This window comes from Grampus griseus (genome assembly GCF_964374135.1).
Source record: "Grampus griseus genome assembly, chromosome: 8".
Taxonomy (NCBI): Eukaryota; Metazoa; Chordata; class Mammalia; order Artiodactyla; family Delphinidae; genus Grampus; species Grampus griseus.
Window position 1 is genome coordinate 50,089,128 of NC_139002.1, and position 72,089 is coordinate 50,161,216.

The following is a 72,089-nucleotide window of genomic DNA, read 5'->3' on the forward strand; positions in this document are numbered from 1 at the left end:
GGGGCTTAGAGATATTCTGTACGAACCTCCAGGCCGGTACCAACAAGGAGATCAAGACATGTTTTTACTGATAAGCAGAGCCAGTGTGAAGATCAGAACTTTGATCATGAGAAATTTTAATTACTTAGATATTGATCAGAATACCTAGAAACCAACTACAGAAGGGAGAGTTTGAGAACAGGGCTGGATTTCTTGGATGCAAGCTAGGGGACCTGGCTGCTCTTCCTGGGCTCTGGTCAGTTGCTATTCTAAGTACATCCTAGGAAAAAAGCCAACTATGATAATGGGTTAGACGTTGGGGAATGGCAGTGACCGCAGTACTATTAGATTTTAAATGTTAAGTGAAAGAAGCATTAAAGGAAGTTGCTTTTGTAGGAATGTGTGCAAAGCTCTAAGGATTTTTGATGGAAATTTTATAATGTAAAGGGGAAGAGGGGAAGAATATTTAAAGGTGAATTGAAGTGCTTCTTTAAAATCAATAAAGAAAATTAAAACTCTTTAATGATCTTAGACCTGTAAAACAGTCTCAGAGCCAGGACCTGGCCAAGTATATCAGGTGTCTCTCTGGCCTTTGAGAAATTGCTTTTTTTTGTTTGTTTGTTTTCTTTTTAAAAAAATTTTATTGGAGTATCGTTGCTTTATAGTGTTGTCTTAGTTTCTGCTGTATAGCAAAGTGAATCAGTTATACATATATCCATTCTTTTTTAAGATACTTTAAAGTTTCCGCACACTAGGAAGACCCTTCACTGGTGCAGAAGGGGTGTGTGTGGGGGGGGAATCTTCAGAGCCATGAAGGAGAGCGCAGCAACAGGGGTGCAGAGGGCAAAGCGGAGAGATTCCCACACAGAGGATTGGTGCCGACCAGCACTCACCAGCCTGAGAAGCTTGTCTGCTCACCTGCCCGGTTAGGTGGTGGCTGGGAGCTGAGGCTCTGGCTTCGGAGGTGAGATCCCAGGGAGAGGACTGGGGTTGGCTGCGTGAACAGCCTGAAGGGGGCTAGTGTGCCACAGCTAGCCGGTAAGGAGTCTGGAAAAATGTCTGGACCTGTCTAAGAGGCAAGAAACCATTGTTTCAGGGTGTGCAAGGAGAGGGGATTCAGAGCACCACCTAAACGAGCTCCAGAGATGGGTGTGAGCCGTGGCTATCAGTGCGGAGACCAGAGATGGGCATGAGATGCTAAGGCTGCTCCTGCAGCCACCAAAAAGCCTGTGTGCAAGCACAGGTCACTATCCACACCTCCCTTCCTGGGAGCCTGTAGCCCGCCACTGCCAGGGTCCCGTGTTCCAGGGACAGCTTCCTTGGGAAAAAACACGGCACACATCAGGCTGTTGCAACATTATGCCGGCCTCTGCAGGTTCACCCCACATTGCAGTTATAACTATGGTGCCCCTCCCTCCCCCCAGTATGAGTGAGCCAGAACCCCCTAATCAGCTGCTGCTTTAACTCCATCCTGTTTGGGTGGGAACAGAAGCCTGAGGGCAACCTACATGCAGAGGTGGGGCCAAAACCATGGCTGAACCCCAGGAGTTGTGCCAACAAAGAAGAGAAAGGGAAATTTCTCCCAGCAGCCTCAGAAGAAGCGGATTAAATCCCCACAGTCAACTTGAGGTGCCCTGCATCTGTGGAATATGTGAATAGACAATGAATCAACCAAAGTTTGAGGTGGTAGACTTTGGGAGCAACTGTAGACTTGGGGTTTGCTGTCTGCAGCTGATATGTTTCTGATTTTTATGTTTATCTTAGTATAGTTTTTAGTGCTTGTTATCATTGGTGGATTTGTTTATTGATTTGGTTTCTCTCCTTGTTGTTTTTATTATTTCTTTTTAATTTTAATATTTTTCTTACATTTTCTGTCCCTTTTCTTCAACCTGTGTACTGACGGGGTCTTGGTGCTCTGGCCTGGTGTCAGGCCTGAGACTCTGAGGTGGGAGAGCCGAGTTCAGGACATTGGACCACCAGAGGCCTCCTGGCCCCAAGTAATATCAATCAGCGAGAGCTCTCCCAGAGATCTCTGTCTCAACACTAAAACCCAGCACCACCCAATGGCCAGCAAGCTCCAGTGCTGGATGCCCGATGACAAACAACTAGCAAGACAGGAACACAACCCCACCCATTAACAGAGAGGCTGCCTAAAGTCATAATAAGTTCACTGACACACCAAAAAACACAACTGGACACAGCCCTGCCCACTAGAAAGACAAGGTCCAGCCCCACCCACCAGAACACAGGCACCAGTCCCCTCCACCAGGAAACCTACACAACCCACTGAACCAACATTACCCACTGGGGGCAGACATCAAAACAATGGGAACTACGAACGTTCAGCCTGCGAAAAGGAGACCCCAAACACAGTAAGTTAAGCAAAGTGGGGAGACAGAAAATATGCAGCAGATGAAGGAGCAAGGTAAAAACCCACCAGACCAAACAAATGAAGAGGAAATAGGCAGTCTACCTGAAAAAGAATTCAGAGTAATGATAGTAAACATGATCCCAAATCTTCTAAATAGACTGGAGAAAATACAGGATATGTTTAACAAGGACCTAGAAGAACTAAAGAGCAAAGAAACAATGATGAACAACACAGTGAATGAAATTAAACATGCTTTAGAAGGAATCAGTAGCAGAATAACTGAGGCAGAACGGATAAGTGACCTGAACGATAAAATAGTGGAAATAACTACTGCAGAACAGAATAAAGAAAAAAGAATGAAAAGAATTGAGGACAGTCTCAGAGCCCTCTGGGACAACATTAAAATTATAGGAGTCCCAGAAGAAGAAGAGAAAAACAAAGGGACTGAGAAAATACTTGAAGGGATTATAGTTGAAAACTTCCCAAATGTGGGAAAGGAAATAGTCAAGTCCAGGAAATGCAGGAAACCCATACAGGATAAATCCAAGGAGAAAATGCCAAGACACATATTAATCAAACTATCAAAACTTAAAGAAAAAATATTAAAAGTAGCAAGAGAAAAGCAAAAAATAAAGAACAAGGAATCCCCATAAGGTTAATAGCAGATCTTTCAGCAGAAACACTGCAAGCCAGAAGAGAGTGGCAGGACATATTTAAAATAATGAAAGGGAAAGACCTACACCAAGATTACTCTACCAGCAAGGATCTCATTCAGATTTGATGGAGAAATGAAAACATTTACAGACAAGCAAAAGCTGAGAATTCAGCAGCACCAAACCAGCTTTGCAACAAATGCTAAAGGAACTACTCTAGGCAAGCAACACAAGAGAGGGAAAAGCCCTACAAAACCAAACCCAAAACAATGAAGAAAATCGTAATAGGAACATACATATCGATAATTACCTTAAATGTAAATGTATTAAATAATCCAACCAAAAGTCACAAACTGGCTGAATGGATACAAAAACGATACCCATATATATGCTGTCTACAAGAGACCCACTTCAGACCTAGGGACACATACAGACTGAAGATGAGGGGATGGGAAAAGATATTCCATGCAAATAGAAATAAAAGGAAGGCTGGAGTAGCATTTCTCATATCAGACAAAATAGACTTTAAAAGAAAGACTATTACAAGAGACAAAGAAGGACACTATATAATGATCAAGGGATCAATCCAAGAAGAAGATATAACAACTGTAAATATTTATGCACCCAGCATAGCAGCACCTTAATATGTAAGGCAAATGCTAACAGCCATAAAATGGGAAATCAACAGTAAAACAATCATAGTAGGGGATTTTAACACCCCACTTTCACCAATGGACAGGTCATCCAAAATGAAAATAAATAAGGAAACACAAGCTTTAAATGACACATTAAACAAGATGGTCTTAATTGATTTTTATAGGACATTCCATCCAAAAACAACAGAATACACTTTCTTCTCAAGTGCTCATGGAACATTCTCCAGGATAGATCATATCTTGGGTCACAAATCAAGCCTTGGTAAACTTAAGAAAATTGAAGTCATGTCAAGTATCTTTTCCCCTCACAATGCTATGAGACTAGATATCAATTACAAGAAAACAAACTGTAAAAATACAAATACGTGGAGGCTAAACAATACACTACTAAATAACCAAGAGATCGCTGAAGAAATCAAAGTGGAAATCAAAAAATACCTGGAAACATATGAAAATGAAAACGCGATGACCTAAAACCTATGGGATGCAGCAAAAGCACTTCTAAGAGGGAAGTTTAGAGCAATACTATCCTACCTCAAGAAACAAGAAACATCTCAAACAACCTAACCTTACACCTAAAGCAATTAGAGAAAGAAGATCAAAAAAACCCCAAAGTTAGCAGAAGGAAAGAAATCATAAAGATCAGATCAGAAATAAATGAAAAGGAAATGAAGGAAACAGTAGCAAAGCTCAATAAAACTAAAAGCTGGTTCTTTGAGAAGATAAGCAAAATTGATAAACCACTAGCCAGACTCATCAAGGAAAAAGGGAGAAGACTCAAATCAATAGAATTAGAAATGAAAAAGAAGAACAAGTGACCTTGCAGAAATACAAAGAACCATGAGGGTTTACTACAACTATATGCCAATAAAGTGGACAACCTGGAAGAAATGGACAAATTCTTAAAAAAGCACCAGCTTCTGAGACTGAACCAGAAAGAAGTAGAAAATATAAACAGACCAGTCACAAGCACTGAAATTGAAACTGTGATTAAAAATCTTCAGCAAATAAAATCCCAGGACCAGATGGCTTCACAGGCGAATTCTATCAAACATTTAGAGAAGAGCTAACACCTATCCTTCTCAAACTCTTCCAAAATATAGCAGAGGGAGGAACACTCCCAAACTCATTCTACAAGCCCACCATCACCGTGATACCAAAACCAGACAGAGATGTCACAGAGAAAGGCCAATATCAGTGATGAACATTGATGCAAATATCCTCAGCAAATACTAGCAAACAGAATCCAACAGCACATTAAAAGGATCATACACCATGATCATATGTGGTTTATCCCAGGAATGCAAGGATTCTTCAATATACGGAAATCAATCAATGTGATACACCATATTAACAAGCAGAAGGATTAAAACCATATGATAATCTCTATAGATGCAGAAAAAGCCTTCAAAAAATTCAACACCCATTTATGATAAAATTTCTCCAGAAAGTAGGCACAGAGGGGACTTACCTCAACATAATAAAGGCCATATATGACAAACCCACAGCCAACATCATTCTCAATGGTGAAAAACTGAACACATTTCCTCTAAAATCAGGAACAAGACAAGGATGCCCACTCTCACCACTATTATTGAACATAGTTTTGGAAGTTTTACCCTCAACAATCAGAAGAAAAAGCAGTAAAAGGAATCCAAATTGGAAAAGAATAAGTAAAACTGTCACTGTTTGCAGATGATGTAATACTATACATAGAGAATCCTAAAGATGCACCAGAAAACTACTAGAGCTAATCAATCAATTTGGTAAAGTACCAGGATACAAAATTAATGCTTAGAAATCTCTTTCATTCCTATACACTAATGATGAAAAATCTGAAAGAGAAATTAAGGAAATATGCCCATTTACCATTGCAACAAAAAGAATAAAATACCTAGGAATAAACCTACCTATGGAGACAAAAGACCTGTATGCAGAAAATTATAAGACACTGATGAAAAAATTAAAGATGATACAAACAGATGGAGAGATATACCATGTACTTGGATTGGAAGAATCAACATTGTAAAAATGACTATACTACCCAAAGCAATATACAGATTCAATGAAATCCCTATCAAACTACCACTGGTATTTTTCACAGAACTAGAACAAAAAATTTCACAATACGTATGGAAACACAAAAGACCTCGAATAGCCAAAGCAATCTTGAGAAAGAAAAACGGGGCTGGAGGACTCAGGATCCCTGACTTCAGACTATACTACAAAGCTACAGTAATCAAGACAGTATGGTACTGGCAAAAAAACCAAAATATAGATCAATGGTACAGGATAGAAAGCCCAGAGATAAAACCACACACATATGGTCACCTTATCTTTGGTAAAGGAGGCAAGAATATACAGTGGAGAAAAGACAGCCTCCTCAATAAGTGCTGATGGGAAAACTGGACAGCTACCTGTAGAATAATGAAATTAGAATACTTCCTAACACCATACACAAAAATAAACTGAAAATGGATTAAAGACCGAAATGTAAGGCCTTAAGCTATAAAACTCTTAGAGGAAAACAGGCAGAACAGTCTATGACGTAAATCACAGCAAGATCCTTTTTGACCCACCTGCTAGAGAAATGGAAATAAAAACAAAAATAAACAAATGGGACCTAATGAAACTTAAAAGCTTTTGCACAGTCATGGAAACCATAAATAAGACTAAAAAACAACGCTCAGAATGGGAGAAAATATTTGCAAAATGAAACACCTGACAAAAGATTAATCTGCAAAGTATACAAGCAGTTCATGCAGCTCAATATCAAAAAAACAAACAACCCAATCCAAAAATGGGCAGAAGATCTAATTAGACATTTCTCCAAAGAAGATATACAGATTGCCAGCAAACACATGAAAGGATCCTCAACACCGCTGATCATTAGAGAATTGCAAATCAAAACTACAATGAGGTATCACCTCACACCAGTCAGAATGGCCATTATCAAAAAATCTACAAACAATTAATGCTGGAGCAGGTGTGGCTATAAGGGAACCCTCTTGCACTGTTGGTGGGAATGTAAATTGATACAGCCACTATGGAGAACAGTATGGAGGTTCCTTAAAAAACTAAAAATAGAACTACCATACAACCCAGCAATCCTACCATTGGGCATATACCCTGAGAAAACCATAGTTCAAAACAGTCTTGTACCAGTATGTTCATTGCAGCTCTATTTACAATAGCCAGGACATGGGAGCAACCTAGGTGTCCACTGACAGGTGAATGGATAAAGAAGATGTGGCACATGTATACAATGGAATATTACTCAGCCATAAAAAGAAACGAAATTGAGTTATTTGTAGTGAGGTGGATAGACCTATAGTCTGTCATATAGAGTGAAGTAATTCAGAAAGAGAAAAACAAATACTGTATGCTAACACATATATATTGAATCTAAAAAAGAGGTTCTGATGAACCTAGTGGCAGGACAGGAATAAAGATGCAGATGTGTAGAATGGACTTGAGGACGCTGGGTGGGGAAAGTGTAAGCTGGAACGAAGTGAGAGAGTAGCATTGATATATATACACACTACCAAATGTAAAACAGAAAGCTAGTAGATGCAGCTACATAGCACAGGGAGATCAGCTCGGTGCTTTGTGACCAACTAGAGGTGTGCAATAGGGAGGTGGGAGGGAAATGCAAGAGGGAGGGGATATGGGGATATATTTATACATATAGGTGATTCATTTTGTTATACAGCAGAAACTAACACAATATTTTAAGGCAATCATACTCCAATGAACATGTTAAAAAAAAAAAAGAACCTACTGTATAGCACAGGGAACTCTGTTCAGTACTCTGAAAAGTTGCTTTTTATGACTTTACACGTCCGGTTGAGTGAATGGGCTTCTATTACGGTCTTGGTCTCAGTAGGTAGTACCATATCAACAAAGATATCCTAATGTATGTCTTTGAAATTTTTTGCTAGACTTTGTAATGGCCCTGCAACTATGCTTCTTCTCCAAGCCTTGCCTCCCTAAAAGTATAGCTTCTTCACAGATGCAGAATGCTGTTTCTAAAACAGGTTTGGTAGTTTCACTCCTTTGCTGAACTTTCATCATCTTGTATACCAAAGACAATTCTTTACAATTTGGTCTTCACTCACTTCTTTGATCTCAATGTTTGTTGCTGTTCCCTTACATGAATCCTGCATTCTAGCCATGAATAAATCTTTTTTATTTTAGAATATATTTTTGTTTTTACTTTTTACTTTGGAATAAAATTACATTTACAGAAACTTTGTGAAGATGGAGTACAATTTAAATATACCCCCACCAGCTTTTCCTATACTTAGCATCTTACACTACTGTGGTATATCTGTCAAAACCAAGAAACAAATATTGTTACATTACTGATAAACTTTATGCTTCATGTATAGATTGGCAGCAGCTTCTCCATTAATGTCCTTTTTCTCTTCTAGGGTCCCATCAAGGATACCGCATTGCATTTAATCATAACATCTCCTTAGTCTCCTCTGGTATGTAACCATTTCTCAGATTTTTCTCATTTTTTATGACCTTGAGAATTTTGAGGAGTACTGATATTCTGTAGAATGTCTGTCAATTTGGGTTTGTTTGATGTTTTTCCTCATGGTTAGACTGGAGTTATAGGGTTTTGTAAAGAATACCACAGAGGTGACAAGCTCTGCACATCCCATCATATCAAGGGGAACATACTATCAACATAACTTATCACTGTGATGTTAACCTGGACCTCTTGCTTAACGTAGTGTTTGTCAGGTTTCTTCACTGTAAATTTACTAATGTCCTCTTTCCATACTCTGTTCTTTGCAAGTGAGTCACTAAGTCAGCCTACACTCAAGGGTGAGGGAAAGATTAAGCTCCACCCCCTGGAGGGAAAAGTATACCATTTATTATTTGGAATTCCTCTGTGAAGGCAATTTATCTCCTTTCCCTTATTTATTTATTTATTGGCTTGTTTATTTATTTATTTACTGGCTTAGTCAATAAAGTATATCAGCATGATCTTATGAATATTCAGCTTCTACTTTGGATTATAATCCAATACTACATTATTTATTTTGTTGCTCAGTGTGTTCCAGCTTTGGCCACTGGGAGCTTGAAATCGTTGGTTCAGACTTTCGAATAGCTGGATTAGTAAAGACTGGTGTTTTACCAGTAATGAAACCAGCTCAGGCCTGCCTAAGCCAAAAAGGAAATTTGTTAGACATAGGAGCATCCCCAGAACCTTTGAGCTAGAATACACTTAGGTCTCTGAAAGACAGAAATGGATATTTAGAAGGCAGTCAGGACCCCTACTTCTCTCTTCTACTTTATTCACCGTGTCTAATTCATTTTTTCCTCCCTTTGCAACCTCAGACTGCTCAGTAGCTGCTACTACAGAGCTACTGCCTTCATGTGTTTAAGTTACAGTTACATAAGGAGAGTGATATGCCATTCTTAAGGCCCCACATCAAATTATTTGGAAAAGAGATTGTATTGCCTAACTTAGTTTAAATGTGCACTTTTGGCCCAAGAAGCTATGGCCGGGAGTGTGGTGTGGGTCATGAAGTTCAAACTTGTCTCTGGAGGTCCACACCTGTGTCAGTGTCATAGATTAGGGAGGCCTTTCCTAAGTAAGGGTGTATTGTTTTGAGCTTTCCAGGCACCAATAAAGGGTCCACTGTAAATGTATGTGGCCTTAGAATGCTGCTTCCTCTACCTTAAATTCACTTTTACCTTTGATTTGCACAGAAGGCTCCCATCAGTCATTACTTCTAGGATATCATCTCTGTCCGACTATTTCTCATAGTTATACTCATGTGATCACCTACAAAATTTTATTATTGTAAATATATTTATTATACGGTACCTATGTACATATTTTTTCTCAAGATTCTAAGCCTCTTGAGGAAGCTTTCATGTGTAGTTCTTTTTAACATCTCTAAGATCTAATATAGTCTCTAGAACATTATAGGTTCAATAAATGGTTTTTAAATGAGTAAATGACCAAGTATTAGTAAGATATGCATTAAACTATGGTAAGGCTGAAGACACTGAAACTAAAGTGCAAAATTAATCAGCTTTAGTTAAAAATATATTAATATTTTCTGATAAAACAGTTAAAGAGGCGATTTTCTCTCCACCACTCCTCACAAAGAAACCTTAGAAAATAGGATGCCTTAAAAGAAAAACGCAGCTCTTCAGTAATGGGAAGAATTGGGAAGATTCAAAGGCAAGTGAGCTGAACAAATTTTTAAGAGACAAGTGGAAATGAAAGAAAGTAAAAAACAGTATTAATTTGCAGGGCCTAATTCAATCAGCAAGAAAAGATTTCTCGAATGTATTTGTAGGAGACAGACGGTAAAGAGAAAATTGGTTTGCTGAAAAATGAGAATGGGGAATTAGAGACATAGGCCAAGGAAAGGGAAATTTGTTCAACAGCTGTATTTTGCTTTGGTCTTTACAGATCTAAGGGGAGATATGGGATCACTTAGAATAGAAACGATTGCTCTTCTTTTAAAGTAGACAAGCCACACCTGAGGACGGATAAATGCCTAAGAGGGCAGTTGAAAGAAACACATTCAAACTCTACCAAGTCTGTCTAGACTCATTGAATTAATGATGGTGGCCCTCATCTCAGGCACTCATACTTGGTCTTATCTGGTTTCTTGACTTTTCAGTCACCTATCAATAATCCACTGTGGTTTTAGGAACCCCACTTGGAATTCTCAACCTGCTGTATTTTACCTAAGACCATAATGTTGTACTGGAAAGAGTACAGACTGATGAGTTAGAGGAACTGAAATTCTAGCCTTGAGTTGGAGATAGGAATTTGGATTACAGTAGCATGTCATTTTATGTTAAAACGTTGACAGTAGAAAAGGTTAGCTAACAAAATCTTAGGTAGTAAAATGAGCAATAGGCCAAGGGAGAATTAAGGGGAATACCAGCACTTTAGGATCAGAAAGAGGGAGAGGGCATCAAAGTAAGGAGATTAGAAAAGAATGGTTCAGGACATAAGAGGAGAATAAGAATGTGTTATCACAGACAAATAGGGACGAGAGAGTCTCAAGTAAGAGAAAGTATTCAACAGAATCGAATGCTGTAAAAGGATTGGGTAATTTCATTTTTTAAAGGTCCTTTATATTGAATATTGTCATATCCATTTTGAGGGTATTATTTTGGGTTATCTTTTTTATGAGACCCATGACTTTGCTTTGATTTTCTTTTTATTTTTATTGAAACAACCTATTTTTCCAAGACCCAGACAACAATATTTTTGGTGTGGATTTGCTCTGATAACATTACCTTATATTCTTAATTGTAATGTATTTTTGCTACTTTAATTTTCCTTAATATCACTACCAATCACTTCTTAAGAAGATAAGCTGGTGCTGTTTATATTGTGATTCTATTCCCCATCCCTACTCCAAAAACCATTATTGGTGGTGATTTTGTTTTCTAGGAGGATGACTTTTGAACTAGGGAAGAAATTTGGATTTTGGATAGAGAAAAGTCTCAGTTTAAATCTCAGTTCTGTCATTTCACATTTGCATGTTCTTGGACATCGCATTTAATCTATCAGAGGCTTATTTTTCTCATTTGTACATCTATAAAAGGCATCTAATATCTATGTCATAGAATGCTTTTGAAGATATATATGAACATAAGTTTACAATTGAAAATATTACTTTGTTGTAGTGTAAATTTATTTAATTATGTTCAGTTCAGATGAGATGTCTTTTGAACAGATTAATTTTCTGTAGGTTAAAAAGTAAGGTTCAGCCTGTGGTTCTAGACGAAATCAAAGTCTTTTCATATTCTTCTATTAGCCCAGGGCAGTCCTGTAGTGAAACACTCATCTTGGGCAAATACCAACTTACGGTCATCTTCTCATTTTGTGCATGGTCTCTAGGGGAATACCACAGATAAAATTTTGTATTTCCAATTACACTTACATGAATACCTTAGGCACCTCCAGTTAAGCAGTCTCTTCTTTCACAGTTCGTCTACTGAAAACACTGAACACTGGAAATTGAAATGTCTTTGAATTGTCATTTCTCCAAGATTCCCTAGAAACAGTACATGGAGGGGGTTGTTCAGGCATATAAATATGACCTGATTTCCATTGCCTCAGGCTTTGCTTTCACTGTCTATCACTGACTATCAGAATAAACTTGTCCATCATCGTCTTCAAGAGAGGGAACATCAAAAAACATGTGTTTCAGGCAGCACCTTGATTATATTAATACATACCTGGGCCTTAATCACTGACTTCCTAATTCCATATTCACACCAGCTCAGAATGTTGCCTGTGGTGAGGAATGAATTTCTTTATTTTACAGCTTCAGATTTGGCAACCTATTATCTTCAGGACTGCAGGTTCCTTTATAGTAATATCCCCTACAGGTATCCTTCTCTGACCTAGTTACCCATCTCTGCTCCTCTCCCCTCCAGAAAACTTGGTTAGTGCCTTTACGTCTCTTGGCATACCTTATCAAGGCACTTATGCATCCATTGTACTTCATATGTTTCCATTGTACTTCATATGTTCACTCTTCCTCTGCTAGCCTTGAGAGAAGGTGTTGCCTTTTTAACCTATGTCTATATTCCTATGTCCAAAATTCCTATGATGGAGGAATTAAATATCATTAAATATCAGTTGGATGACTCAGCAAATGGACAGAGTCCTTATTTGACTTCTGATCCTATGATATTTAATATTTCCATGATTCCACAAATTCTCCTTTTTGATCCAGACATCAACAGAAATACTTCACCCTCACTCTGTTGGTTCAACAGTAAACTTTTTTTTTCCTGTTTTCAGCATACATTTAAAACACATGCTCATTTTCATATTACTCTGAAACCTTTTTAGGATACTTGTGCTGGAAACATTAAGGGGTTGTCAAGCTTCTAAAATAATTAACTTGGGAACAGGATATCTGAAGGTTGAAGATCAAATATTATCTTCTTTTAAGAAATTTTCTTGACTTTCCAAGGAATGTTAGACCCCTAGAACTTGATTCATTCCCTCTTATAGAACTCAACTTGTCACAGTTTAAGGTATCCACTTATAGGGAAGACACAGACTGGGAGCTTCCTCAGGACAATATCTTTGTTTCTTACTCATTTTTTTTCCTTATGCCTGGTTGAGTATCATTTTCTAAAACTTTGCACACATTTTTCCCTCTGAATAGAACACTCTATTCAAAACCCTCTACCATTGCCACCTCCTACCCTATTCCAGTAGCAATACAAACACACATACTTCTCTGGGTAACCCCTAAATATTCTTTAAATTTCACCTTTTACCTACTTTCAAAAATGTCCTATGGCTGCCCCCATCTCTCACTCCACATGGTTGTATTTATCGTATTGTTTTTAAATGGTTCACTTTATTTTCCATACTAACCTGTGAGCTCTTTAAGGTCAAGAACTGTGTCTTGTTCTCCTTTTTGTGTCCCATGTCCATTCTAAGCGTGAACATAGTAGGTGATGAGCACAGATATTTTAAAGATAAGTGTACCACTCTGCCAGTCTTCCGTGCAAGTATCTAATCAGTTATTGGCCAAGCAGTAAATCCTTCATTCATTTTGCATACTGGTGCTCTTCTCATACCTATACCTAAACTTCATTAAGTGAGCTCATTGATGTGGAGATTTCTGGAAAAGCTTTATAGCTATTATTTGGGATTAGGGTTCAGTGAGTAACAACAGTGAGTAACATGACAGTTACATGTTATATGACTATTATTGATCAGATTTCAAGAGAAAGTCCATTAACCCTAGCATTTCCTTTGGTGGAAGAGCTGCTTTGTAGATTGGTCCTTCTGTGGTGGAATGAGATGGCTCAAAAATTTAGTTCCAGAAAACACATGTAAAAAAGTGAAATTGTAAAGGGCCACGCAGGCTGGGTCTACTGTTTCAGCGATTCTTCTGGTGACAGCCAGAGGTGACTAAGGGCCTCCTGAGAATTATGAAATGTTATCTGTGTTATGAGCAGAAGCTTTGAAAGAGCAATTATAAGTGTTTCTTATTTTCTGTTTCCTTATAATCAAGCATTCCACCAAACAACTCACACCAAGGTGCCATTATGTTCAGTTGCTGATTGATTATCATTGTTTAAATGAGACCTTCAGGGAATATATTAGGTAGTGGTTGTTCAAAATTGGGAACTAAGTAGCACTGTTGACTCAGTGTAGTTGTGAGTGAATGTACTTTCCATTACACATCTTCTATGCCTGCCTACGTTAAGCTCTCCCCTTCTCTTCCTTCCTTCCTCCCTCCTGCACTTTTTTCCTCCTTTTCACCTTTGTTGAGTTTCTATTATATGTAGGCCTTTCGCTTAAGTAAATGAACAATTTCAACGTAGCTCAAAAATTTTGACAAAGATATGTACAGAATATCTGAGGATGAGAAAATAATTCAATCCATCTGAGGAGAAGAGAGATCAACAACATCCCTCACCAAAAAACCCACATACAAACAAACAAAACCAAGGCTTCTTAGTGGAAGTGATCAAATAGTAGTTCACTAGGGTTAAAGAAATAGGACATCTCAGGAAGGCATCACGTTTCTCTAGAGGGAATCACAGAGGTTTTCAAGGAAAGTATAGATCTCTGCTATCCAATATGGTGGCCAATAAGCACATGTGGTTATTTAAATTTAAATGAATTAATATTAAATTAAATTTAAAAATTACTTTCTCGGTTACACAAGCCACTTTCTAAATACTCCATATCTACATGACTATCATATTGAACAATGTACATATAGAGCATTTCTAACATCACAGAAAATTCTGTCAGCATTAAATTTTAATAATTGTGCTAGGGGAAGAGGGTGCATTTTGGAGGAATGGCTCATAATTCAGTTAGCTTAGTGAGAAAGAAAATAAGACAAATTATAATAATTAAATTAATAGCTATCATTGATTAAATACCTACTGTCTTTCATATTGCTTATATTTGATACTCATAGGTATTACTCTTATAAAAGTGGAGACTGAAGTTTGGAGAAGTACCTTTTCCAAGATCACTTAGCTAGTGAATAGTTTAAAGCAGAAGACCAAGACAAAGGAGAATGGATATCTAAGAAGTTTGGATTGTGTACATTAGACAGTGGGGCAGAAATGAATGTTCTAAGCAAGAAAGTGGTATGATGGGAGCTACACTTGAAGAAAAGTATCCCTGATTGATGGATGATGTATCTTTGGTCAGTGGAATAGCTTTCATCAGATGTCTGAGGTTAAACCTCAGAGTATTTTAGAGTTCAGTAAATTCTCTGTAAAACCTAGCCTTGGAGTATCTCCCTTTGCCTAGGTTTTATCAAAAGAAAAGCTAGAGGGTGGGCATAGAAAGAAAATGTTGTAGATTATCACATAGGCAGGAGTGTTTTTTAAGGTACAAACAACTCATGTCTCAGAAAATGTAGTCATCCAAGACATTGATGTTTGTAAAATTATTCATGTAAAATGTTATTCAGGCATACTTCATTTTATTGTGCTTTGCTTTATTGCATTTCACAGATAGTGCGTTTATTACATATTGAAATTTTGCTACAATCTTGTGTCGAAGAAGCTTATTGGAGCCATTTTTCCAAGAGCATTGGCTCGCTGTGTGTCTTTGTACCGCATTTTGGTAATTCTCACATATTTCTAACTTTTAAATTATTACTATAGTTTTTTATGGTGATGTGTGATCAGCGATCTTTGATGTTACTATTGCAAAAAATTATAATACAGTGAAGGCTCAGAAGAGGGTTAGCATTTTTTAGCAATTCTTATTTTTTGATTAAGGCATAGACATTCTTTTTTTAGACATAATGCAATTGCACACTTAATAGATTTCAGTATAGTGTAAACATGATTTTATATGCCCTGGGAAATCACAGAATTCATGTGACTACTTATTGCGATACTCACTTTATTGCAGTGGTCTGGAACTGAACACCCAATATCTCCAAGATATGCCTGTATATTTATAATTATCATATCCATACCAACACACTCACACCCACACACCTCCATTTATACACACACACATACAAACACACACACACACATTCTCATAACAGTCACTACTGTTGAAAAACAGAGGTTTTATTTTAACATGTAAATTCAGTGGAGCTTTAGTATTCTTAGTTTTATCTTTTCAATAATTATTCAACAAATGTTAATGAGAACCTACTATGGTAGGTACTAGAGATGCAATGACAATTTAGTTTATGATCTAGTAGAAGATACAGAAAAGAAATCATGTAATTACAGTGCTTGATAAGTGCTACCATGACAATTTGTTCCCTTGCTGAAGCACAAACCTGAATGCTGAGCTGTGAATTACTGAGATAGTGAATGATGTTAGTCTATCACATCCCAATGCAGCTGGGTTGTTCTCTCCTTCTCCTTACCTACTTATAAATTCTCCTAAGGTTGTAAAAATGTTTTACTTATGAAATATTGCTGACAAAGGGAGAGATAGAACTTTAGTAAATGTAGAAAACTGTAGTTAAAATTTGAAGCTATGCCAGGGAACTCGTTACTCTCAACAGAAATATAATTTGAGGTAAAGAAGAGAACCTGAAAAATAATCCATTTATAAATTTAGGAGTTCACAAAGGTTCCACGGTATAAGTATGATGACTCCCAAGACAGTGTCCAGGGTCTACTGTAAGAAAGGCAAATAAACAGCCACTCTTTTTTATCTTCTAAAAACAAGTCACCCATGAGATCACAGTAGAAAAACTTTAATGAAGTTGATGGATTTTACTCTTGAGTGTGTCCAGGCAGTATTGGCCTAAAATATACTACAGTGCCTGACGATTTCTTTTCTGAGTTTTGCCAGCTATTTGGATATTTAGCCAAAGAAGTGGGTACAGGTACCTTCTGATAGTATTCATTGAATTTTTGAGGATATTGTTACAAAGCAGTAATAAATTGAAATACATTTTTAGTACAATTATTAACTCTTGCTCTGATTCTGCTATTCACATATTACATAAGTTCTGCTAAAGCCAGTACTGTTAGATCAACCCTTCTGCAAATAACAAGTACTAACTCTGGAAAAAATTTTAAACACGAAAAAGAAAAAGATATGAAGGAACTTGAGAACAACCCAAAGCAGACACATATGAAGGAACTTGAGAACAACCCAAAGCAGACACATACCAGAGCAGTGTCTGCCCTTGGAAGAAAGGGACAGCCTTGGATGAGTTTCACATTTTTTATGGCTATTTTCCTGAGAACATGCCTCATTGTGTGTCATGTGGGAACAACAAAAACCTAGTCTTACTTGCTTCAGGAACCAGAAGGCAGAGTTCAGGGTCATCACAGTTACTAGGAAGTGAGGGAGAATCCTGGAAAGGAGAGAACCAGAGAGCGGAGACCACAGTTTGGTGTATAGACACTGTACAAATCTCTCTCTGACCCCTGAAGCAGATACGTGTAAAGCAGACTCCAAACAACCTAATTAACTCTAAAAGCACAATGGCCTACAAAAAAAAAGAAGACAAAGTTTTGCAGTTTGAGTCCAGCCAAGTTAGTTGGCTGCTAAGACACAAACACACACACGTGCATGCACACACACACACACGCAACAACACTCTTCAGAGACTATAACAGAAAAGTCTTACAACATATTATTCATAATTCCAGAATACAATCTGAAATCACCTGACATTTTAAAAGGTAGTAAGACATCTATTCTGAAGAGAAAAGAAACTAGTCAGTACTCTGAGATGACACAGGTATTGTGATTAGCAAAGATTTCAAAATAGGAGTTCCAGAAAGAGAGGAGAGAGAGGATGGGACAGAAACAATATCTGAAGAAACAACAGTTGATAATTTCTTATATTTGATGAAAGGCATAGGAGAGGCTCAATGAATCTGTCATGATAAATAAAACACTGATGAAAATAAAATGTAAATAAAACATTTCGAAAACAACTGGAGAAGAAAAATTACACATTACATGCAGGGGAACAATGAATCAAATGATGACTGACTTCTCCATCAGAAAGAGTGGGTGCCATAAGACAGTAGGAGACTACCTTTAACTGACTGGGAGAAAGCAAAATAATAAAGGTCAACCTAGACTATATCACTGATAATATTCTTCATGAATAAAAGCAAATAAATACATTTTCAGATAAAAAAAAGACTAAGAGAATTTGTTGTCATTAGTCCAGCACTAAAAGAAATGTTAAAGGAACGTCTTCAGAATTATGAAAGGAGAATTCTGCTGAACTGTCGGCCTATAAAATATATAAATGTAATATATACAAGAGCTATAACATAAAGGATGAGGAGGTTGTAAATAAAACTATATGTTAGAAGTTTTCTAAATTTGGTGTAAAATGACACAAAATTAACTCTAAATACAATGTGAAAAGTTAAGGATGAATAATCTCTACAGCAACCATTACAGAATAATGCAAATAAGTATAACTAAAGTCAACAGATAAGTTAAAATCCTAAAAAAAAATTTAAGGCAGCAAAGCAATAAAAGTGGGAAAATAACAGCAACAAAGAAAACAGAGAAAATAAATAGAAAATCATGATTAAATCAAACCATACCAAAATACATTGAGTGCAACAATGGGCTAAACATGCCAATAAAATGGCAGAGATTATCAGAGTAGATAAAAAAGCAAGACCTAACTATATGCTATCCACAAGAAATACACTTTAAACACAGAGATACATACAATAGGTTAAAGTAAATGGAAGGAAAATGATATATATCTTGAAAACAGTAAGCTTAAGAAGGCTAAAGTGGCTATATTACTATCACATCCAGTAGGCTCGAAATAAAGTATATTACCAGAGATCAAGGGAGGTATATCATAATAATAAAAGAGAATTCTTGTCAGGAAGATGTAACAGTTGTAAAAGTATATGCGCCTTACAACAGAACTTTGAAATGCATGAAGCAAACATTTTCAGAATTAAAAAGAAAAACAGACAATTTTCACAATCATTATTAGATATTGTAACACACTGTCCTCAGCAGTTGATGGAATAATTATACCAAAATAGTCAGTGGTCCATACACCAAAATGGACCTTATGACAGTCCATAAAAAGTCTCAATATGTTTAAAAATATATAAATACCACAAAATAAATTACATCAGTAACAAAAAGATATTCCAAAAATCCCTAAGTATTGGCATATTAACCAGTGTACTTATAAATAACTCATGGATTAAAGAAGAAATCACAAGGGAAATTAGAAAATAGTTTGAACTGAATGATAGTAAAAATACAATATATCAAGTTCTGTGGTATGTAACTAATCAGGCTTTAGAGGGAATTTAAATTTTTAATGCTTATGTTAGCAGTTTGGAGAGAAATCTATAGTTTTAAATGCTTATGTGCCTTAAAATGATCTATAATAAAAGACCTAAAGTTCCACCTTAAGCTAGGAAAAAAAGGGCAAAGTAAACTCCAAATAGGTAGGGAGAAGGAAATAATAAAGGTAAGAGCAGAAATAATGAAATATAAAGCACATAATGTATATGTATAACTGAATCACGTTGCTGTACACCTGAAACTAACACAACATTGTAAATCAACTATAGTCCAATATAAAACATAAATCAAAAAAAGAAGTAAAATAAAAATAGTTGAGATTAAAAACCCACAATAGATAAAATAAAGTTGAATCTTCTGCCTGGTTAAAATTTAACCATGCAATCCTGCTGGCTCTAGAATCTGGGAAGAGAAGCTTTCTAGGCTCCCAGAATCTGTGGACGAGAGAGCTTAGAAGGGCAGAAATGGTGCTGAGTACAAATAGATACATATATCCAGAGAACAGCCATTTCAGTGACAAACTACAGTCTGGTACACACTCAAGCAGCACAGGGACTCTCTTTTGAAATTTATAATTTCTTCAACTTCTAGTGCTTTCTTAGGCACATAGAAATCAGTGACTACTTAATTAATGAATGGCAAGATAATAGTAATGAGGGTTATTTCCATCAAATTCTCTTGGATATGTCTTTCTGGGTTAAAGGAACAAAAGTCATGGGCCTGGGAACCAGTGTGTGTGCGTGTGTGTGTGTGTGTGTGTGTGTGTGTGTGTGTGGCTTTAACTGATTATGGGTTTCAATCTTTGAACTTCTGTTCTCTCCTAATGTTCTTGCCTTAACAGGGGTTGATATAATTTAACAGGAGATGTGACATTTCTATTATTACCAAGAAATGTTAAGTAGAAAGATATTCTGGGAAATAAACTCTCCATAGGTAATCAAAATTACATGAAGCCAGATGTCCAAGTTGCTAATTATATAATTATTATGAAATATAATTTGATTCAAATATATTACTTTGTAATGGGAAAATACAGTCTTATTAAGTTTCAGACAGTAAAATCTTCCTACTTTTTAAGATGATGTATCCATGGAACAGTCATTTGTAACAATTTTCATTATGACTTTTTCATTTTCCAGAAAGCTTCTCACCACAAAATAATAGGTTTTCAGTTTCATCAGGGAAAGATTTCAATTGTAATAGGACATGTGTTATGTTATATAAGTTTGGGACATTGAGAGAAAGCAAAGTGACATGTGCTTTCAGCCTTAAAAAAATTATTGGTCAGAACGCTTAACATGAGATCTATCATCTTAACAAATCTTTAAGTGTATAATACAATACTGTTAATTATAGGTACAATGTAGTACAGCAGATTTCTAGAACTTACTCATCTTCCATAATTGAGACTTAATGCTTTTGATTAGCAACTCCTCATTTCTCCCTTCCCCCCATGACAACTGGCCTTAGCAATGATTTCATTTGATATAACACCAAAAGCATAGGCAACAATCCAAATCGACAAGTGGGACTACTTCAAACTGAAAAGCTTCTTCACAGCAAAGAAAACAATTAATAGAGTGAAAGCGCAGCCTATGGAATGGGAGAAAATATTAGCAAACCATATATAAGATAAGGGATTAATTTCCAAAAAATATAGGGAACTATTACAACTCAATCCAAAAAAAAATAACCTGATTTAAAAATGGGCCAAATGCTTGAATATACATTTACCCAAAGAAGATGTATTGTCAGCAGGTTTATGGAAAGATGCTCAACATCACTAATCACCAGGGAAATGCAAATCAAGACCACAATGAGATATAACCTCATACCTGTTAGGATGGCTACTATCAACCAAAAAAAATACAAGTATTGGTGAGGTTTTGGAGAAATCGGAACCCTTGTACATTGCTGGTAGAAAAGCGAAATGGTCCAGTTGTGGTGGAAAACAGTAAGGAGGTTCCTCAAAACATTAAAAATAGAACTACAATATTTTTCAGGCTTTTAAAAAATTTAACATTTTATTTTAAGATAATTATAAATTCACAGTTGTATGCAATAATATAGAGTTCCTATGTACCCTTTACTCAGTTTCCCCCAATGGTAACAACTTGCAAAACTGTACTATCATATCACAACCAGTATATTGACATTGGTATGGTCAAGAGATAGAATACTTTCATCACTACAAGGATTCCTCATGTTGCTGTTTTATAGCCAGATTTACTTCTCTTGAGCCCTCCATCCCTTTAAACACTGATAACCACTTTCATCATTTCTATAACTTTGTCATTTCAAGAATTATATAAATGGATTAATACAGTATGTAACCTTTTGAGATTGGCTTTTTCGCTCAGCATAATTCACTGGAAATTCTTCCAGGTTGTATATATCAATAGTTAATTTCTTTTCACTGCTGAGCAGTGTTCCACGGTATGGATATACCACTGTTTAATCAGTCACCTATTGAAGGACACCTGAGTTATTTCCATTTGGGGGCTATTATAAATAAAGCTACTTTAAACATTTATGGACAGGTTTTTGTGTGAAGATAATTCTTAATTCCTATGGGATAGATTCCCAGGGGTGTAATTTCTGGTTTAGATGGTACTTGCATATTTAGGTTTTTAAGAAACTGTCAAACTGTATTCTAGGATGGCTAAACTATTTCATATTCTCATCAGCAGTGTCTCAATAATCCAGTTTCTCTGCATCCCCACGAGTGTTTGTTGTTGTCACTATTTTTTGTTTTAGCTCTTCTGATATTTACATAGTGCCATTTCATTTTGGTTTTACTTTGCATTTTTTTAATGGCTAATCACATTGAACATCTTTCATGTGCTTATTTGCTATCCACATGTTCTCTTTTTTGAAATGTCTGTACATGTCATTTGCCCATTTTCTAATCTTTTTTTTTACTGTTAAGTTTTGAGTGTTCTTTATATATTCTAGATTTTATCCTTTTTAAATAGGTGCTTTGCAAATATTTTCTCCAAGTCAGTAACTTGTATTTTAAGCCTCTTAACAGACTCTCTCACAGAGCAAAAGAGTTTAATTTTAATGATGTTCAGTTTTTCATTTCCTTTTATAGATCGTACTTTTGGTGTCAAGTATAAGAATTCTTTGCCTAGCACTTCGTACCTAGCACTAAATCTTGAAGATTTTCTTGTTGTTTTTTTTTTCTCTGTACGCGGGCCTCTCACTGTTGTGGCCTCTCCCGTTGCGGAGCACAGGCTCCGGGCGCGCAGGCTCAGCGGCCATGGCTCACGGGCCCAGCCGCTCCGCGGCATGTGGGATCTTCCCGGACAGGGGCACGAACCCGTGTCCCCTGCATCGGCAGGCGGACTCTCAACCACTGCGCCACCAGGGAAGCCCTGTATTTTTTTCTATAAGTTTTATTTTTATGTTTTCCATTTATGATTATGCTACATTTTGAGTTAATTTTTAGATAAAGCTGGAGATTTATACAAAAGCCTATTTCATCCTCGTACAAGTAGAAATTCAATTTCACACTTTAAAGAACACAGGAGAAGATGGAAGGAAGATGACAGTGCTTACCTAGGGAGCACACCATCATGCAGAAAACACAGGCCCTGGCTTTTTGATTATACAACTTAAGGTTCTATGGTTAATGTAAGATTCATATAAAATTTCTTTTCAGGCTTTTTTGAGCATCAAATATATAACTGTTGAAAGAGATTTGTCAGTTGCACAGTTAATGTAAATTTAAATTATTTTCATGATTGGGTGCAGCAGATCACAAGAAGGAAAGCTGGAGTGGGGTGAAGAGTGTAGGCTGTATAGAGGTTACAGTTTATTTTGCATTTTTATCTATCTCTCCATATTGCAGAAATCTGTGTTCCTCATTCACCTAGTATCTGGCTCTGTATATTTGAAAACAAGATAATAGACATTTTTGGGGGAATTTTTTCTTGCTTGTTCTGGCAATATCCTAGATAATCTTAATATGCACCATCAAAGGAGAGCTGATCAATGGCTAACTGTCTGCATTTCTAAATTTCCCAACACCTGAAAAGAAGGGACAAAGTGTAATTCCTATTCGTTGGGTGTCAGTAGTAGGCAAAATAATGCCCCTTCCCTAAAGATACCTATACCGTAATCCTTGAAACTTAGAATATATTACATTACATGGCAAGTGGGGATTAGGGTTGCTAATCAGCTGACCTTAAACTAAAGTGATTAACCTGGATAAGTTAGTTGTGCCCAGTGTCATCACAGGCATCCTTTAAAGTGGAAGATGCTATACTGCTGGATGTGCAAAGGGGCCACCCTTAAAAGCTGAAAAAGACAATGAAATGGATTCTCCCCTTGGGCCTCAAGAAGGAATTCAACCTTGTCAACATATTGATTTTAGCCCAGTGGGATCCATTTTGGACTTCATGCTTCCAGAGCCATAAGATAATGAATGTGTGTTGTTTTATGTAACTAAGTTTATGTTAATTTGTTATGACAGCAATAGGAAAGTAACTCCAAGTAAAATTATTAAGTAAATAAAATTGATATATTTTTTATTTCCATTAACTCCCAGAGCACTTTATCTATCCCTGTCTCTATCTACCCTTGGTTTCTTTTGCTTAGTGATGGATCTCCAGCACCTGATAGAGTGCATAGCACTTAGTAGATGCTCAAAAATATCCTGATTGTGTGCATGGATACACAAACATCCTCCTCTCATTTTAATTAAATTCAACATAGATTTTATTTATTTTTTATTTAGTTGAGCTAAGTTGATTTACAACATCATATTAGTTTCAGGTGTAAAACATAGTGATTCAAAATTTTTATAAATTATACTCCATTTAAAGTTATAAAATATTGGCTCTATTCCCTTTGCTGTAAATATATCCTTGTAGCTTACTTATTTTTTACATAGTAGTTGGTATCTCTTAATCCCCTACCTTTATCTCACCCCTTCCCGTTTCCTTTTCCCTTCTGGTAACCACAAGTTTGTGCTCTATATCTGTGAGTCTGTTTCCATTTTGTTTTATTTATTTGTTTTATTTTTTAGATTCCACATGTAAGTGATAACATACAGTATTTGTCTTTGTCTGACTTATTTCACTAAGCACAGTATGCTCCAGGTCCATCTATGTTGTTGAAAATGGCAAAATTTTATTCTTTTTTATGGCTGAGTAATACTCTATTATGTATGGGTGTGTGTGTGTATACCACATCTTTATCCATTCATCTGTTGATGGACACTTAGGGTGCTTCCATATCTTGGCAATTTCTAAATGATGTGGCTATGAACATTGGGTTACACGTATCTTTTTTAATTAGTGTTTTTGTATTTTTTCGGTTATATGCTCAGGAGTAGAAGTCCTGCCTCATATGATAGTTCTATCTTCAGCTTTCTGAGAAACCTCCACTGTTTTCCACAGTGGCTGCAGCAATTTACATTTCCACCAACAGTATAGGAAGGTTCCCTTTTCTCCACATTCTCACTAAAATTCGTTATTTGTGTTTTTTTCATGGTAGCCATTCTGACAGGTGTGAGGTGATATCTCATCGTGGTTTCGATTTGCATTTCCCTGATGATTAGCAGTGTTGATCATCTTTTCATGAGCCTTTCGGCCATCTGCATTTCCTCTTTGGGAAAATGTCTATTCAGTTATTCTGTACATTTTTTAATTGGGTTGTTTTTTTGATGTTGAGTTGTATGAACTGCTTATATATTTTGGATATTAACTCCTTATCAGTCATATCATTTGCAAATATTTTCTCCCATTCAGTATATTGTCTTTGTTCATGGTTTCCTTTGCTATGCAAAAGCTTTTAAGTTTAATTAGGTCTCATTTGTTTATTTTTGCTCTTATTTCCTGTTTTAGAAGACAGATCTAAAAAAATATTGCTATGATTTATGTCAGAGTGCTCTGCCTATGTTTTCCTCTAGGAGTTTTATGGCTTTTGGTCCTACATTTAGGTCTTTAATCCATTTTGAGTTTGTTTTTGTATATGGTGTTAGAGAATGTTCCAGAAAGAGAAATTAAGGAAACAATCCCATTTACCATTGCACTGAAAAGAATAAAATATCTAGGAATAAACTTACCTAGGGAAGTGAAAGACTTGTCTTTCACTTGGAAAACTATGACACTGATGAAAGAAACTGAAGATGATACAAACAGATGGAAAGATATACCATGTTCTTGTATTGGAAGAATTAATATTGTTAAAATGACTTACTACCCAAGGCAATCTACAGATTCAATGCAATCCCTAGGAAAATACCAATGACCTTTTTTTTACAGAAGTACAGTAAGTCCCTTACATACAGACGAGTTCTGTTCTGAGAGCACATTCATAAGTCCAATTTGTTTGTAAGTCCAACAAAGTTAGCCTAGGTACCCAACTAACACAATTGACTATATAGTTCTGTACTGTAATAGGTTTATAATACTTTTCACACAAATAATACATAAAAAACAAACACAAAAAATAAAGAAAACATTTTTAATCTTACAGTATGGTACATTGAAAAGTACAGTAGTACAGTACAACTGCTGGCATACAGGGACTGCCATCAAATGAACAGGCAAGAAGAGTTACTGACTGGAGGAGGGAGTTGAGGTGGGAGATGGTAGAGCTGAAGGATAATCAGCAATAGGAGATAGAGGACAAGCTGCAATTTCACTCATGCCTGACATTGATGGCACATGTTCTGGTGCCTTACTGGATTCAATTCTGTCTACCCTTTGAAAAAATATTCCAGTGATGCATGTTCACATCTTTGAAAGTTCGCAACTTGAAGGTTCGTATGTAGGGGACTTAATGCAGAATAAATAATTCTAAAAGTTGTATGGAAACACAAAAGACCCCAAATAGCCAAAGTAATATTGAGAAAGAAGAACAGAGCTGGAGGAATCACACTCCCTGACTTCAGACTATACTACAAAGCTACAGTCATCAAAAGAGTATGCTACTGGCACAAAAATGGAAATATAGATCAATTGAACAGGATAGAGAGCCCAGACATAAACCCATGCACCTATGTTCAATTAATCTATGACAAAGGAGGCAAGAATATACACTGGAAAAAAGAGAGTCTCTTCAATAAGTGGTGCTGGGAAAACTGGACAGCTACATGTAAAAATGAAATTAGAACATTTTCTCACATGATATACAGAAATAAACTCTTCTCATTTTTTAATTAGCTTGTTTCTTTTGATATTGAGTTGTATGAAGTATTTATGTATTTTGGATATTAAACTCTTATTGGTAACATCATTTGCAGATATTTTCTCCCATTCGGTAGGCTGTCTTTGCATTTTGTCAGTGGTTTCCTTTGCTTTGCAAACTTTTAAATTCAATTAGGTCCCATTTTTTACAATTTTTGCTTTTGTCTCCTTTGCGTCAGGAGACAGATCCAAAAAATTATTGCTATGACTTATGTCAAAAAGTGTTCTGCCTATGTTTTCTTCTAGGAACTTTATAGTTTCCAGTCTTAAATTTAGGTCTTGAATCCATCTTGAGTTTATTTTTGTATATGGTTTGAAAAATATGCATTGGGTAAATAGAATAAGTGATTTTTTTTTCTGTCCAGAAGAGAAGAGTTCTGCAAAGCTTCTGAGTAGAAGTGGCATAGGAGATGAATTCTGAAGGATAATTATGTGGTTTTCATGCAGTATCAGGGGCTTCTAGGTAGAAGGAATAGCATATGCAAAGGCACAAATATGTGAAACTATAAGGCACCTTCAGGAAACGGCTGGTTGTTCAATGTGGGTGTGTGAATATATGTGTGAGGGAAAAAGACATTAGAGAAGAGGTTTGTGAATAAGCTTGAATTCTGCATAAATTGGATTTTATATTGAAGGCAGTATAGAGAGAGTAATTGCAACATGAAAAGAGATGTGACCAAATTATTATTTTAGAAATGTAACGCTGACCACCATGTGGAGGATGAATTGGATGGAGGCCAAAAGGTGGTTAGAAGGCTGTCACCATAGTCAGGACTCCCATGTGATGAGGGCTGAACTGAACAGTCACAAGATTGTGATAGTTTTGCATCGTTTTAGCAGTAAGTGTGAGAGTTAAATTGATGACTGATTGGTTTGGGTGGAAGGTGGTAAGGGAAATGGAGATATCAAATATGTTTAGAATTGGAGTGGCTGGGCAGATATTAGTCTTGGGATGTATGATACACCCAAGAGAAAGAAGAGTTTGAAGGATCAATGAAAATTAATATTGGAGATGCTTAGATTGACCAACAAGACATGCAGGTAAAGTATGGAGGAGGTAGCTGGATATTAGGAAAGGTATTAAATCTAGGAATATGGATATGAAAATCTCAGTTATTATTATATTATTGTCTTCTGATTCCATAGTAATATGTAGAAGGTGAGAAGCCTTTGCAATTAGATAGACTTGATCCTAGACCCCAGACCTATCACTCATTACTAGGATGAACATAAGCAAATCACACTCACTTTCTTATCTGTTAATTGTTTCTTAGATTCACACATTTTTAATGCTAGGTTTGAGTTGAAGTTGTAGGCAATGCCAGAGTTCATATTCTTTTCACCATGACATGGTACCTCCTGCTCTTCAAATAAATCCATTCTAACAATTCTAAGGAGCAATCTCCTTGTACACATATAGCATTGTGGAATCTTCTTAAAGGAGTTTGATTTTTGCCAAAAATCTGGCTAAGTACTGTCCAATGCAGCAAATGGCAGGGAGTGCTGCCTTTAAGCAGTGCCGTTGTAGCTCAAAGAGGAAGGGAAGGATTTCGGCAATGGTAAGTCTCTAGCTGGGCCTTGGAGAAAGGACAGGATTTGGATATATGAAAAGGGGAGGTACAGCCTCTGGGTGGGAGTGTCAGTTTAGTCAAATATGAAGTGGATCTTACGTTATCAAGGTTCCAGTTATGGAAAATGTGATGCTTTGCAGCTAGTCTTGATTTAAACAAGTCATGGATGGAAAGATAATTGTTTTGTGGTGTTTTCCTCAGGCATATGAAATATGTTGTATGGTTGAACATATAGTGTTAACCTTTACCTAGTTCTCAGAAGAAGTTTTCAGATGGTAATAATAAATATTACAAGTAGAGGAGGCATTTTCAGTACAACAAATAACATTTCATGTAATATCCAAAAGGATGAAGAAATACAAAGATTTGCACTGATGCTTTAAAAAATCATATACCTACAAAAAGGACAAAATTAAGTTTCTAGCAGAAAAACTGCAGGGAAAAAAAAAAGAAATTAGAGCAAATTGAGGACAATACAACCAAAGTTGCTTCCTGTAGATCAGAGGTATGTATAGAGAAAAAACTATTTCACAGAGATAAGGAAATGGCCTTAGTGTTTTCTGATAGAATCATCCAAATCTATTTAGTTTTTATGGCCAGATAAAGTTTCTGACCTTATAGGAGACTTCAAAGACAGATAAGTGGGTAGATAAAACACCACAATGGAATTTAATTAAAGCTATAATGAACATTGGTTTTGTGTTATCTAGATGAATTTTCAGTCTCTTGAAATTTGTGTAACATTGGGAGATTTCACTGTAGTCAAGTTCATGCATTTGGCTGTGAGATACTTGCTGATGGTCTGTTCAAGGAACAAAGGAAACATTTAGGTCTGTTTATATGTGAAGGCCTTTTTGTTCTTTGAGACCATGGTGGTGAAAAATGAGCTAGAGACGGGTTTACCGAGTCACAAAGGCTGAAAAATCATAAGACAGTAGTCTTTTTATAATAGCTATAATTTATTGAGTATTTATTATGTGCCAGGAGTATTATATTCATTAACTCATTTATCCTTCATAATAATACTATGAGGTAAGTAGAGACTATTGTTAACTCTGTTTTTAAATGAAGAAACTGAGGTCTAGAGTAGTAATAGCTTATCTAAGTTCACACAACTAGTGGGTGGCAGAGCTGAGACTTTAATCCAAGTTTAGGTGACTTGGTAACATGAGCTCTTAACCACTCTGTTATACTGGTCTTAAATTCTATGCTAGATATTATCTAGTTCCATTTGGTAGGCAGCAGTGGAGTAGAAGATAGAGCTCTGGCTATAGAGTCATAAGACCTGTATTCAAATTCTAGTTTTGCTATTTGCCAGTTGTGTAACTGTGAGCTGCACTGGACTCCATGTCCAAGATGGCTTAAACCCTCGTCTGGTGATTAATGTTGACTCTTACCTGGGAGCTCAAGTCGGGCTTATGCATATGCCTTTTACTTCAAAGATGGTAATTTGTTCCTGAAATGTGAATTCCCCCTGTTCTGTTTGTCAAACTTCTATTTATTCCCTAAAACCTATGTCCTAAGCCTTCACTCCAGAACCATCAGTTTGACTTGATCTCACCATCCTTGTGTTCCTTGAATAAGCTGTTCATCTCTCTGTTAGAGCTTTCATTCTCTGGTATTGTAGGAATTGAATTAGAGGTCAGTCTACCTCAGTAGACTGTAATCTCAAGCATTAAAACTAAAACTTTGCTTTTTTGCTTCTTCAGAGATTAGGCAGTGTTTCCATAGTAGGTGTCTAATAAATGCTGATGAATGAATGCTATTAGGTCAGGCTTCCACTATAGTATTTTAAATGGTCAAGAGCTTATTTGTATAGCAGTTACTCTGTTTATCCAAGTAAAATCACTTGGTCAGAGAGTGAGTCAAAACACTACAAAACTACCTCATTAAAGCAGAATGGGACCTTATAAGTCTCTTATACTTTACTTTTTCTATTAAGGGACATATTGACAATAATACCGCTTATTTGCTTGCATAAGCCTATGAAAGCTTAAGAATTATTCCAGATTCACATTATTTTCTTTATCAGAGAGATACAGCTATATGAATAAGATAAGGCAGCTCAGTAGAATTTCTTATATCAAATATCAAATAGGAGTTGTAAGAATTATTATAGTCAACTAAATATTTTAGAGACAATACTGTTTTTCTTTAGCCCCCAAATATTTCCTTAAATATACACCTAATGACTGATTCACCATTCATTCATTCATTACAAAAACATTTACTGGACACCTGTTTATGTACTAAATCATGAGGATAGAGATTAAAATTGAATAACACTAATTATTTTCAAAAACATACTGTGGTAATGATTAGTAACCAAATATGTAAAGAAATAGTGGAAAAGTAGGAGATAAATGAAATAACGGAAGTAGGTAGTATAAATGAAATAAATGAATAAATAAATAAATAGAAGACACGGTTGTTTGAATGTTTAAGGGGATGCTTCAGAGAGGATGAAATACTTGAGCTGTGTCTTGAAAAATGAGTAGCAACTACTAGAAAGAATAAGGTTGGAGAGGAACAAAACATCCCAAAGAGAGTAGACAGCAAGGAGAGACATTGAATCCTAGACAGGCTGCTCATGGCATCGCGTCTTTAATTTGGGAAGCCATAGGAAGTTTGGGGGAAGGAGAGTGCCATGAAGGCCCCCTCATTCCCCTTCATGGGGGAAGGTTGTTTACAGAGGCAATACAGATATATTATGGAAAAACGATCACCGGAGAAGCCAGAGCAAGGGGAACCAGTTGGAGCTTATTGAGATACTTTAGGGCAATGGGAATGGGGGATATGAATCCAGGCAGGATCTGTGGGAATGATGAAGTAAGCTTAGGTAACAGATATAGCAAAATGGAATCTTTGTGATTTGATATCAGACTGTAGATTGACATGAGAGGGAGTGGGATAAATAGCATACTCTGTGTTAACCTATGAATCTTGGTGATTAGAAAGATAGTAGTGATATTAGCATAGATTCAACAGAAAGAACAGGGAGAAAGTAAAGATAAGTTCTCTTTTAGAAAGCATGTTTGGGACACACATCAGGAGCCATGATTCTACTGCTGCCAGAGATGTTCCACAGCTTTGCTGAGAGGCCAACACTTCCTACCTCCTGCATCCAAGCATGCAACATCTTTGGAAACTGGTCCATGAATTTTAGGTAAACCCAGATGTTATGCCAGTAGGAGCATATTGCAATAGGAATTGACATTTTATCTTTAACTGACATACAATGGCAGCAAATAACATAATTTGCATTCTGGTAGTGAAGCCAAACCAGTACTGATTTGGAGTCAGTAGTTCGGGATCTCTATCTGGACACACAGTCTTTGCTCATACAAATGAGCACAAATGTAGCAGGCAATCTTTAGTGACTAATAATGCCTCCTTTCAAATTCTGAGCAGAGTTTGTTTGCTTGTTCATTGTTTGCTTCTTCTCTGAATTTGGCATGTTACATGGCATTACAACCCCCATTCCAGCTGCAGGAGAATCAAAGCACAGTTAATCAAGTAGAAAATTTACATTCAGATTCACAAAATAAATCCAAACAGATAGACAAACAAATAAAAACACTGCTATACATGTACCAGGATTTGAAGAAAATGTTTCTCTCCTGGGCTGGAGTGAACTGGCATTGTCCTCCCTTGTATTGCTCTGTTCAAAAAACAATAGCACCAAAAAACCGAAAATGAAAACCCACAACTTTACAATATTTCCTAGTATTATAATAATGTAATAAATATGTCTTAATTGTTGAGACTGATAATAGCAATTATAATTTAAATATATAAAAATCTACCTTTATGCCATGTTAGGAAATGGCTGCTGAATTTCCCAGTGGTCCCCATCTGGAATCATTGATAATCCCCCCTGCAAATCCAGCTTATCTTGTTCTTGAACTGGTCCTGATCAGTGTGGAGGTAGCTTTTTAGTTGCTCAGCAGCCTCAGGCCTTTCTTATGATAGAATATGCAGTTATGGTATTACCCAGAGTTTTGGTAACAAGTTTCAAGGGACAAGATCAGAGTGACAAGAAAGTTGGTTGAGTCCTCATCCTGCCACCCCCTGCACGTTACCTTCTGCCTTGGCTGCTCTGCCTAGCACTCCTTGGGAGTGTCCCCTGCCTTCCCCACAGAGGCATGGCTATGGTTATGGCAATTAGAGCTGAGCCCCAGAGCTGGAACTGCCTGTGCTTCAGAATCAACCCTGGTTTTCTCCCCACCATCTACTTTGAAGCTCCTCTCATGTGGCTTTAGGTCCTGACAGTGTTTGCTTGCCCTATTTGGGATGATGACGCAATTTGTTACCCTTAGAAGTAATGATCGTCTCTTGACTCTGCTTTGCTGCTGAGGGCAGTGCCCTGACCTAATTACCACCCGGCCAGGTCTATGGAGCCTCACTCTCTGATTCACAAAAATGAAGAGCAGCCATACAGGGTCCCTCTCTACCAAGCCCCAGAGTCAAGGATGCCTGTCTTCCTCATGAGATCTCCCTCCTTCAGGACCTTGGACTCTGCTCTCAAATCATTTCCCTTCAATCCCCAGTCTGTGTTATGAATGTCTGATACCCTATAAACAAGACACTGTTACCCATTTGCTCTGTCATCAGTTCTGATTTTCTTTGTATAATCAGTTAATTAGATGTAATATAAAGAGCATTATTCTTTGTAGTCAGAAATACCTGAGTTAAAATTCTAGAATTTTATTTTATATATCCTTGGAAGAATTTTTTGTCTTATCTGAGTAGCAACTTCCTCAGCTGTTAAGTGGAAAAATAATATTTCTAGACTAGACCAGCTGGCAGATCATTTTCCCTGAATGACCATATCCTTCACTGGATAAAATAATTGAGTTTATGGGTTGTTTACCATATAGGTCCAGTCTTATTTCCCAATTGTTTACGTATCTCTTTTTCAAACTAAAGTAACAATCCTAGATCTCAGAATTGGAAAGACCTTTAAACAATATTGCAATTCAAAAGCACTTCAATATATGACTCCTAGCTTCAGCATCTCTACCAAATGTCTGTCAGCCTTCATGGAAACACTCCCATCATCACGAAACTCATTGCTTGCAATTTGGAAAGTATTTTTTCATATTGAGTCAAAATCTGCCTCCCTGATTGTAAAGTTTTTCTTATTTTTATTTATATTGTTTTTATTAGTTTATTTTAAAAACTCATTTCCATCTAGTTTTTTACTTCTTTTTGTTCATTATATGTGCATTATGAAACCTAGCTTGGAAATAGAGTTCCCCCCAGAAATCACTCTTGATTGCCTGTTGAGTTTGCTATTTGTATTTTTCACTTTAATAACTATGTGAACCATTCTCAGGGGAGTGGAAAAAAGTCACCAAAACCTACGTTTTAAATATTCAGTATACAAAGCCATTTGCTATACCCAGGAGAGACAAGATTGATGGATAGGACATAGGGAATTACTCTTTCATAAATGAATCCCCAGAGATTAGACTTCCAACGAGCAAACCACCTTCTCTGCTGATTCCTGATGGGACCTGGCAAGTTTGTATTGCCACAACTATGAGAGCTGTGGGATTTGTTAGAACTTGTTAATCAAAATCTAATACAAATGGATGATCTTATAGAGAAGCAAAAGGAAGGAGGATAACATTAATAGAATCTTAAAACTCTAGAATATTACATTAGGTATCAGTTATTGGGGTCCAAGTTTAATTTATATATACATAAGCTTTAAAAACAAGTTTTGGTCTCTGCTCTTGGATACTTTCCCCGGCAGGGAACTAATCTCACATATGTAAGTAGATTCACTGCTGAATAACTCTCATTACACTAAAGTTTATCTTTTGTTGAAATATCATGTAGCTCTCTCTGCTTTCTAGTTTTTAGATCTGTTTCTTTATACTAAGACATTCATTCATTCATGCATTATGTAATTTTTTCCTTGAACAAAGTATTTGTAAAGTTCCTGTTCTGTCCAAAGCCCCTCCTAAGCCCTAAGGATGCAATAGTAAACAACATAACAATGGTTTATGCTGAGATAGGACTTAGAATATATCGGGTGAAATTAATAGTGATGGCAAAATCACCTAATAGGTATAAAGTTTCAAACTGTAATAAGTGCTAATAAGTAAAACAACAGGGCTTTTTGTTTTTTTGATTTAAAACAACTTTATTGTAATACAATTGCTTTACAATGTTGTGTTAGTTTCTGCTTTATAACAAAGTGAATCAGCTATACATATACATGTATCCCCATATCTCCTCCCTGTTGCGTCTCCCTCCCACCCTCCCTATCCCACCCCTCTATTTGGTCACAAAGCACCAAGCTGAGCTGATCTCCCTGTGCTATGCAGCTGCTTCCCACTAGTTATCTATTTTACATTTAGTAGTATATGTAAGTCCATGCAACTCCTTCACTTCGTCCCAGCTTAATCTTCCCCCTTCCCGTGTCCTCAAGTCCATTCTCTACATCTGCGTCTTTATTCCTGTCCTGCCCCTAGGTTCTTCAGAACCCTTTTTTTTTAGATTCTATATATGTGTTAGCATATGGTATTTGTTTTTCTCTTTCTGACTTATTTCACTCTTTATGACAAACTCTAGGTCCATCCACCTCACTACAAATAATTCAATTTCATTTCTTTTTATGGCTGAGTAATATTCCATTGTATACATGTGCCACGTCTTCTTTATCCATTCATCTGTTGATGGACACTTCGGTTGCTTCCATGTCCTGGCTATTGTACATAGAGCTGCAGTGAACATTGTGGTACATGACTCTTTTTGAATTATGGTTTTTTCAGAGTATATGCCCAGTAGTGGGATTGCTGGGTTGTATGATAGTTCTATTTTTAGTTTTTTAAGGAACCTCCATACTGTTCTCCATAGTGGCTGTATCAATTTACATTCACACCAACACAGCAAGAGGATTCCCTTTCCTCCACACCCTCTCCAGCATTTATTGTTTGTAAATTTTTGATGATGGCCTTTATGACTGGTGTGAGCTGATACCTCATGGAAGTTTTGATTTGCATTTCTTCAGTGTTTAGTGATATTGAGCATTCTTTCATGTGTTTGTTGGCAATCTGTATATCTTCTTTGGAGAAATGTCTAGGTCTTCTGCCCATTTTTGGTCTGGGTTGTTGGTTTTTGTGACATTGAGCTGTGTGAGCTGCTTGTATATTTGGAGGTTAATCCTTTGTCAGTTGCTTCATTTGCAAATATTTTCTCCCATTCTGAGGGTTGTCTCTTTGTCTTGTTTATGGTTTCCTCTGCTGTGCAAAAGCTTTGAAGTTTCATTAGGTCCTATTTGTTTATTTCTGTTTTTATTTCCATTTCTCTAGGAGGTGGGTCAAAAAGGATCTTGCTGTGATTTATGTCATAGAGTGTTCTGCTAATGTTTTCCTCTAAGAGTTTTAGTGTCTGGCCTTACATTTAGGTCTTTAATCCATTTTGAGTTTATTTTTGTGTATGGTGTTAGGGATTGTTCTAATTTCATTCTTTTACATGTAGCTGTCCAGTTTTCCCAGCACCACTTATTGAAGAGGCTGTCTTTTCTCCATTGTATACTCTTGTCTCCTTTATTAAAGATAAGGTGACCGTATGTGCATTGGTTATCTCTGGGCTTTCTATCCTATTGCACTGATCTACATTTCTGTTTTTGTGCCAGTACTATACTGTCTTGATTGCCGTAGCTTTATAGTATAGTCTGAAGTCAGGGAGCCTGATTCCTCCAGCTTCGTTTTTCTTTCTCAAGATTGCTTTGGCTCTTCGGGGTCTTTTGTGTTTCCATACAAATTGTGAAATTTTTTGTTCTAGTTCTATGAAAAATGCCTTTTGTAGTTTGATAGGGATTGCACTGAATCTGTACATTGCTTTGGGTAGCATAGTCATTTTCACAATGTTGATTCTTCCAATCCAAGCACATGATATATTTCACCATCTGTTTGTATCATGTTTAATTTCTTTCATCAGTTTTCTGCATACAGGTCTTTTGTCTCCTTAGGTAGGTTTATTCCTAGGTATTTTATTCTTTTTGTTGCATGGGAAATAAGAGTGTTTCCTTAATTTCCCTTTCATATTTTCATCATTAGTGTATAGGAATGCAACAGATTTCTGTGCTTTAATTCTGTATCCTGCTACTCTACCAAATTCATTGATTAACTCTAATAGTTTTCTGGTAGCATCTTTAGGATTCTTTATGTATAGTGTCATGTCATCTGCACACAGTGACAATGTTACTTCTTCTTTTCCGATTTGGATTTCTTTTATTTCTTTTTCTTCTCTGATTGCTGTGGCTAAGACTTTCCAAAACTGTGTTGAATAATAGTGGTGAGAGTGGGCAACCTTGTCTTGTTCCTGATCTTAGTGGAAGTGGTTTCAGTTTTTCACCATTGAGTACGATGTTGGCTGTGGGTTTGTCATATATGGCCTTTAATATGTCCAGATAAGTTCCTTCTATGCCTACTTTTTGGAGGTTCTTTTTTATCATAAATGGGTGTTGAAAATTGTCAAAAGGTTTTCTGCATCTGTTGAGATGATAATATGATTTTTCTCCTTTAATTTGTTAATATGGTTTATCACATTGATTGATTTGCATATATTGTAGAATCCTTGCATTCCTGCAGTAAACCCCGCTTGATCATGGTATATGTTCCCTTTAATGTGCTATTGGATTCTGTTGGTTAGTATTTTGTTGAGGATTTTTGCATCTAGGTTCATCAGTGATATTGGCCTTTCTTTGTGACATCTCTGTCTGGTTTTGGTATCAGGGTGATGGTGGACTCGTAGAATGAGTTTGGGAGTGTTTCTCCCTCTACTATATTTTGGAAGAGTTTGAGAAGGATAGGTGTTAGCTCTTCTCTAAATGTTTGATAGAATTTGCCTGTGAAGCCATCTGGTCCTGGGCTTTTGTTTGTTGGAAGATTTTTAATCACAATCTCAATTTAAGAACTTGTGATTGGTCTGTTTATATTTCTATTTCTTCCTGGTTCAGTCTCGGAAGATTGTGCTTTTCTAAGAATTTGTCCATTTCTTCCAGGTTGTCTATTTTATTGGCATATAGTTGCTTGTAGTAATCTCTCATGATCCTCTGTATCTCTGTAGTGTCAGTTGTTGCTACTTCTTTTTCATTTCTAATTCTATTGATTTGAGTCTTCTCCCTTTTTTTCTTGATGAGTCTGGCTAATGGTTTATCAATTTTGTTTTTCTCAAAGAACCAGCTTTCAGTTTTATTGATCTTTGCTATTTGTTCCTTCATTTCTTTCATTTATTTCTGATCTGATCTTTATGATTTCTTTCCTTCTTCTAATTTGGGTTTTTTTTTTTTTTGTTCTTCTTTCTCTAATTGCTGTAGGTGTAAGGTTAGGTTGTTTATGTGAGATGTTTCTTGTTTCTTGAGGTAGGATTGTATTGCTATAAACTTTCCTCTTAGAACTGCTTTTGCTGCATCCCATAGGTTTTGGGTCGTCGTGTTTTCATTGTCATTTGTTTCCAGGTATTTTTCAATTACCTCTTTGATTTTTCAGCGATCTCTTTGTTACTAAGTAGTATATTGTTTAGCCTCCATGTGTTTTTATTTTTTACAGACTTTTTCCTGTAATTGGTATCTAGTCTCATAGCATTGTGGTCGGAAATGATACTGGATCCGATTTCAGTTTTCTGAAATTTAACAAGGCTTGATTTGTGAACCAAGATATGATTTACCTTGAAAAATGTTCCATGAGCACTTGAGAAGGAAGTGTATTCTGTTGTTTTTGGATGGAATGTCTTATAAATATCAAATAAGTCCATCTTGTTTAATATGTCATTTAAAGCTTGTATTTCCTTATTTTCATTTTGGTTGATCTGTCCATTGGTGTAAGTTGGGTGTTAAAGTCCCCTACTATGATTTTGTTACTGTTGATTTCCCCTTTTTTGGCTGTTAGCATTTGCCTTATGTATTGAGGTGCTCCTGTGTTGGGTGCATAAATATTTACAATTGTTATATCTTCTTCTTGGATTGATCCCTTTATTATTATGTAGTGTCCTTCTTTGTCTCTTGTAATAGTCTTTGTTTTAAAGTCTATTTTGTCTGATATGAGAATTGCTACTCCAGGTTTCTTTTGATTTCCATTTGCATGGTATATCTTTTTCCATCTCCTCACTTTCAGTCTGTATGTGTCCCTAGGTTTGAAGTGGGTCTCTTGTAGACAGCACATATACGGATCTTGTTTTTGTATCCATTCAGCCAGTGTATGTCTTTTGGTTGGAGCATTTAAACTGTTTACATTTAAGGTAATTATTGATATGTATGATCCTGTTACCATTCTCTTAATTGTTTTGGGCTTGTTATCATAGGTCTTTTTCTTCTCTTGTGTTTCTTGCCTAGAAAGTTCCTTTAGCATTTGTCGTAAAGCTGATTTGGTGATGCTGATTTCTCTTAGCTTTTGCCTGTTTGTAAAGGTTTTAATTTCTCTATTGAATCTGAATGAGATTCTTGCTAGGTAGAGTAATCCTGGTTGTAGATTCTTCCCTTACATCACTTTAAATATGCCCTGTGACTCCCTTCTGGCTTGCAGAGTTTCTCCTGAAAGATCAGCTGTTAACCCTATGGGGTTTCCCTTGTATGTTTTTTGTTGTTTTTCCCTTGCTGCTTTTAATATTTTTTCTTTGGTTTTAATTTTTGATAGTTTGATTAATATGTGTCTTGGCATGTTTCTCCTTGGGTTTATTCTGTATGGGACTCTCTGTGCTTTCTGGACTTGATTATTTCCTTTCCCATATTAGGAAAGATTTCAACTATAATCTCTTCAAATATTTTCTCAGTCCCTTTCTTTTTCTCTTCTTCTCCTGGGACCCCTATAATTCAAATGTTGGTGCATTGAATGTTGTCCCAGAGGTCTCTGAGACTGTCCTCAATTCTTTTCATTCTCTTTTCTTTATTCTGCTCTGCAGTAGTTATTTCCACTATTTTATCTTCCTGGTCACTTATCTGTTCTTCTGCCTCAGTTATTCTGCTATTGATTCCTTCTAGAGAATTTTTAATTTCATTTATTGTGGTGTTCATCATTGTTTGTTTGCTCTTTAGTTCTTCTAGGTCCTTGTTAAACGTTTCTTGTATTTTCTCCATTGTATTTCCAAGATTTTGGATCATCTTTACTATCATTACTCTGAATTTTTTTTCAGGTAGACTGCCTATTTCTTCTTCATTTGTTAGGTCTGGTGGGTTTTTGCCTTGCTCCTTCATCTGCTGTGTGTTTCTCTGTCTTCTCTTGCTTAACTTACCGTATTGGGGGTCTCCCTTTTGCAGGCTGAGCATTCGTAGTTCCCATTGTTTTGATGTCTGCCCCCAGTATGTAATGTTGGTTCAGTGGTTTGTGTAGGCTTCCTGGTGGAGGGGACTGGTGCCTGTGTTCTGGTGGGTGGGGCTGGACCTTGTCTTTCTGATGGGCAGAGCTGCATCCGGTGGTGTGTTTTGGGGTGTCTGTGAGCTTAGTATGATTTTAGACAGCCTCTCTATTAATGGGTGGTGTTGTGGTCCTGTCGTGCTAGTTGTTTGGCATAGGGTGTCCAGCACTGTAGTTTGCTTGTTGTTGAGTGGAGCTGTGTCTTAGAGTTGAAATGAAGATCTCTTGGAGCGCTTTCACTGTTTTATATTATGTGGAGCCGGGAAGTCTCTGGTGGACCCATGACCTGAACTCAGCTCTCCCACCTCAGCGGCACAGGCCTGACACCCGGCCAGAGCACCGAGACCCTGTCAGTCACATCACTCAGAAAAAAAGGGAGAAAAAAAGAAAGAAAGAAAAAATAAAATAAAGTTATTAAAATAAAAAGTAATTATTAAAAATAAAAACAGTTAAAAAGTAGTAAAAAAAAAAAAATAGAAAGAAGAGAGCAACCAAACCAAAAAACAAATCCACCAATGATAACAAGTGCTAAAAACTATACTAAAAAAAAAAACAAAAAACGGACAGACAGAACCCTAGGACAAATGGTAAAAGCAAAGCTGTACAGACAAAATCACAGAAAGGAGCACACACATACACACTCACAAAAAGAGAAATAGGAAAAAATATATATATCTATATATGTATTAATAAAAAGAAGGAAGAGAGCAACCAAATCAATAAACAAATCTACCAATGATAATAAACTCTAAATACTGAACTAAGATAAACACAAAGCCAGGAACAAATTAGATGCAGAAAGCAAACCCCAAGTCTACAGTTGCCCCCAAAGTCCACCGTCTCAATTTTAGGATGATTCATTGTCTATTCAGGTATTCCACAGATGCAGGGCACATCAACTCGATTGTGGAGATTGAATCCGCTGCTCCTGAGGCTACTGGGAGAGATTTCCCTTTCTCTTCTTTGTTCGCACAGCTCCTGGGATTCAGCTTTGGATTTGGCCCCACCTCTGCGTGTAGGTCGCCTGAGGGCGTCAGTTCTTCGCTCAGATAGGACAGGGTTAAAGGAGCAGCTGATTCGGGCGCTCTGGCTCACTCAGGCCGGGGTGGGGTGGGGAGGGAGGGGTACTGATGCGGGGCGAGCCTGCGGTGGCAGAGGCCGGCGTGACGTTGCACCAGCCTGAGGCGCGTCGTGCGTTCTCCCGGGGAAGTTGTCCCTGGATCATGGGGCCCTGGCAGTGTCGGGCTGCACAGGCTTCGGGGTGGGAGGTGTGGATAGTGACCTGTGCTTACACACAGGCTTCTTGGTGGCGGCAGCAGCAGCCTTAGCGTCTCATGTCCGTCTCTGTGGTCCACGCTGACAGCCGCGGCTCACGCCCGTCTCTGAAGCTCACTTAGGCGGTGCTCTTAATCCCCTCTTCTCACGCACCCCAAAACAATGGTTTCTTGCCTCTTAGGCACGTCCAGACTTTTTCCTGGGCTCCCTCCCGGCTAGCCGTGGCGCACTAGCCCCCTTCAGGCTGTGTTCACGGAGCCAACCCCAATCCTCTCCCTGGGATCTGACCTCCGAAGCCCAAGCCTCAGCTCCCAGCCCCCACCAGCCCCGGCGGGTGAGCAGACAAGCCTCTCAGGTTGGTGAGTGCTGGTTGGCACCGATCCTCTGTGCGGGAATCTCCCCGCTTTGCCCTCCGCACCCCTGTGGCTGTGCTCTCCTCCGCGGCTCCGAAGCTTCCCCCCTCTGCCACCTGCAGTCTCTGCTGCGAAAGGCCTTCCCAGTGTGTGGAAACCTTTCCTCCTTCACAGCTCCCTCCCACTGGTGCGGGTCCCATCCCTATTCTTTTGTCTGTTTTTTCTTTTTTCTTTTGCCCTAACCGGGTACGTGGGGAGTTTCTTGCCTTTTGGGAGGTCTGAGGTCTTCTGCCAGCTTTCAGTAGACGTTCTGTAGGAGTTGTTCCATGTGTAGATGTATTTCTGATGTATTTGTGGGGAGGAAGGTGATCTCCACGTCTTACTCCTCCGCCATCTTGAAGGTCTCTCCCCACCAGGTGTCAACAACAGGGGTTTTAAGAGATCATATAATAGAGCAAACTGACCAATTATGGCATTAGTAGTAGTCATTGAGGTGGTGCAGGTGGACACGACACCTCCGGAAGACATGATATTTAAATTGGGAATTGAAGAGTGAATTGTTCTTAACGAAGAGAGAGGTAGGAGTAGTGATAATGAAGAGCTGTTCTGGACAGGGAATGATCTGTGAGAAGAGTTTGAACTGGGCAAGATGAGGACAAGATTAGGGCTAGGATAATCACCCTGCCCCACGATGGTGCACTGCTACCCTCGCTTAAATCTTCTTGGTTTACACATCGTTGGGTCCTTGAGCCATTTCTCACATGACATGAACTCCAGAACTCTCACCCCCCTTTCTGTTCCCCTTTGGCCATGCTCCAGCTTGTCTTTGTCTCCTTTCCATGTGTTCCTAACAACACAGCAGCAAAGAAGTCATGTAAGTGTCTCAGGAGAAAAATCAATGCCTGTGAATCCCAAACTGAGGATGGAGGAAGGTACAGTTGAAATCCTACAAAAAATATCAGGCTAGCCAAGAATTATTGGAGTAACCCCAGAAATCCTGCTGAGCTGGTGAGACAGGTGCTATTGCCTAAGCTTCTCTACTTCCCCTCCTCATATCAATAATATTTTAAAAGGTGATAAGGGAGCAAAGCTGATGGATTTAGAATCAGTCTTCAGATGACTTTGGCCAACATAAATAGCCTTTTGATGTAGGACAAAAGAGACAGAACAAAACAGCTCTTTTATCTATTTCTACAAGCTCTACATGATAACAATATCTTTTCTGGTATTTCATCTCTTTTCTCTCAACCTGAAGTTCCTTGGGGTCTGTTTCTCTTCAAAAATAGTTTTCACCCTAGGCTGGAAAATGTCACCATGGGCGATGGATTCTCCCAGGTAGACGAAGTGCCAGGCGGCTCCCAAAGGGTTCCAGAGGCTTTAGCCTAAAGGATAAAAGGCAATATCTGAAGGCAAGAGAGTTGATCCGTAAATAAATTTGACTGGCATTAAGTATTTAATGTGGTGCTTGGCTGCATGAGGGCAGATCATTAAATGCATAATGGCACAGTACCCATTCGGGCTTTACTGTCAGTCTGACAAGCCCCAAACAGGCTGCATGGCATTAAATAGTAAGTGACAAGTTCTGATAGACCTGTCAGTTTGAGATGGTTTACTTTAAAGCAAACAGAAAGGGCTGCAGATTCTTTTATTGAAAAAGTAATATTCAGTTGGAGAAGAGAGGGTAGGGAGTATATTATAGTCCAAGGCATAGTGCTTTGGAATCAAACAGACCTGGTTTTGAGTTAGTGGACCTGTCACTTACTGCTGTATGTTCATTGAGAAAATTCCTTCACCTCTCTGAATCTCAATTCACTAATGAGTAAAATGGCAATAATGTATATTTCAGGCTTGCTTTAGGTAAGGTTCCCCAGGAAAAAAATCTCTGGGATAGACATTTATATTCAGGTCATTTATTGGGGAATATTTTTGGGGAAAATAGCTACAGTGGAGTAAGGGAAGTCGATTGGGCTAAGAGAGAAGTTAGATATTCTTCTTTTCTTCCTTTAACTATTTGCAGTGATAGCCATTAATATGAATTTATAGTTCAGTATTTTTTGTTCATCTGAAAAGCAATTATTAAACACATCTATAGAAACATAGAACTGTCCTGGAAACAGAATCTAAGATGGAACTTTGAGTGCAAGTGGCTTACTGGCGAGTGGTCTTAGGTATACCACCTGTAGAGGCATAAGAGAAGCAGGGTTGGTCAGAGCAAGAGACTGATCTGCAGTGTAGTTGCAACAGATGCCTCAGCTGATCCCAGGAAATGCTGTCACACAAAGATGGCATTTCAGTGGTGTCTCACATTGGAGCAAGGGATCTGAGTCTTTGTTCAACTGCATCGGCAGGTCACTGGATCTGGACTGCCTTTGAGGGTGTAACTCTGGGTAAGGCTGCTCCCTTGAGACAAGTGTAATTTCTAGGGAGGACTCAGCTGTGAGCTGTAAGCAGACATGTTTGGTAGCCAGGGGGTGAATGCCTTGGTTCTGAATATTTCTACCCCTTGCACCACTTGCATCCACTTGCTTCCTGTAATAAGCTTACACCATCTAGAAACAGCTTTTTCTAGATTCTGTTTGGTCACTTCCTGGGGTACACAAAGTCCTTACTAGAGGAAGGTGGGTGGAATGAAATATAGCCCCTGCTGCTGCAGACACTCTTCAGGCTACAACTGATATTCATCATTTTTTCCCCATGACTATCATTCTAGATTTCCTTACCCTTCAGTTGGCGTTTCTGCTGATGGTATCTCCCAGACTTTCATCTCTGAGGAATTTTGAGCTCCTGATTATCATGTCTTATTCAGATTATGGCTTCTTCACTTGTTGATGTGCTAACAAAATTGGGCAGAAGACTACGAAGGGGAATTTCACTTGATCACTTGGGTGTCCAATGTATTATTTTCTCCCACATTGTTTAACAGCAGACTTACTTCCTTCTGACTATCAGTGTTAATTATCCCTTCCAGGATGGTAGTTTCCCTTTCTTGATTCCTGAGTCCAATGTGACTGGGTGGTAGCTATAGATAAAGTTTAATGAGGTGAATTTTCCTCTTGGAACCAGGACCTATAGATCCACAGAAACTAGAAGTGCAGGAATGGTCAGTATACATTTCCCAATAGATTACTAGGAATGACCACTTCTGATCCCATCTTTTGGCTCCTAGACCTATATATTCTACTTATTAGGGATATAGCACTGTGTAATAAATATTGGTTTAGGGTATATTCTGCATCCTAAAGGATAGAGTCCCATTATTTCAGAGCTGTGACCTCAACCACACCTTCAAAAGGCTGTTATCTTGCTTGGCCAGGCAGACAGCTTCAGGGTATATGGCATATGATAGAACCAGTGGATCCATTGGAACTCAGTGGAGTCCTCTACCATGCCTCTTTTGATGTAAAGTGAATCCTTAGTATGATGTGATGTTATGCAAAATCCTGTTGTTGTTAGATCACTTACATATTACATGTGAGCCCTTGAATAGAAGTACTGGCTGAGACACTCTAGGCAAGAAAGGCATACTTATACTCCTCATATGTTTTGGTTCTAGTTATAGTGAATTTCTGCTCAGTCCAGTTTAGAAGGAGCCCAGTATAATAAATTTGTGACAGAGTGATCAGTCTCCTTGAGACATGTAGCCATGTTGGGGATTCAGCATTAGTTGGTTGATGGAGATTTGGATGTTTGCAAGGGTTAGTTACAAGATCAGCCTTGGCAAGTGAGAGTCTTGGATCTATGCCTTGTCTTTATCCCTGATACTATGCTTACTCTAATCCTGACACCGTCAGTCCATAGAGACTGGCTGATGTCAACTGGCCATAGTTATTCTGTCACCTTGAATAAGGCATAAAGAAGGGTCAGTGAATTTGATGATAGATGAATAGAAAGTATTTACTATGAAGAATAAAGAAAAAAGATTGAAAAAATATCAGACAGTACCAAGTAGTCTATCATACATACATACAATTAAAATTGTGGAGGAGGAGATAGAGAGTGGAACAGAAAACTATTTGAGGAAATAATAATTTAAAAAATGACCAAATATGGTAAAAACATACAGTGCCAAAAAGCTCAGCAAAATGAAAGCAGGAAAAATCAAAACAAATCCCACCTATGCACTTCGTAGTCAAACTGCTGAAAACCAATAATAAAGAGAAATTCTTGACAGCTGCCAAGAACAATATCGTGTTATGGATGGGAAATAGTGATTGAAATGATATGTACTCTCCCTCAGAAACAATGGGGGTCAGAAGAAAATAGATGGCATTTTTTAAAGTGCTGAAAGAAAACAAATTATAAACCAATAATTCTATATTCAGTGAAAATATCCTTCACAAATGAGAACGACATAAAACATTTTCAAATTAAAACGTTTGAGAGACTTTGTTGCCAGCAGATTTTCACTGTGAGAAATGCTAAAGAAAGTTTCAGGATGAAGAGTAATGGTACCTCATGGAATTTTTTCTTTACTAGAAGTAACAAAGAACTGTGTGGGTAAATAAAAACAATATTTTTTTCTTAATTATTTGAAAGGCATATTTAAAGCAGAAGTTGTGAGTTTATAACGTATGTAGATATATATGTATATACATATATGTATGTGTATTCACAGCAGCACATCACATGGGGTCAGTGGAACCAAGATTCTTATATCCTATGTGAAGTGAAGCTACATTAAATTGATCGTGATAAGTTAATGATGCATGTGGCTAAAAAGCCAATAGATAGGTTGAAATTAGAAACTGAAGATATTGTATTAACATAAAAGAAAGCTAAAATTAGGATCAGATGAACACACAGCACAAAAAGAAAACAAATAAATGGAAACTTATTGTTAATTATCTTAAATGTAAATGGACTAAATCAGGGGTTGCCCATGGGCCATATCTGGCCTGAAGTCCTGCCACTGTGAGTTAATATAAATTTACCTTGATTTTTTTTTAAACTTATGGACTTTAGATGAAGTAAATATACTACTTTCCTGATTTCTTTTGAAAATTTGAAATCACTTCCAGAATACTAGTACTAACAAAGGATCACTAGAAATATGGGACTACAACACTGGAAACCAATGGACTCATTTGTATCTGAAATATTTCTAAGTTTAAGAATTTATGAATCTTGTGTCCTTACTAGGAGTGAAAATTTTCAGAATGCAAAAATTTGGTTGAAGAGAGCTATGAATCTTACGTGTCATTACAAGTCTCCATAGTCATTGTACAAAAACAATGTAAATGTTTTAATATACCGGTATTTAGATAGATAGATAGCAGTGTATACCCTTCTAGTATTATAGATTTTAGAGATGAATGTAAAGTTTATAACTCAGGAGAATGATTTTGCTGGTATTACATTTTCCAAAGTAAAATTTGTATAATTATTTAGCCAAATGCAGTGTATGTTTGGCAATTTAGAAACATGTTGAAGTAGGCAAGAAGAAATGAATGACTTGGCTGGCTTTCAGTATAGCAAAAGAAATAGAAAGGGCAATGTCTGTAAGGTTTGATTTTGGTTTAACTAGGTTATGTTGAAAAATTGTCATTCAGTCAACTACTTCATGCAGGTAGATGCAATTTTCAGCTGTATTACAAGGGTCCCTGGTGCATTTTTTACCTAATCTGCCATAGATTGAACTTCAACAACTTGCTGACTAACTGAACACCAGAGATTAAAAAAAATACCTTTTGAGTTTTTCTCAGGCATGTTTTCTCTGGTGACTTAGAAAAAAAGTATGTTGTACCCCCAGAGAGACACAGAGTACAAAATAGTCTATCAAGAAAATATAATATATATAAAAAGTTCAGGATCAGAAAGAGGACATGGGTTTCAATGACATGTTGGCACACACCAGTTGTATGAACTTGGGGAAATTATCCCTCTTTCTCAGTCTCATATTCTTCAGAAAAAAATGGAGGGGGTAATAAAATGGGCACTCTCTTAATGGACCTCCACTTAAGTAACTTACTCAGTTAACCATCTATCTCCATATCCTCTGTAAAACACACTAATTGATGACCAAACCCTCTCAACTCATGGTGCTAGTTCACCACTTTCTAGCATGTCCATACATTTATTTGCTGCAAGAAAAGGGAGGTAAGGGGATAAATTAGGAGTATAGGATTAACAGATACATATTACTGTATATAAAATAGGTAAACAAAAAGGATTCACTATATAGCACAGGAAACTATATTCAACATCTTGTAATAAGCTATAATGGAAAATAATCTGAAAATATATATATATCTGAATCTCTTTGCTGTACTCCTGAAACTAATATAATATTGTAAATCAACTATACTTCAATAATAAAAAAAAAAATTAAAATCACTGGAACGTCAAAAAGCAGATGGAACCAAGAAAAGAGTTTACTATCGGAAAACTTCAGCAACAGTTAAGAACTATGAGTTTGTGGCTTTTATTCCACCCGAGTAATACACAGTCTCTTGATAATGGCAGCAGAAAACCACAGTCCTATCAGCTTGAGGGGACAAGGGCAGAGATCAGGGCTGGATGATGCCCTAGAAATAAGATAAATGTAGAAGGAGGAGAAAAAGACCCATATCTGTGTTGCCCAATATCATAGCTGCAATAATAGTGACTAAACTAAAAGGTTAGCCCGGCCTGTTCTATTTTTTCATAAATTCCGTTTCATTTGTCTGTGATTATTCAGAATATAGTCTCATATGTAAGATTTCTTCTTCAGTTCTAGAGAGATGATTACAGAGACCATTTAATTGCAGTAATCTTAATGTCTTCATTAAAATTTTGTTATATTCTAGTCAGATATTCCTGTGTTTTCTAGTTATTAATATTTTTAGGCTGTCAGGTTCCCATGGGATCTGTGGAAAACATTTAATGAAGATGTAACTGTTCCAGAATATGTTAATTTTTACTTTCTTAAGTGTTTATTAGTGTAGATCGTCTGTTAAATTCCTCCCACCTTTTTTTTTTTTCCTGAAGTGTTAAATTGTTTTGTTTTCATTATCTTGCAGGAAGTGTCATTTTTTGGTTTACAACTTAAAATTTTATCTGGGTGCTCCCTAGGAAATGGTGCCACACCTAGGAATAAAAAAGGAACAAAGAAAGGGAATCCTTCTTTTCTGCTGTTTGCACTGGGAGAATTATTTCAGTACTCTAATACATTACTTGAAATATGTTCCACATATAGAAAAGAAAGTTTCATGGGCAACTACACTGGGACACAGTGACTATAACACTCTCCCTTTTAATATTTCTAATGTACATATTGAAGCTCTGAGAAGAACCCTACTAAGAAATTTGGTCAATTTTTTAAATACATAAGTTAAAGACATTAAAAAATATCATTTAAAAATGTCCTCAAGTAAAGAGAAAAGTAACAAAACTCATTGTGTGTGAGAATGTGATGGCAGAATAGAAAATCATTTTGTATCCTTTCTAGACAATAATTTTGTTCATAGCAATTGAGTCTAATAAAATGATCAGAAATGCAGCCAAACTTTTAAATAATGACTTTACTTATAATAAAAGTGAAGAAATATGTTTCCAACAAGAAAAAGTACTACACAAATTAGAGTAAAACTACATGATATAAATACTCTGCAGCTATTAAAATATTTTGTTCAAGAATGCTATAGTGTTACTTGAAAGGTATAAAAATGAATAGTATAAACTAATTTAACCAAGTCAGTGTTGGGGAGTAGGGTGTTCTAGTTTAGAGGAAACAACATGATTCTTAGATTTCATACGTGCATGTAAAACAGAAATTTTAGATCTATAGGGACAAGGAAGGAAGAGTTAGAACTAGAACCTATGGATAGATGCCACAAAGATCAAAATTTTGCTCTGTATCAGAAAGAATTTGAAGATAGATTATACTATTGTATAGCTAGAGCTGTCATTTACCAAGCACACAATATATGTCAGGCTGTTCTAAACTCTTCACACATATTAACTTTTTGAATCCTCACAACAGTCCTCTGAGTTAGTATACTCATTATTTCTGCTTCACAGATGAGAAAACTAAGCATAGAAAGGTTCCCAAGGTCGCATAGCTTTCAAGTGGTTGAAACAGTGTTTGAACTCAGATAATATATGGCTTCAAACCTGTTCCCTTAGCACTTATAATAGTTGTCCTATGAGGGAGAGAGTTGCTCATCCCCAAGAATATTCAAGCAGAAATTGAAAACCCACTTGCTAAGCATGTTGTAGAAGGGAACACAAGCATGTATAAGGGAAAGTTAGACTCCAAGCCTAAATTTCTGATTCTATAAAATTCCTAAAGTACTAATTTTTCAGGGAAAAATAAACAAGTTTAATGATTCTGCATGCTGTTAAACGTCATGGGCTAGAGCCTTCACTTCTTAGGGATCCTTCATGATGCTTCAGATAGACCTAGATATGGCATAAGTCAACAATACACACTTGCCAAATTGAGTAAGTTTCGATTCTTTTATATGTATCTCATTAAGAAAATTAAGAACCGGGCTTCCCTGGTGGCGCAGTGGTTGAGAGTCTGCCTGCCGATGCCGGGGATACAGGTTCGTGCCCCGGTCCGGGAAGATCCCACACGCCGTGGAGCGGCTGGGCTTGTGAGCCATGGCCGCTGAGCCTGCGCGTCTGGAGCCTGTGCTCCGCAACGGGAGAGGCCACAACAGTGAGAGGCCCGCGTGCCGCAAAAAAAAAAGAAAATTAAGAACCAAGCAGTTGATATTCCACTAAATTCCCTCTGCTGCCAAGCTTATCTTGCTTCCACAGCAATTCTTATCTCTTTTCCTCCAGTTAGATGAGCTCTTTCTCTCTCTCTCTGCACCTATTCAAGGCTAACCTTCTGTATTTTGGTCACTTTCCTCATTCACCTATATCTATAACCACATCTTATATCGCCTCTTTCCCGTGAACTAACTCCTCCCTCCTTCCCTCCCTCCTTTCTTCCCTCCCTCCCTCCATCTTCTTCTCTTACCTCCCCTCATCTCCTTTCTCTTTCTCTCATTTTCCATTCTCCCTTCCCTTACCCTCCCTTTTTCACATAATATTTTTTGGCCATAAAAGAGAATGAAGTACTGATACATGAGACAACATGGATGGACCTTGAAAACATTATTGAATGTGAAAAATTCAGCTTCAAAGACCACATATTGTAGGATTTCATTCATTAGAAATATCCAGGCCAGGCATATCTAGATAGATGTTAGATTAGTGGATGCTTATGGCTTGGATGGGGTGGGGAAAGTGATGGTTTGGGCAGGCAATGAGGAGTGATTGCTAATGAGTATGGAGTTTCTTTTGGAATAATAAAAGTGTTTCAAAATTAGCGATGATGGTTGCAAAACTAGTGAACATACTGAAAAACATTGAATTGTACACTTTAAAACAGTGGATTTTATAATATATGAATTATATCTCAATAAAGCTGTTACCTCAATAACATCTTTATTGAGATAAAAAACCTATATATTTGTTTACACATACACATATATGTGTGCATATATATGTATATACACACTGATTTATTGATACATTGGTTACTTAATTTGTTTTGTAAACCAGTTTCCTCAGGGATCATGTAGAGCATGATCACATATTTTCTTCATAGATTGTTACTAATAAATAAATTTCCCCAATAAAGTTAGGATACAGCTGTTGTTATTCATTTTTGTCATAAACTTGTCAGAATTTACGAACTAAATAAGTTCAATCATTTAAGGTCTCCCATTTTTTTATGCATCTTTATGCCAAGAATAGTCTTTCTAAGCATTCTCTAAAGCTCTGAGGGAGATTGAATACTCTTTTGTGCCAGAAATACCTACCTTCTAATTCTGGATCTGACACTAGAAGTGGGTGTGGCCTTCAACTTTTCTGAATTTTAGTTTATTCAGAAATAAAATGAGTATAAAATATTTTTTGTAGAAATTATATATTTATACAAAGTACTCTTCTTGGTCCTTTAAGTTTTCTGAGCTTCAGTTTGATAATCTATATACTAAGGCTGATCTACCTCACTGCTTATGTAATTTAAATGAGATACTGCAATTAAATGTCTTAGTGCAGAGCTTGGCACAGGAAGTGGCATCTGTACAAATTATTCTTGTTGTTGTTGTCACAACACTGTTTATCTATTACACATATCTCTCTTACCCTATCTCTGTGTCCTTGTCTCTCTGCCTTCAACTGTTTTTTCCACTTAGCACCTAGTACATACTCAGCTTTATCTTTTAGAAATTGTGGCTGAAAGAACTAAACTGTATGATGTTCCTCTATAGATAAACACTGGTAAGTCTGTATAAAGTTCTTACTGTGTTAAATTCTGTGACATATGGAGTTGTGTGTGTCTTCCTGCAAAAGCCCTATTTTGTTATTGGGGGATAAGATATGTATGACTATGTGTATAATACAAGTTGGAAAGAGATCAGTACCATGCAGAGGTTAAAAAATTAAGGAGAGGGATTTATCTGTAGATGAAGTGTAGGAATAGACATTTTGGATCAGAGAAATTTGTAAAGGAGGAAAGGTATGGAAAGCAGAATAATGTCCACCTAAAGATGTCCATGTCCTAATCCCTCTAACATATAAAAATGTTAGTTTGAATGATAAAAAGGAATTTAGGTGGCAGATGGAATTATGGTTGCTAATGAGCTGATCTTAAAATAACTATCCTGGGGCTTCCCTGGTGGCGCAGTGGTTGAGAGTCCGCCTGCCGATGCCGGGGACACGGGTTCGTGCCCCGGTCCGGGAAGATCCCACATGCCGTGGAGCGGCTGGGCCCGTGAGCCATGGCCGCTGAGCCTGCACGTCCGGAGCCTGTGCTCCACAACGGGAGAGGCCACAACAGTGAGAGGCCTGCATACTGCAAAATAATAATAATAATAATAACTATCCTGGATTATCAAATGGGCCCAATGTAATCATAAGTGTCCTTAAAAGTGGAAAAGAGAGGCAGAAGAGGAGAATTAGCAAGAGGAAGATGTGACTATAGAAGTAGTCTATAGAAGGCACAGTGACTATAGAAGGCACAGTGTTGCCAGGTTTGAAGATTGCGGTGGGCCATGATCCAAGCAAATGGGTGGCCTCTAGAAGCTGGGAAGAGCATGGAAACGGGTTTCCCCTAGGCCTCCAGAAAGCTACACAGCCCTGCCAGCTTTTTGATTTGAGTCCAGTGAGACCCGTGTCATACTTCTAACATTCAGAACTGTAAGATATTTTTTTTTCTTAAGCTACTAAGTTTTTGTTAATTTGTTATGGCAGCAATAGAAAACCAATACAAAAACATATGATGGCATAGTTTCTATCTGTGGAAGTTTGTCTTTTTGATATGAAGATCACTGACTCATTCATTCATCCATTTGTTGAACAGATAGTTGTTGAGTGATTTTCCAGGCACAATTTCAGAAGCTGAGATACAACTGTAAGTCAGACAAGATTCCTCCCCTCTGAGAGCTCATAGATTAGTGGGAGACACACAGTAAATATGTAAACATTTAAATCAGAAAATTAAAAATCAGGTCAAATACATTATTCATTCCGTGAACGCTTATTGAGCACCTAATATGTGCAGACCTTGTGCTAGCCTTAGGGTATAAGTGATAATCATTAAAGGCTGCAAAAGAAATTTCTTCAAAGCAGAGGCCATGGATCCTCACCATCTAGTTTCCATTCCTATCTTCTTTTATTAGCTTATGACCCTGGGGAAATTACTTAATCTCTGTGAGTCTCAGGTTCCCAATCTGAAAAAGAGAGATAATAGAAGTCACTAAATCATAAGGCTGTTATGAGGATTAAATGAGTTTTAATATTTAGAAAGCACTTGGTGTAGTGCCTGTCTCATTGTACATAAAGTGCAATTCTTTGATAAATTAAAGAAAATAATGATAAAATCAGCTTGTCTGCAGAGAATTCACAGTCTGGGGTGGAGAGATGAACAAATATACAAAAAACTATATATAGTATGAAAAATATTAGATCCTGACATTCATGTAAGTTGGATTCTAGAGTACCAGGGACCATGAAAAGTATGTTTTTCCAGAAACATGGAAACTTCATGCCTTTATTCTTGGAAAAATAGCTTTCTTTTCTTCAACTAATTCAAACCACTCTGAGGAAGGAGCTGACTTGGCATCTCCCAAGCAGTAGAGGAGGATGAAGTCATGACACAAGTTCTTTGTCATCCTCCACGTGGTCCAGTGTATAAGAAATGGGAAAAAGACAATTCATTTTTCATAGCTCCTTCATGTACTCTCTGTGTGGGCTGGATTGGCTACTACGTTATTTCAGTCCGTTTCCAGCTTTTCTCTAAGGTCAGTATTTCAAACTAACAATAGATTCTGGATGTGCGTACAGGTTTGAGCACCCTTATGAGTGCATGTGTGCACCTCTGTGTGAATGTGTGTGTGTGTGTGTGTTGGGTTGTGATATTGTGCTCCACTTCTAACTTCTATACTTCTGATATAACAGTGAAAAACAGGAGAGACAGGTCTAAAGAACTCCAAAAACAGCAGGTGATTGATAGCAAAGCAAATCCTATTAATTTATAAAGGATGAAACTACATGACGGACAGAAAAAAACGCTGGTGGAAGAGGAGGAAGAGAAAAATATACCCAAGTGATTGGCCCTGGAGATGCCCAGTAGCTGAATAAGAATCTTCCTAGCCTGCTGATTTTTTTTCTTCTTCTTTTGAAAAAGAAAAGTACAAAAATGCCATTCAAGGTACAAATGTAAGATGGCCAGGAGCATCACTTCCTTAGACACCACCTCAGCAAAACAACATCTTTCCACTTAACTACCTTTTTGTCTGTCTACCCCATGGAGGGTATGTGAAGTACCACTGCAGTCAGGGGAGTGAGCAAGAGGTAATTATAACCATGGGAACCCAGTGAATCCATTAGATTGTCCTTCTGGGACTGCAGTAGAAAGTAAAAGGAGAAGAAAGATGGAGGAGCAGATAATTCTGGAGTGATCAGAAAAAAATAACCTGGTAGAATTGTGAATGAGCATTTGAATTCTTAGTATCAATAAGCTTGGAGGTTCATCCAGACCCCTAGTGTGGTCCAGCGCCCAGCCTACATTGAAGAGTAAGGTGAGGCTGTCATCAGTATCCTGCATTCATGATCATTTCTTACTCCACATTTCATTCATCTTCTCCAGACATATCTACCTCTCTGTGTGACATGCTGTCACACTTTCATGTGTTTTTCTCACCTGGAATATCTTTCACCCTTCTTTCCTGGACTTGCACACACAGCTATCCATTCACTGTCCTTGCAACTCACTCAATCTTTCATTCATCCAGTGATGTAACTGAATGCCTGTCATAACTCACTCTATCATTTGGTCAGGGCTTACTATGTGCCAGGTGCAGGAATCATGGCTTGGTACACCATATGTGTTTTATTCTTGAAAAAAGCATGTGATACACATTTTTATCCCAATTATCTACTAAGATCGCATGATTAGAAAGTGCCGTAGAAGAACTTGGAGGTTGTTGAACTCCAAAGCCTATGGCTTAGAGCTTTAACCACTGGGCTCTCTGGCCAGTAGTGCTGGGAATTGGTGCTGGGAATCCTGAGCTCAAAACAGCCGGTTCCTCCCAGGAGTGCCTTCAAGCTCACTGCGCCAGACAGGGAGACTGATGATTTCTCTACAGTGGAATGAGAACCATGGTTGGGGGAGGGGGTTGGTTTGGAGTACAGGGGAGGAAAAGACTCTTGGTAGGCCATTGTGTATAATCTTAAAAACCAAGTGGAGAGGACCAGAAAATGGTGTCCCTGGAAGAGTTAAGAAAGTATGTTAAGACACACGCTGTTTGGGGAGCTACAAATGTTTCACTGGGCTTAGAGAATAGGGGGTGAAGTGGGGAAGTTTATGAGGAAATGATGCTAGAAAGTTAGGAGAATGATTATAAAGGACTTCATATGTGATGCTAAGATTTCTTTAAAATTTTTATCCTGAGGACATCAAGGAGCCATCCATAAGGTGTCTGGTAAAAATCAGCCTCTTCTGAAAGAGAATGAGTAGCAGACAATTAAGTAGTTGCAATACAGTGTGACATGTGGTATGTTAGAGGTTTTCAGGACATGCTAAAATAGCACAGAGATGGGACGTCTAGAACACTCCTGTGGGGTGAGAGGTCAAGGATGACAATGAAGAGGGGGTGACCCATGCTTTGTGCTAAAGGGAAAGTGGAAATTTCCAAGGAAAAGGAGGGAGGGAGCACATTCCAAACAAGGGATAGAACATGCTTGAAAGCAAAGAGCCATGAAACAGCAAAGGGAAACACTGCATATCTTTTTGTTTTTTTAAACATCTATGCTGGAGTATAATTTTTTGTTAGGAACATATTCATTGCTGTTTTTAATTTTTTATTTATTTATTTTTAACATCTTTATTAGAGTATAATTGCTTTACAATGGTGCGTTAGTTCCTGCTTTATAACAAAGTGAATCAGTTATACATATACATATGTCCCCATATCTCTTCCCTCTTGCATCTCCCTCCCTCCCACCCTCCCTATCCCACCCCTATAGGTGGTCACAAAGCACTGAGCTGATCTCCCTGTGCTATGCGGCTGGTTCCCACTAGCTATCTATTTTACGTTTGGTAGTGTATATATGTCCAAGTCAGAAAGAGAAAAACAAATACCGTATGCTAACACATATATATGGAATCTAAAAAAAGAAAAAAAAATGGTCAGAAGAACCTAGGGGCAAGACGGGAATAAAGATGCAGACCTACTAGAGAAGGAACTTGAGGATGCTGGAGTATAATTGCTTTGAATAGCTTTTTGGAAGATAGGAAACAATGGATACTTGTCAGGGCATGGTGAGAGATGAGAAAAGGTTCAAACTACAAAAGGCTTACATGCTAAGCTAAGCCATTAAGAGTAGTCCTGTAAGCTGTAATGAGACATTGAAAGATATTAAGCAGGAGACAAAAATGATCAAATTTGGGTTCTCAGACAGTTGCTCTGGCAGCAGTTGAGTAAGTGGATTAAAAGGGGAGAGCAACTAGATTTTGAAAACAAGAAAAACAACTAGGAGACTACGTCAGTAATTCAGAAGAGAAGTGACGAGGACCTCAACTAAAAATATGGTAGTGAATGAGAAGAGGTGAGAGAATTTTTAATGACACGTAAAGAGGAAACAGAGGTGACTCATATTTCTGGCTTGGGTGACTGAGTAGAATCAGTCATTGGGGTAGGACATTCCAGAACAAATTTGGTTAATAATGTCTCCATACTAGACATGACCAGTGTGGAATGTGTGTGGAACCTTCAAGTTGAGATATTCAGAAGGTTTCTGAAATCTAGAGTTCAGTGAAGATGTAGGGCACGAGTGTGCATGCCAATAAATGTTGATTCCCTCATTCCTCTACATTTGATCCTAATCTGGTTGTTCTTGTTTACCTTTTCTGAACAATTCCGTTTACACATCAGTCCATTAGAGGATTCTTTTTTTTTTAACATCTTTATTGGAGTATAATTGCTTTACAATGGTGTGTTAGCTTCTGCTTTATAACAAAGTGAATCAGTTATACATATATCCCCGTATCTCCTCCCTCTTGCGTCTCCCTCCCACCCTCCCTATCCCACCCCTGTAAGTGGTCACAAAGCACCCAGCTGATCTCCCTGTGCTATGTGGCTGCTTCCCACTAGCTACCTATTTTATATTTGGTTGTATATATTAGTCCATGCCACTCCCTCACTTCGTCCCAGCTTACCCTTCCCCCTCCCTGTGTCCTCAAGTCCATTCTCTACATCTACATCTTTATTCCTGTCCTGCCCCTAGGTTCTTCATAAACACTTTTTTTTCTTTTTAAGACTTCATAAACACTTTTTTTCTTCATAAACACTTTTTTTTCTTCATAAACACTTCTTCATAAACACTTCTTTATGTTCTTCATAAACACTTTTTTTTCTTTTTAGATTCCATATATATGTGTTAGCATACGGTATTTGTTTTTCTCTTTATGATTTATTTCACTCTGTATGACAGTCTCTAAGTCCATCCACCTCACTACAAATAACTCAATTTCGTTTCTTTTTATGGCTGAGTAATATTCCACTGTATATATGTGCCACATCTTCTTTATCCATTCATCTTTTGATGGACACTTAGGTTGCTTCCATGTCCTGGCTATAGTAAATAGAGCTGCAATGAACATTTTGGTACATGACTCTTTTTGAATTATGCTTTTCTCAGGGTATATGCCCCGTAGTGGGATTGCTGGGTCGTATGGTAGTTCTATTTTTAGTTTTTTAAGGAACCTCCATACTGTTCTCCATAGTGGCTGTATCAATTTACAGTCCCACCAACAGTGCAAGAGGGTTCCCTTTTCCATTAGAGGATTCTTAATGCCCCATTCTGTATTTAATGAGGAGCTACTTGAGTTTCATAATCTATAAACACAATAACAAAATCTCACGTAGACATTCTAACTTCATGAAGACTTGTGATAGTAAGGAGTGATCCATCTTTTACAAAAACTTCTAATACCCAAACAGAAAACAAATCCTTTATAATTAATTTTATGGTTTCCCACTCTCCATTTTTTTCTAGTATCACTGGCATCCTATCTGCCCAATTCAAACTCTGAGTACAGCCAGGGATATATTTAGATCCCTAAAGAGATTGCTATTATCTCAGAAAATTATTCTCAGTTCTGCATCATGCTGCTTCCACAGCCACTGCAAATGCCCTGGATGAGGAGCCCCTTTCCCAGAGTGCACCAGGCTGGATATGTGGTGACATGCTGTGGTACTTGGATAGCACCTTGCAAAGCTGTTTCATATGTAGAGCTGCCTCACCTGCTGAGCTGCCTCACATGCAGAGCTGCCTCACGTGCTGAGCTGCCTCACGTGCAGAGCTGCCTCACGTGCTGAGCTGCCTCACGTGCAGAGCTGCCTCACGTGCTGAGCTGCCTCACGTGCAGAGCTGCCTCACGTGCAGAGCTGCCTCACGTGCTGAGCTGCCTCACGTGCAGAGCTGCCTCACGTGCAGAGCTGCCTCATGTGCAGTGCCTCAGTGCTATCCTCATGACAGACTTCTGGAACAGGGATTGTTGTCACTCCTTTTTAAAAATCTTCTCTAAGACAAGGACTGTGCTGGGCACTGGAGATGTGGAGGTAATACCTACTGTTCAGTAGTTGAAAGTCTAGAGGGGACGACATGCACAGACATTTACAAAACTATGTGGTGATACAAGGACAACCCTGGACGGTGTGCAGTTGGAGGCGAAACGTGAGTGACTTTAGAAAATCCCTCAAGAAAGACTTCCTGCACCATTTAGAGTTTTTACTGTACTAATGGAGCGAAGTTGTATATCTGACCTTGTTTTAAACCTAGGCAAGGCTGATTAAAAAACTAACCTAAAAACACAAACGACAACAGCAAAAGTATTCTTTTTTACCCTGGACCTGGAAATAGTGTAAGCATAGACTATCAATTTCGCTTTCTCTAAATGGAAAACTTAATTAGAAACCTTCCACTAGAATGAATGTATAGATTTTAAATGTTTTCTTCATTTCTCATATTGCTGTAAAAAATCGAAAGGCCTCTAGAGGTCGCCCATGGGCTAATTTGCAAGAGGGCTGCTTTGTGGTTACTTTGCTTAACTTTAACTTTGCCATCTTAAAGGATTGTGTGTATATAAAAACCAGTGAGAACAAGAAACCCGTTTTGACTTTTCTCCATTATTTTAGCCACCCATAGACAGTCATGATCCACTTCAGTATAGTGCTCTTTCTGATGGAAACCTCGACAATATAGTTCTGAGGCTGGAATTATCTTAGAGACCTTTGAGGAATCCCTGTCAATTTATTGTCTTAAATACCTCCTGAGCATCATTGATGAATCACACACTGTGACCCTTAAGAGAGTTTAAGTCTAGTATATTTATTCATTTTCCGTGTAAGGAACTGAAGCCCAGAGAGAAAATGTGATTTGCCCAAAGTCACTCAAAGGGTTAGTTACAGAGCATAGGTTAGAACTAACATATTTTCATGTCCTCTCAGCTCCATTTTCTTTTCTCCAGTCCAGAGATTTGAACTCTTGAGTTCAGTGCGGTTTAGTTTGATGAACCTTTACCTTCAGCCTAACACATGCCAGCTATATGTTTTGATGGATGCTGAGATGAGCTATGGTCTCTGATCTAGTGAGGACATGGACACAGACACAGATAATTATGAAGAGGTTATGTAGTAAGATAGAGGTACGACCTTCTAGGGAACAGAGGGTGCTCTGGGAGCACAAGAAGGGCACCTGTCCAAACTTGAGCACCTTGTGGGTATTTAGAGATACTTTCCTACATGTGATGTTTCCTAAGCTGATGGAAAAATGAGTGAAACTTATCCAGAGAGAGAAGATGGGGAGATTGTAGAGGAAGGGTAGATGAGAAGGAGAACCGTTCCAGGCAGACTAGAACAGTAGCCTTTGATTGTAAGATGGTGCCTTGGATCAGGCTGTCTTTCACATTTTTGTCTTTTTTTTTTTCTTTTTTTTGATCCTAGCTTCTTCTGTATGATATGTTTTTAGGCACCATCTCAAATGCCTATTGGAACTAGGCATGTAACTGTAAATCAGTGAAATCAGCCCAATGTAGAAAAATTGCAACAGTGTTAATTATGGGGGGTTGGAGGATATGACCCTTTATAAAGGGAGAAATTGCTGCTCAATTTATGCCAAGTAATGCTAAAAGGAAGCAGGCTTGCCAGATCTTTCAGTTTTTCAGAAGTTCTCCAAATCTGGGTTTTTTGTGAAATCCTCTGAATTTTTAGCTGTTGGTAATTATATACTTCAACACTAAGACCCTCAGCAGGCTAACAACGCATACCAAATTCCGTGAGTTCTAAACTAATTGCAAGTGTCATTATATGCCCAGATTCTGGGTAACTTTTCTTTGCAAAATAGAACAATAAACATAGCCATACTAGAACAGTCACAGACAGGAGTCGGGAGACTTGAGTTTTGCCTCTAAGTGATTGTGTATCTTGAACAAGCAACTTAGTGTTCTCAACTGAAAGTCATGAGTTTCCCAGATTAGCTAGTCAAGACATTTAAATACCTATATTTATGAGTTTTTAATCCCAGGGTGGCTCATAATATACCTTCAGATGTGATAGGTTTTACTTCCTTCCCTGTCTTCAACATCCCATTGTCCAGCTCTTATATTGCTCCATAGGGTGTTTCTACTTCTGAGCCCAGTATGTGATGACTGGGGAGAATATTCAAAAGTACTAAAGACAGGGGCAGCTGTTTCACCCTGTGTCCCTTTCCCTGCCCATGTTACACCCTTCATCATTTATCCAGTGTTTGACCTTTGGACAAACCAATGAGCATTCGTTCCAGAAAAGGAGATGGTAATAACATAGCTGCTGGAGAATACAGAGTTAGATGAGAGGCCTGATTGAGATTCCTTCCACAATGGAGATCCAGTGAACTCCATCTGCCTTCTGCCGCCTGAGATCCTATTTGCACGTGGATTCTTTGCTCCTTCCTCCTTCTGTAACAGAGGAATTTTCCTATTTTAGAGTGCTAATCCCCCCACCTGGACTTTACTTCCATTCCCTCCCACTTTCTTGGAAAACTTAATCCTCCATTCTTTGATATTCCATTGATATCACCCATCCTCTCTTTGCAGGATCCTGCCCACTTATGTTTAAAAATATAGACCTCTCTCCCAATTATTACAAACAACTGTTTAAACAATGTAAAAATCCCCTAGGTTCACGACTCCATATAGCTCTTCCCCTTTACAGACCACGTTCATGACTTCAGTTCTCTATTTCCTCACCAGCTACACACCCCTCACCCCCTTTAATGTGGCTTTCCTACCTACCTCTGCACATCAAAAATCACCATCATTCTTGCTATTAAATCCAAGGCATGTGCTCAATACACAGCTCTTGATTTGGGGGAAGATTTTAACACTATTTGACACACGCTTCTTCTTTAAATTCTCTCTTCCAATGACTTTTAAGACCCTATATTCTCCTCATGTGCTTATTGAATTTTTCCTTTCTTTTTTGATTGTCTTTTTCTAATTTCTCTGTGAGTGGAACTTCCAGAATGGCTGTGTGAGGATCTTGGTAGACCCTCTAGTCATCAAAACAACCATTTCACTGGTGAAAATGATTTTTAATAATTTGTTTTAAGTCTTTGGAAATTGACCTAAAGAATGTACATCAAATGAAGAAAACTTAATACAAGAAACTCTACTAAATCTTGGGAATAACAGTGAGTTTGTGGCATTTGAACTGTGGCCTGCTCCTACCCCTCTCAACCCAACCCTCAGCTCTATATTATGGAAGTTTTACCACAGAGGAGTGTGGCCAAGAAAATGGGTCTCCGTCTTCCTTTAGCTCTCAGTCTAGGCATGTGATTTTTATCCTGGGAGTTGCCGGTCACCTGCATATCTCATTCTCCCTGTCCCCATCTCCGTGTCACAGATGCTCTGGGCTGGGTGAGAGTAGCTGAGACAACTAGGAGTCCCTTCTCCCATCAGCTTTCAGTCTTAAGGTAAGGGCTCTACCCTAAGATACAAAAGGCCAAGAAAATTGCGGTCCTGAATTTTCCTCCACTTGGTTGCTTTTAGGGTTGAGGTTTCATGCCAAGAGGGGCAAACTGAGAAGACCAGAGGCTACCATTCACTCCAGTGCTCACTTGTAGAGTAGAGGTGTCACTCTCGCAGAAGCAGGCTACTGTCCCTGCCCCCAGCCTTCATATAGTGGGCTGAGGTTCTAACCAAGGTAAAAGGCAGGACGTAAGGACTACTAACTCCACAGATCTGCCTGAAAGCATAGGCTTTACTTGGAGCAGGGCATGGAGAAGTTCATGCCTAATCCAGGGAAAGAGGTATCTGAGAAAGACTCTTCCGGGTTTGCATTCATGCCTGGCAATCTGGAAGGCTGGGGTAATCAGAGCAGAAAGAGTTGAAAGCATTCTCCATGCTATACAACAAATTCATGAGCAAAGGGCAGAAGTCTTACCATCTTAAGGGATCTAAGCACAACCTTTGACCACGGGCAGGATGAATAATAAGCTACACTGACCCAGGGGTGACTTCAAGGAAGCCAGGTTCAAAAATAAAACTGCACTCATTGCTGGTGGTCTAGAAGGCCACGCATATGCCCAAGGCTGTACCCTCTCAGGAGCAACCAGCCAGGGAACTTCCAAGCTATTTGTCCCTGGCTGAGTGCAGGCAAAAGTGTAAATTCCCTGAGCTGTGAAAGCCATCTCCAATTCACCCAGAGATCCAATGGTAAAGGCTAAAAAATCTTACTGGTTCAGGTGGCTTAAGGACAACCTTGTTGTATAACATAAATGGTGTATACTGACCCCGGGCGACCCCTAGGAAGCCATGCTAAGGATAAAAGCAAAGGGAAAATATCTGAAGTGACATGGGACAGCTATTCAAATCTGCATAAATAAACAAAGAGATCTGGTAAAGGTAAAGACCCAAAAAAGCTTAATTACCTATTCATTTTCCTTTCATCTGTTAACTGATGTACAAAGCAATCTCATAAAACAATACCTATAAAATTATACTGTTTGGAATTTAACATATAGGAATATTAACATACTTGACAATAACAGCACAAAGGGGATTGAATGGGATGAAGCTATGCTGGAGCAAGGAAATAACAACACATGGTAAATCCACAGGAGTAAATAAAGAGAACCACAAATGATGCATAAGAAGGTTAATATTTCTTTCAAAAGAACCCTATAAATATTATTGAGCCCTCCTTTGTTCTCTTAGCCTCTTTAAAGTACATGATTATATAAAGCAATAATTATAACAACAAATTTGGGTTTTTTCTAACATACATAAACTTCATATGTATTATAACAATAATAACACAGAAAAGGGGAAGAGAATGGAGCTCTACAGGAGTACTGTTTTTACATCATGCTGGAGTTAAGTTAGTGTGAATTCGAAGTAGAATTTGAAGTAGATTCTGATGTTGTGATGTATATTGTAAGGCCTAGAGCAATTGCTAAGAAAATAACTTAAAACTTATCTAAAATTTGTTTAAAAAATTAAAGTAGTATACAAGAAACTCTTCATTCAATGCAAAAGAATGTGGTAAAGGAAGAACAGAGTTACAAAATAGTCATGAGACATAAAGAGAATGAAAACCACAATGGCAGGTATAAATCCAAACATATCAGTGAAAACATTTGATGTGAATGGCTTAACGCAAAAAAATGACAGAGATTGTCAGACTGAATTTTAAAAATCTAACTATATATTGTTTACAGGAGACACACTTTAGATTCAAGTTACAAATAGTTGAAAGGAAAAGGACGGTAAAAAATACACTGCATAGATATCAACTATCAGAGAGCTGGAGTGGTTGTGCAAATATCAATGTCTGTGGCATCTCTGACTCCTTTGTCAACTTATTTTTCTTTACTGTGCCTTAAATATATCTATATAATTGTATTTCTATGGGCTATTTCATCCCTGTGCATCAATGTGCTATTTTCTGTCAGATATCTAAGGAAACTATCTGTAACTTAGGATTCTAAGTCACGTTCACCGATAGTCACTCCTAGAGACTATCAGGGAGTCATTCATGATATTAATTACAACTGTAATTAAATGAATAATTATATAACTAATTTGTCATGTATCTTTCATCTGGTAGAACACACCCCATCAAGAGCAGAGATTGAGTTGACCTTGTTCTTTCTATATTTCCAGCATTTACCATGGAGTTTGGCGTATATTATCTGAGTTTACAGAAATGAATAAATAAACAAATATGGAAATTACCCTAGGAACTTATAGGAAATTTACTTCTACTGGAATAATAGGTCCATTGTACCCCCTCTCCTATGGGTCACACAGTGAACAAGTAGGAGTTTCTTATAGCCAGTGTTTCTTAAAGGGTCATTAATTGAATAGTTGTCTTAGGATTAATGGAGACACTGGCAAAATACAGGTTCCCAGGTCCTGTTCTAAGAGTTTATTTTGGTAAGTCAAGGTGGATTTATGTATCTGCATTTTAAACAACTCTTCATGTGATTTTGTTTTCAATTTCCCTGTACTTTATATTACCCATGTTACCATAAATGGTGACACAAATATCTGCTTGATTAATTAAAGTCTTGACTAAAGAATAGATACTAAGGAGACAGAAAATGGGAAGAAAGACATTCAAGTAGAGTTAACAAGTGCAAAGGCACAGCAGCAGGAACTAATCTGGCAGGTTTGGTCAATTGGCGCACAGAGCAGAGTAACACCGGACTGCAATGATGAAGCAGGGCATGAAAGGAGGCTGCAGAATTAGGCAACCTCTGCGTCACTAACACTTGGCATGTCATGAGAAGGCATTTACATTTCAACTTACAGATTTCACATAAGAAAACAAAAAAATTCAATCTGATAACCACAAGGCAGAAGGACTAGCTTTCAACTCTGATCATTGATGCACATAGCCAGGAAGAACTCTAATAAAGAACAATCCAGCTGACTCTCAGAGTCTCTGAATCTCATTGCCAAGAGAAGTTTTTGAGCCCAAACGCCTCATTAAGCAGTGAAGGAAACTTTCTTAAAGAGGTGACTTTCCCAGGGTTGCACAATGGCTACGTTTTGGTAGAGCTGGGATTCAACCTAAGTCTTTTAGCTCCTAGTTCGGTGCTTTGAATTGTGCATGGAAATTTATAAATAATACTTTGTGTTTATATCTCAACTAACAAAACTTTTGTGCCCTAAGTTCTATAGATCAGATGCTGTCCAAATTGTCCTATTCAGTTTTGATTTATATATTTTTTCCAAAATACTTTTGCCTTATGAAATTACCTTAAGTGATTTTTCTGATTTTGGACTTAAACTTGTAGGCTTACCCTTGCAAAAGGAAAAATTCTCCTTATATTGAAATAAAATAAAAACCTGCTTAGACTGGATATGTGTATCATCTAAATATAATATTTAGGGCTTCCCTGGTGGCACAGTGGTTGAGAGTCCGCCTGCCGATGCAGGGGACACGGGTTCGTGCCCCGGTCCTGGAGGATCCCACATGCCATGGAGTGGCTGGGCCCGTGAGCCATGGCCGCTGAGCCTGTGCGTCCGGAGCCTGTGCTCCGCAACGGGAGAGGCCACAACAGTGAGAGGCCCACGTACCGCAAAAAAAAAAAAAATATATATATATATATATAAAATATTTAACTTAATGTGTACGTGTGTATGTATTACTAATAAATGCCCTTACTGCTCTAGCAATAATATATCATGTGTGAATTAGTGTCTGAATTAATGTTGTGTGGCTGGAGCTAGAGAAAAGGAACCTATTTTATTACAGAATAAAATGTTTTTAATTGTTGGAGTAGAACAATTTTATTACATACCATTACTTTTGGAAACAACACCAACCTTTTCATTGATCAAAAAATGTTATCAGTCATAGAAAGACTGAACATAAACTAAAGAATAATACTCCTGAAGGGGTGAAAGAAAGTGAAGTGACACAAGTATGGTTTTGAATACAAAGTGGAACATAATTAAGGATCAGGTTTATAGCAGAGCTTACACACATTTGGCTTTTTGAAGTCAGTTGTTTATACAAGAGCTTTGAAGTGTTAGCTTGTGTTTTTAATTTAGAAATGAGAGCTACTATAAAATTACTAATACAAATTTCAACAAAATAAAGGAGGTTCATTCTCTGTGCTTTAATTAAAGATACTTTTTGATGCTATGCATAAGTCTCACCTTAGGTTTAAAATCAAGGAAGTTTTCTGTGTTAACATGTTGGTCTTTTTACAAATTTTACATATATACTTTACGTACACATGCAGATATGCTTTTGCTTTTTGTTTGTGAATTCCACCATTAATGTTTCATTCTTATCTGTCTGAATGATTATGTCATGAGTCCCTCATCATGAAAGTCTTCCCTGTCAAGTAATCAGATATTATCCATTATTTTGGGTTGTAGAATAAAAGTATAGGCAAAATACTTAGATTGGGAAATGGTTAGAGATACCGGGAAAGTTGAGCCTAGAGGGAGGAGGGTTTTGGTGAGGATAAAGTATAAACCCCTAAACTCTCTCTGCCCAACTCTTACTTCATTACCGCATGTTATTAAGAATTAGATAAGTGAACACCACCTTGAGAATGTGATGTGGGCTTTGACCAGGGAGAGATGGGAAAGCCTGAAAGGAAAACATAAAGTAAAGAATATAAAACTCCTTGCCTCCAAGGATGTTGGTGAGAAACTTCCGCCATAGTCTTCAGTTAGAGTGAAAACTCAGTAGAAAGCATTTACCCAAAGTTCCTTCTGGCAGAAGAAGCTATATAATTGCCCTGGAAAGCTGAAAGAAGATTTGGGGAATGGAACTTATATGGTTCCTGCTGAGTGATGTTGATGCATTGGAGAAAGTAAATCAAAGTGTGGGTGATTAATCTCCAACTGAAGACCAACAGTGAAAGCCAGAGGGCCTCTTAGGTAACATATAAGAGACTTTTATCTATTCAAGTCCAGAAAAAGCTAAGGAGCAGTTTAGGGAATTATTTATGAGAGTGACAGAACTCCAAGAGGGTTGAATTTTTAGTCCCACCAAGTTTACTGTGTCAAGGTCACAGCCCTGGATAAAAGAGGTGGGGCTCTGAGACTTAGGATGAGGTTATCAGGGTTGATGTACTTGAAAATCCACGTCACCCTGAACCCTATGCCTGTGGAAGTTATTCCCTGTTAGAGGCTAGTCCTTCCCAGCTCCCCCTTGCTTGAAATCAATGTTGATGCCTTCACCTTGCCAATCTGCATGTGTTCCCCTCCTGACTACAAGACTACAAGGGTCAAGTCACAACATAACCAAATACAGAAAAGTGCTGGGTCTATGAAGGGAGGAAAGGAACAAGGAGTTGCAGAGCCTAATTAACGTCTATTAGCAGGTTCCAGGAGTATACCGGGGCTTGTATTCTAAGACTGTTGGGTTAGGAGGTGGAATAATAAATATGAATAAGGGAGAGTTATAAAAAAAATTGCTCATGAGAACACTTTTCCATGGTACATTATTTAAAACACTGGGCAAGACCTAGGAAGGTGATATTTGCCCATTGCTAGGATGGCTCTTAAAAGTTTGGAGAAAGTGAAACACAAGTGCCACAACTATTCTATTCTATTCTATTCTATGCTAGTTTATTCTATTCTATTCTAGGAAGAGAGATCAAAAGGTGAAGAGAAGTAAGTATGTCAGAGCAGATGTAACCCACGATTGTTCTATGTTCTTTGGGAGAGCCTAGATGCATCCTGCTTACTAGAGCATATGCACAAGTGAAGGGGCACCAGCAATGCTCAGAAGTCAGAGGTGGACGTCTGTCGTAGGCCAGGGCTAATAGTAGGATTTGGCAGAACTGGGATTCTTGATAAGAATGACAGTGACAGAATCCTGAAAAATAGAGGCTTGGTGGCAGGGTACAGCAAAGTGGCTGTGATTACTGTCATGAATGCTAAGGTTGTGGTGGCAGCTGGAGGGTTTGGGACACTGACCGTTAGAGAGATATGGAGATGGCTAATAGAACACAGCACCCTAGGAGCAAGACAGATGGAAAGTTGAAACAGCTATGCTCAAATTATGTAATTAAAATATATCAAGAATGGATGATCAGAAGGCTGAGGGCAGATGCATCAACAATAAGTTGTAATCCCTTGCTTCGTTTTTGGATCTGAGCTAGTTCAGACTTGAGTGTCCCTGACTACAGGAGACGCATGAACCCCCAGGAGGAAGGATCCTGAAACAATATGATGTGTGTACATGGTAGTGACTTCCCTATCAGGAATAGTTAGGGCTACCGATATATAATGAGAACAAGGAATAATATATTTGGCACCGAGATAATCCACTGAGGCATCTTTGGGGAATCCCTTACACAATTTTAATCAAGGGTAGCGCCCACAGTCTAAGAGGGGCATGTGTAATTGAGGGTTAAGAATTCTCAAGGATGAAACATCTCTGTACCAGGTAAGCCATCTAGACCAGTAGAGGTACTAGTATGAGTAATAGAGGGAGAAGATGATGAGAGTCAATTGCAGCCTCAAGACCAGCTGCAATGGTGCAGTTTGTCTCCCTAGTATTTCTCTTAAGCATTTCTCTAGGGAAAGAGACCAACTAGAATCTTGGAAAAATTGTTTCCAGAATTTATTATATAAAGTACATGTGTCCAAATGGCACAAGGGCTAGGCTGTGGATGTTATTGTGTTGTGGCACCCTTCAGGACAGAGACACTCATTTCCCCCTGCTCCAGGGAGTATGGTTGTGGCTAGCTCATAGCTGAGTCGATCTCATGAATTGATGTTAGCTGAATGGAGCAGCTTTGCCCAGTGTCACTTTCTCTCCAAAGAGCAGCCTACATCCAATGACTGATTAACATAAGTGTATAAAATCCCGGTCATTTTTGCTCAAGGCTGAACAATTTTGAAGGGCAGGGCCATGCTAGCTCCAGAACTCTTTATAAGGCCAGCTGAGACCTTAATTGTAACTGCATTGTAGTTCAGCTTCTCGCTCTGCCCAATCCTACTTACTTCAGTCTCCAAAGGTGTTGATCCCAAGGATTTACCCTAATGAACTTCCTATTAATGCTAGTCTCTCTCTCAAAGTCTATTTCTTGAGGAACATGACCTATTTTGCATAAATCGCTACTGCAAAATAGTTGTATTTTATAGTATTGATTTATGATTACAACAAATATATGTGAAACTCACCTGCACCCATAACCAAACTAAAAGCTCCATGTGAGCAAAAGCAGCATTGGTTTCACTCACCGATATTGCTCCAATATTTGTATCAATAAACAAATATTTGTTGAATGCGTACATGGATAAATGCACCCATGAATGAAAGACTGAAGCCCCTAGTCTAGTACCTGCAGCATAGTAAGAGATCAGTATATGATAATAGTTGTGATTATCATTATATGTTATAATTATTAATGGGATAAAGTACCTTATCCATGACAGTTTTATCAGATTAATATTTTGATAGAAAATGAGTCTAGTTGGTTAATTGATAAACATATATTGAGGTCCTAACATGGGTCAGAAACTGTCGGACTGTGACGATACGAAGATAAAACAGTCTTTGGTATCAAGCATCTTGCATTTTAATGAAAGATGTTGGAAAGTGACTTAGTTCAATAAGAGTTCATTAGCATGGAAAATAATTGATGTAATATTAAGAGAAAATCTAGGCCAAAAACGGATTTAAAATATTTGCAACTAAGTTAAAAATACATAGATAATTAGAAGAAAACACACCAAAAGGTAATAGTAATAGCTTTTGCATATTACAAGTGTTTTCTTCTTCAGAGTCCTTATATTTTTCAGGATTTTTGAAAGTTTTATCTTATTATTAATGAATGTTATTATTTTTAAAATAAGAAGAAGTATAGTGTTTTAGTCAATTTATGTTCTAGATGTATATATGCCCAGACTTTACTGTGTTATATTTGAATTACATTCATGGCATGGTTTGCATTTTGTTTAGAGATATCAAATTCCTGATTTTATTCAGTTGCATTCCTAAAGGGATACTTTAAATATTCTTTCATCTTTCATCCTTCATAGAAACCAAGAAAGGTACAGTATCTATCTTCATCTCCTTGTCATTATGAAATTTATAATTATGTTGTTAAGTTAGAAAAGGTTACTATTTCTATAATTAAAACCAGAGAACATTTTAAAAATGTTTCCAAATTTATGCAAAATTCTCTTCAACACACAAGTAATTTATGATTCATTGAATAGCTCTGATATTTTGAATACTGATAGATTTATTAAAATGCATGGGCTATAAATTAGTGGCTGGTTAGTTGGCACTGTTCCTAGTCCCCCATTGTTGAACTTTAAAAATATGTTTTAATGAACAATTATCGTTTTGTATTCAGAAAGCACATGGCTGAGCAAATAGCTAGAAAACATTATATTAGCTAGATTAGGTAGATTTTTATATTTTCCTGGTGGTAGAAACTAAGATATTTGTCTTCTAAAATTTAACCCTGTGAGGAGAGTTTATGTTATTTCTGAACTTGTTTACATAGTTCCAACTATATCAAGGACTAGAAGCACATTTTCAGAACCAGTCATGGATCTGTGGGTTTAATTAATTATGTGACTCCTTAATTCTATTTTTCCTAATTCTACTTTATATTCATCTTTTAAATTTAATTAATATGTAAACCTACTGTAACATGACAATCAGGGTCAAAATAATTGAATTGCATAAAATGTGAACTCATAGTATTGCAAGGTTAATGACTAAGCTAGGTCCATGATGCTACTAGACCAGGAGTTTGGTGACATCGCTGTGTAATCCAAATTCACCTTAGTCATCTATAGTATGGTTCAGCCAGGCTGTAGTTGTTCATTCAAGCTTAAATGTGATTCAGAAGGTGCTGGGTCTCCTGGCTGCTGGTATGTCTAGAATGGAGGAAGCGAACTTCAGGGATTTCACAGGTAGTTGGCCCCTGTTTCTCCATCCTGATCTAGGGAAGTGGAGACAAGAGAAAACTGGGAATATTGGGACCCACATCCCAGCTTGGCCTTGCCCTTCAATCCATTTCCTCCATCCCTACCCCTGAAGATTAAAATATTAGCCCACCACTCTTTAAGAATGGGAGCTGGGCAGAGGAGCCAAACTGCCAATCATATAACATTCTGATTTATAATATTTCTGAGCATGGTATGCCAGGGTTTTAAAGTATTATCATCCTACAATGTACAAGATGTATTGGCAGGTTTCAAGTTGAACAGAGATAATATGTAGCCCTATATAATGACACATTGGATTACCTTAGTTATTCCTTAAATTATTTATTTTTTCATCAACAAACATTGCCTATTTTGTGCCAGGCACTGTGCTACACCTTAACACACAAAAATGAAAAGTAAAGCACACCCTTATCCTCATAGAAGTCACTTTCTGATTGTCAAGAAAAGGTTGTAAATCAGCAATTCTGTATTGAGTGATAAGTGCTCTGGTGTCAGCAGTAGAAGCTGTAAGAATACAGAGGAATGTCCCATTGTAGGTGGAAAAAAATTAGACATATGGAACTAGTAAGAGATGGGGCCAGATAGGTTGAATAGTGCCAGTTATATATGTAACCTGGACCAATCCACAATTTGGGGGAGTACTTTATTATATAGAACTTTCGTGGCATTCTATTCCATATTTTATATAAAGGAAGGTTGTTGGTAGGTGTGCACTTGGCTCTAGAGGAGTTAGCAGTTAGATTTGGTTGTTAAGATAGTAGTTAGATTGATAAATTAACCATGGGACCAGTATCAGAGTGCTTTTTGATCAACTATTATGTAGTACAGTGGATGTGAATTTGTCTTCCTTTTCTCAAGCATGTGCCTCATTTTGTGCATGTTCACCCAGAACTTCTCAATTTACTTTGAAAGCACAATAAAGATTTCTCAAGAAGAAAAATTTATGTGTGAAATAAGGAATCCAGTCTTCCATACAATTCCAGACCAGGTTTAAAATCCAAAGAACTTTGGCTATCTCTGTAGAAAACCAGTTTTCTAGATCATATTTCTTCTTCCTCTGACCCATTTTGTACAGAAACCAAACACTATCTTCAAACTAAGGTTAAGAATCTAAGATGCCCTAATATGTGCCTGTGTGCACATTGGAGAACACTGCAATGAGGTTTCAGAGAGAGCGGCATTATGCTTTTAAAAAATAGAAACATTCCTAAAAAATCTGAATTTATGCTTATTGGGTGGATATGTGGATATGTTTCGACAGTAAAGTCAATATCTGCATTTTGAGAAAGTATATAATACATCATTTAGGATGAGTTCTGACAATATATAATAGAAAAGTCAACACAAAAAAAGATAGGAATTTATTCTCTCTCACATAAAATAAGCCCAGAGGCATGTAGGTCAAAGCTGATACAGCAGCTGCAGTAGTCATCAGAGGCCCAGGCTCCTTCTGTTTTTTTTGCTCAACTGTCCTAGTGTTTACCTTCAAGCTTAGGAATACTTCATGTTCAATATGGCTGCTGGAGCTCCAGCCTTTTCAACCTTATTAGGCAGAATGAAGGAGGAAGGAGAGAACTGCAAAAGGCATTTCTTACAGCTGAATCATTTCTCTTGAAACAATCTTCCTAGAAATTCCTTACAACTTTTTTATTCATATATCATTGACTAGAACTTGTCACATTCAACAGTAGTGGTAAAAGAGACTGATAAATTTAATAACTGGATGTATCCCAGACTCAAGTAAAATGAATTGTCCTACTAAGGAAAAAGGAGAGAATAGATTTTGCATGAAAATGAAAAAAATGTACCATAAATTGATATTTTTGTCTGCAAATAGCAGGAAATCTAACTAAAAGTGACTCCAACAATAAAGACTGTTTTGTTATTTCAGGTAACAAATAAACAAATAA